Consider the following 72,089-nt stretch of genomic DNA (forward strand, 5'->3'; position numbering starts at 1 on the left):
CACCTCTTCCCCTCATTCTCTGCAGAGTAACTTCAGTTTCCAACACCAGCATTTGCCTGCAGCTCAGGGAACCTCCACAGACTTGGTCACCCCTTCTCCAGCTTGCACAGCTGATGTTCCTCCAAACTCAACTACATTCAGCAAAGCAGCCAAGACTTGCTGTCAGTGTGTGAAATGAACCCTAAAAGACAATAAACCCCAAAGTTATTCAGCTGCCCATATTGTTTCCTTGGCAGTAGCACCAAGGTGACAAGGAGGTTGCTCTCCTAGTCACACCTAAAAGAGATAAATTGATGGATAATGCAGGGTGGGTAAGATCCACTTCCCAGAGATGTCTTCAGTACATTTTTGCAGATTTTTTTTTTTTTTTTTTTTTTTTGCTTTTGCTTTTGTTGTCTTTTAGACTGGTGCAGTGGCACATTGCATTAGTACAAACTGGTGCTGATGCTCAAAGGCTGTGCCCACTCTGTCAGGATTCAAAATATTACCACAATCTGCAAGTAAGCAATAAGATATGACAAGGAGTGTGATACTGTAACATAACAATGTACCTCGAGGGACACCTGTGAGGGAGGAGGTGAAACTGAGTGTATTCAACTGCCCAAGGTGTGATTTTTATCTCAAACTATAATGTAATAAGATGTGATAATAAAAAGGCACAAGACTGAAACAAACCATGTCTTTTTTAGAATGTCAACCTGTTTATGTGGCATACTGTAAAAAGAATGTTGTGCAGTTTCCTGCCTTCTAAACAGACTACTTATAAAATTACCTGATATAATTTACATCAACAAGTTTCTTTAAAAATAAAATAAAGCCATTAGCCCTGGTAGCCCTAGATTATAATTTCCTCATGTGGGTTCTTCAAAAACCCCTTATGCACTCAAAACTGTTTTGCAATTATCAAAGACACGCTAGAACTGGGCTCAGTCATTTGTCTCACTTTATATATCAGGGATATAGCAGCACCATAAAAGATATATAATATACAATCAGTTCTCCCTTTTCCTAATAAGCCCTCTCCTCAATATTCCACAAGTGTGTTCCCAACACAGATACTACATAAGCTTCAAACCCTCTCACAGCATTAAAAAAAAATAAATAAATAAACTCACTTAAGCAAAACTAAAGCACAGTAACTTACAAACTCTTTGGGTATAATTTCAAGGGAAAGCATGCTCCATAATTTTAAGTTTTTATGCATCTACAACACAAACAATATGTACAAAATATTTTTACAATATGGCACACCCAAAAGATGCTCTCAAAAGACTTAAAAGGTAGAATACTCATTCTGACCTGCTACCAAGCAACCTCAGCTCTCAGTGATTCCAGTCTCAGAAGAGGTGTCATGTTATTACGTGATCAGGTCACTGAAGATCAGAATACCTTGGACAACAGATGGTCACTCCTGCTATCAGAGGTCTCCTAACAAATCTCAGGGTTCTGTTCATGTTCAAATATTAATTCAAGATTTCTCAGTGTAATCAAATTGTATCTTAGAAAATATGCTCAAATCAAATAAATAAACGTCATACTGACAATGTTAGAAATATCTGTACAGAACAAGCTTCATTTATGGACATTTTGTGTAGGCTGTATATAAATAAACCCTTGATTTCTGTTTTACCAATATGACAAGCCTTGGTATTTGTTTTCTCCAAAAGATGTCATTGACTGTGTTTCATGAAAAGAGGAAGAGTCTCAATGATTTGGACAAATAAATTCCAGTTACCACCAAATGGAAAAAAATACAATAAAATATACAATAAAATAAAGTAAAATAAAAAAGATAAAATAATAAAATTAAAAAAATAATAATAAAATAAATATAAAATACACCCACAACTAACCAAACAAAAAGCATAGAGATCAAACTGAAGTATAGTAAATAACTACTGTAGGCCTTGCTATGATTATATGCAGTACTTATTTAAGCATTGAGATCCCATTGAATTGAAAATCTTAGCTCCACAAATATCTGTTCCTGTTATTAGCCATCCCTCAAGCCATTTTTTAAGCATGCGCATAGATGTAACCCCATGAACAGTTAAGACCCATTTATCTCAGTCAGAGCACTCACAGCCATAAAGTTCGCAATGGTGTCTTGCATTGGGGCTGTAGTTAATTCATCTTGCTAGTATTTAATGATTCTGGCCTATGTAGTTTAATTTGTGACTGACTCTTCAGCTCAGCAGGAGAGAATCTACTGTTCTTATTTGCGCTCTTCACAAACTTCAACATGAAATACTCCCCTTGCTCTCTAGCTCAAGTAAATCTTGGTGTACCTGCACCAAGTAAAACTTTATTTCTCCATTTTTCTTTCACTTGCAGGGAGGGAGCCTGTTTTCATGACTCACAAGTTCAGCAAAGCAGGATTATATCAGTCCTTAGATGGGAGACCTACCTGGGGAAAAGCAGGCAGAAAGTGTGTCTTGGTGAAAGGTACCATTACTTCAAGACAATACTAAAGTTGTGTTTCCACCTGGCACCACTTCCGTCAGTTGATTGTGGTATAGGACATGTCAAAAGGAGAAATGAAACTGAGGTTTCGGCTATTTTCCACCATTAAAAACCTCATAGAAATTTTCACAATAACATCTCCAGCGTTATGTCTGGTTTCAAATTGGGATAATTGCATTCTGCCTACCTCAATTTCTTTTCTGGGGTACATTTGGATAAACTAACACTTTTTTGCTGCCAGAATTCAAATGCTGTTTAGGGGTGCAATCCACTTTTAAATAATTATAGTTCTCCTCTCCAGAGCGAGGTTCGTGTCAATTCAGATACTGCAAAGGTAAATATTAGAACAGTACATATAAATAAATAAAGGAATTTCAGGAGTGGTTGAAGTTAATCCTATACACACGCTCCCACACAAGCACATGACCCTTCAAAATGAGAGGCAGTATATGAGACACTATGTTGTAAGACATTGCAATGTTATTATGCTTTGTATGAAGGATGCTATATAAAATATTAATGCATTTCATTAAAATGACTCTTAATGTCAATATGTAGTGTGACTGCACCATGATTTCTTACGTTAGTAGGTGCTTTACTAGAAGTTATAACTTTACATTATTCAACCACAATAGTCTCTGTAGTAAATGTATTGCCTCTGTTATCAACTTACTTATGCCCCATGAAAACCATTGCTATGGTGATGAGTATTTTATGCTACAGTATTCACCTAATTATAAAACTGTTTTCTAGCAGAGGCACTAACGTTATTTTCAACAGCAAAATCCATTTTCAAAATTAAAATATATGCAAATAATTGAGCCATAACCTTCAGCAAACATTATTTTTGATTGATAATTATTTCTGCGTATTAAAAACATTGAGGTAAATGTAAAAGTTATTGCAATGGGTGTTTATGAGGGCTTATTTTTGTAACACTATGGCAAAGTGTACCATTGTTATTTGCTGATGGACTACATGTTGTTAAAGTGGAAAAGTTACAATAGAAATAAAATTATCCTATTTCTATGTGAAGCATAAGATCGTGCAAAAGAAAATTGCAAGGTCTAGGTTTATTAAGCATTTATTTGTAAATAGAATCATCCCTTGAAAAATGACATATTTAGTTCTCTGATTTTATTGCCACTTCCATGGAGCTCAGTGTTTTTCTTCAAATCATTATGATTATTATACTCGGTCTGAGAATTTGATAGCTACTGTTTCAAAACTTGATCACAAATGTTTCAGGATATATATCAGATTGTACAGAAGAGATGAATAAGATTCAGACTACAATAATGTAGGAAGATTTAAAAAAAAAAGAAAAAAAAAGTGAAAAAGTGAAGAAAAATGTTCTTGCCAGTAAGTAAAATCAGTCAAAACAGAATCGAGAATCTGGAGTTAAATTAGTGTTATGAAATTTTTAATGGAATGCTAAAACACACACACACGCACACAAAACCACCACCAACAAAAAAGCAACCCTACTAGGAGAGGAAGCAATATTGGTTGAATCCTATATAAAAAACTGTCAGTAGGAAAGCAACAAGACTAACAGTAATACAACTGATAGTGAGATGGCTAAACACATAATACCAGAAATGCCTGAATGAAAAAGAATGGAACATCATTAGATAAGAAAGGGTAAGAACAATGTGTGTAATGTTGTGCTTTATTTTTATTTATTAAGTGGGAAAAAGACAGAGCATCTGATATAATTTAATATCTACTGTTATAATGAATGTGATAGTGATATTTAAAGTTATCTGAAAGTCTCTTTTATTTCGCTACTTCTTAGTTTGTTTTTCTTTTCCTCTCATTTATAAGTGCGTTTTAATATTGCACCATTCATTTTGTACAGTATTTTTGAGATGCATGTTTATAAGAAAAGCTGCAACATATCAATCAAGTAATAGAGAGTATTGTACTGACGATTATTCAAATAGCATCATCTGTTATTAGCCTGTGCTTCCTGTAGGTTAAGCAGGGTTTCAGTTTAATAAATCATTTAGACATAATCTTAACTTTAAGCATGTGCTGAAGTCTGTCTGCAGTCATCCAAATATTTAGGCATATGCTTTAATTGGAATGAAGTGTGCATGGAGGTTTAAGCAGATGCTTTGCTGAACTGAGTCACAGATCCTAAAACTGTGAGCCTGATCCTTGGTCTATTGAAGGCTTTCAACTCTGCTGGATGTTAGTTCTTTTATTATGTGCAAAGCTGTCCAGGAAGGATGAGATACTGACCCCAAAATGAATAACAGTACATTCAGCCAATGTTTTTGCTCATGCCTGCTTTGAATAGAAATAGGATAAAATTAATGTATAAAATCTGCCATATTTTGGGAAAAAGTAAAAAAGGTCAAAACTAGGAGGACCTGCATTTGGACATTGTACCGGTTTCTGTCTTTTGTTTGAACATTACTGGTGTCAGTTTATGATAGGTAAGGACTAATTCCAGACTGCTTTGTTTTCTATTTACTTAGGATTTTTATCCAATGCGTTGTATTTCTGAAGCACAAATACTGGCATTTGCATCATTTCTTTAGGAAATAGAGGTAGGAAGGAACTCATGTAATGATGTCCAGTCCACTGTGAATGGAAACAGCCAGGTCACATAAGTCTGTTAATAAATTTATCAAACTGTTGGTTTAAACATGGTTGTTTTTTTTTGTTGTTGTTTTTGGTTTTTTGTTTTGTTTTGTTTTGTTTGTTTGTTTGTTTTTTTCCTTCATTGCCCCTACTGCTCCAGAACTTCAGTCTTCTGCTAGTTATAAATCTTCTCATTTCTGTCCTAGATGTGTTTACAACCAGTTTTTACCCACTTGATCTTATGCCAACACTGTCTTGGATTTTAACCCCTCTCTAGTTGAAGAAACAAAGTAAGAATTTTTAAAGGAGACAAAGGGATCGAAAATGTAAAAATATGTTATATTGAAAATATGTTATATTGACACTTGTAAGAATTTAGAAAACAGAATAATCCTGCATCCTGACTTTTGGGAACACTGTGCAATTTTTGCTAGGACCCATTGAAATATAAAGCAAATATGGTTTTACCATTGTCTTGAAAAATATATTGAGAAGTCTTGAGCACACTGGCAAGAACAAGAAAACAACCGAGAATTTACCCAAAGAATTAATTGCACTTAAACCAAGAGGCAACTTTGACACCTTTCTGGTCTGCTTAACAGTTATTTTGAAAAGCCACTGGTCAGAACACCCTCTCTGGTGGTACATTTTGGTTCTGAAAGTCAGAAAACTAAGGAAATCATCCTCCAAAATCTTCAAGGTTTCTGGATTGCACCACTTTAAGCCTATATATACAAAAGAGTTCTGTGAGGACAAACTCTATCTTGCTCCTATCACTGAACTGGTCACTTAACGGGGATTCTCAACTACACCATCCATTGGTCTTATCCCAAGCCTGTAGCTCTCCTGCCTTATAGTGTCAGCAAGAATTCAAAGAAAAAAAAGAAAAAAAGTACAGAAGTTCAGTTCAGTTCCTGGTAGAAAAGGAAATATTTTCCAAAAGAGAAGGGTGAACACATTACCTTCATCTGATCATCTCTCTTTTGGTCACAGAAACATACAAACATACATGCATTCCTACATATATGGATAATTTTCAATACACTACATATGCAGTAATAGCAGATTTTTGTTTAAGACAATGAAAATGTATAATGAATTTTCAAGATATGTAAAGGAATACAGTATTGTAAATGTTTCCTTAAATTGTAACTCAGATTTATAGGTTTTGATTTAAAAAATATAAATCTTGTAGAAAGATTAAGACCTTTGAAAAATAAAGTAAAAGAAAGCCTCAGAAAGCTTGAACACTGGTGGTAGAGAGTAGCATAAAAACTGGAATATTTGCATTTCACTGGTCCTGTACCAAAACAAATAGGGTCATGAAGAAAGACAATACAACATGGCAGCTTGAGACACTCGCTAAGAACTTTGCCTTTTTGGACTACCAATCCTATTGCTTCCTGTAAGTGAAGATTTAATGTTGGAAATACATCCAATTTTGTTGGAGTAAGGATCATAGGACACAACTGTTCCAAATGTTTAAAGCCTCTGATAGGACATTACAAATCTCTAACGATATCTTCCAGATAAATAAGCTTGTCACATTGAACTCTTATCCTCCTTTTCAGGCTGACAATGAATCATGTAAAGTTAGTTCTACTTTCAAAGCATAGGGAATAAACTAAAAATATCCCATAAATATTAAGAATTAAAAATGCTAGTGCCCAATCCTATTGATTTCACTTAGAGTTGAGGGCACTCAGCACCTTGCAGGAGGCTCTTGCAGCATCAGACGATCAGGTCCTTATGCAAAAGGAAATCTTTCATTGATTGCTCTTAACTATAAGCAGTGTCATTTCAGAGGAAATAGCACAGAATGTCAAATACATTACACTTTAGGCCCACTCTTGCAAACATTTATGCACAGGGGAGCATTTACACAGGTGAGCCGATTTGGTGCAGTCTTCCAGGCACTGGGAGCTCCTCTCACCTAACTGCCCATGGAGAACTGGGCTGCCAATAGACAGATTTTCTCCACTTCCTCATTTTTCATTCCAAGGCACTTTGAAGCACATGAACCGGATGCACAGTTACTCCCTTACAAGCAATCTCATAAATGATTCCTCTCCCTCACTTTCTAAGTCATTTTATGCACTTACTTTCCCTTTATTAGCATGAACTTTCCAGTGCACCCAGCACCTGTCCCTTTAATATAGCACACAGGGTTCTTTCCCTCCATACTGTACGTTATTCTCATTAACACATATCAGTCAAAAGCACTGTTAATTAAACTGGCAAGATGATTACACACGCCTCCATGTGCCCCCTCAGAGCATCTGCTTGCCAAGACTTTTTCCTCCCTCATCTGAAGTGGGTGGAGAAGGCCTTGAGTAAACCAGAAACTAATTCTTAAAAAAAAAAAAAATCCCAGTGCATTGTTCTTTTTGAGCAAAATGGCTTACACATCATCACCACTGTCCCAAATAAATACATGCAACACTGACACCAGTCTGTAAAACTAACACATGCATATCTGACCCATACAATGCATACAATGACATTTCCTTTCAAAGCTCCTTTCCAAATAGAAGACTTAATGCATTGACCTTGAAATCTGGATTAATGGGGACATCATAAATAATTGATTAAAGCAGGGCAAAACCCAACAGGTTAGGTGGGGCTGGGGTGTTTATTTTTCCTTTTATTTTTATTTTTAAATCTGCATGACTTCCCAGATTTTCTATTCACTTCCACTTGTTTGTGACATTCCTGATAGGAAATTCATTGGCTTCCAGCAAACATTTCCACAGCATTTCAAAAGTTATAACCATTTTTGCCACATTGCCACAGAACTCTTAAGAGAGTTTGCAATTCTGTAATGTGCTTTGGATCAAGCTCTCTTCAAGAATACTATTGGAATGACAGGGCTGGAGGGTACAGCAGTGTAGTATAAATAAAGGGAGGCAGTGGTGATCCCTGAAGCAAAGATAATGTACTTTTCTAGTACACAGACAGGCCTGATAGCTGCAACATAAACCATCCAACCATCTTGCTAGCAGAATACAATTCTAAGAAGCTGTAAGAAAAACTGTCTTGCAAGGAAGGAGGTGAATTTACAGAAACCCATCACTGAGGTTAAAAATAGTTACTCCATAATAGAATATGAATACTCAAGCTCCTGGCAAATAGGACTGGAACTCAGCTGACCACTAATAACTTATTCTCCAACACAAGAGATGTCCTTGAATGCTAAAGAAACAAATTAGATGTAGATCAGGATAGTAAAGTTATGCCTTGAGAATTTTTCACCTGAATTTTATCTTCCCATCCTGAATTAGAACAAATCAAAGTTTTGAAAATGTTTTTGAGCTGATGCAAAATTAAGGAAAAGGGAAGAACAAAAGAGAAGTTTTAGCTGAAATGATTTTGCAGTGTTTAGTTCCAAATTGTCCCTTGGAAGCCAAAAAGTGATTTACCATAAGTTGAATATATGCTTCCAGCTTAATATATATAGATACATATACATACACACACACATACATATATTTGATTTCATTTCTTTTTCTGTTAAGAAATTGTCAAAAAATACCATCTTCAAAAAATATTTCTTAGTTTCAGTAGTCTGTATTTTCCATTAGAAATGGTCTTTTTTTCTTTTTTTTTTTCAAGCAGACCATACATAGGTCAGTAAATGTTCGTTTCTTCTCTTTGAACTTCAGACTTCAGGCTGAAGAGAACAAGACTCTTTATATGACATAAACCAGTATTCTCATCCAAAATGCCAACATACACAGTCCAGAAGCATCCTGCGTGCTGGTACAGATGCTAATAGCAGTGCTTTTGAATCTGAGGTTGTACTGTGACAGACTTTCAGCAACTGTAAATAACTGATTATCAATTTTAAATGGAAAATATTCATTAAAATATTTTCTACTTTAAAGCATTATTAAAATTAAATAGTTTATTTATTATCTAAAACATTGCATTCTGATAACTTAATTTCAAATTTGGTTGCTAGCACTACTTGGTAGCTATGTTCCAAGCTCTGAAATGAAGCCACCTTTGAGTAATCCAGTTTCAGTAGGAGAGAAGAGAAACACTGTGTGCCCATAGAGACATACACACACACACTCACACACTCATAGTATAGGGCTTCATCATATGCAAAGAAGGTAAAGGAAAACTTCCCACAAGATAGATTAGAGCTTTGCATCAGTGCATAATTTACAGCTTGAATTTTTTTGGTACTTTAAACCTAGATGCCTGATTCAAAGGCTTAGTTACTGAGGACACTTTCTCAAAGTGACCTTGGGTTATTTTTGGAGTACAGGCAGAGTTTGCTAACCATTGCTTCCAGTACTGTCCTTGAAGTTCCAGTCTTGATATTTTCAGCCTATTTGCAAGCAGTAAGCGTACTCTGAAACCACTGCTGGACCTGATTCCATCCACTTTGAAGTCAATAGCAATTTTTACACTGAGTTTCAATAGACACCTATGATGGAATGGGGGCTGATGTTGCAGTTTAGTTAGCACTGCCACTTGTTGCAGTATCTGAGTTAAAATTCAACAACTGAACTCTATTCTTCTATATGATCCCCTCACATCTTGTCTGAAAAATTGAATGTTACATATATTATTCTATGGACCGCTGAAGATCCACACAATTGGCAGAAAAGCATATAGATGTCGCTAGTATCATTTTTTAATGCATTTTAAGAACTTGGAATGAAAGGAGTGAGAAACAAAGAATACATTGTGGTTCTTTATGTTATCAAAAATTAAATTTGTTCTCTAATTGTGTTTTTGCAGAAGTCAAAATTAGGCATTAGACATTATTTAGAAAAGAATATTAATCCAAATCTGTCATTCTTTCTTTTTTCCTGCCACCACAAATGTTCACATTTTTACATGTTTTTTCTCTAGTTAAGCAAACACAATACTTGTCCACACAGCAGAATTTTTTAGTCGTTGGGATTTTTTTTATAGTTACCATTTAAGAAAGTGAGTCAGTTTCAAGAGTATCTAAAAATATCTATATTTGTTCCTGTACTTATTAGCCTCAATAATACGCATGTAAATATTAACTGGTTCTATAAATGGACAAATAATATATTCCCCAATTATCCCCAATATGAGTACAAAGTACAGGTAAATTTATTCAGATGTGTCTATGTACCTAAAAAAGCCTATGATATTGATTAGCTATTACTTGATCATAGACTGAGGCTGCTGCTCTTTGGAGGAATAAAGCATAGAGGAATAAAATAATCCATATGCCAGGGAAGTTTTCAAAAATATCTTCAGTACAGTTTTGTGTTTGCATGTTGCAAGGACAAAAAAATATGTCCTTCAGGAAGATATTTATGATTTTGGTTATCAGGAGCAAGAAAAAGCAGACTCCAAAGTTGAATAGCTCTTGCTTCCTCAACAGTTAATTCTAGAATTAACTAGAATTTTGCTACAAGCAATCTTCATAGTGACTTCCCTAATGTTTAAGCATGCCTGGGCTTTATTGTACTTTGGTATTGTTTAATACATAAGAGTTTCTACTTATGATGTTGTAAGAAATACTCTGCTGTGTCCAGACAAAGCATACTTTCACAGGATACCAACAAAACCATTTAGAAACTCTTGGCATTTAAAGTTTGGATGGAAACACAGATCTGAACTGCCCAACTGTTTATACAATCATCAGTACTCACTAGTAATCAAAATACTTTCTCTGGCTGAAGGTATCCTCCTTCAAATGGACTTCACTGTGACACATCAGTATACAGCACTCATACAACAGTATTGTAATTTTTACTCATATGGAGTGACCCATTGTATCTCTGCATTTATATTGCAGCCTGTATATATGCAACCTGCTGGTCATGAGGAAGATAATTAAAGAAAGTGATGCCCTAAAAAATTAAATGCCTATGTTGATGAAATATCTTTGTGCCTAGTACAAAAAGGACCAATTCTGGTCATGTACAATGAGTAGAAAAATCAGCTTGCTGAGGACAACTTAAGGCTTGGGTGAACACTCCTAGAAGTGATCCAGCGAGTAATGAATATATCAGAATTAGAGAGTAACTGACCTCTGCTTTATAAATCTTCCTTTATAAATCCTTTATAAATCTCTAAGTTTAATGTCCATGTCACACAACAACTCAGGAGTATAGGAGAGGTGATAGAGTGCTCACACCATTGGGATAAAATCACAGAAGAGTTTTAGGTTAGAAGGAACTTTAAATCATCTAGTTATAACACCCCTGACATGTGGAACACCTTCCACTACACCAGGTTGAGGAACACCACTTGTTACTGATCTCCGCCTGGACATTGAGCCATTGACAACTCTTTGAATGTGACCATCCACCCAATGAGTGGTCCATCCAAAAAATCCATTTCTCTCCAATTTAGAGACAGGAATGTAATGGCGGACAGTGTCAAATGCTTTATACAGGTCCAGGTAGATGATGTCAGTTGCTCTTCCACTATCCACCAATGCTGTAACCCCATTGTAGGCCACCAGATTTGTCAGGCATGATCTACCCTTAGTGAAGCCATGCTGACTGTTACTAATCACCTCCTTATTTTCTATGTGCCTTAGAAAAGTTTCCAGAAGGATCTTCTCCATGATCATGCCAGACACAGAGGTGAGACTGACTGGTCTGTAGTTCCCTGGGTCTTTCTTTTTTCCCTTTTTAAATACGGCAGCTATGTTTCCCCTCTTCCAGTCAGTAGGAAGATGGCAGTCACCAGACTGCCATGACTTCTCAAATATGATGGAGAATGGCTTATCAACTACATCTGTCAATTCCCTCAGTACCTGTGGATATATCTCATCAGGTCCCATGGACTTGTGCACCCTCAGGTTCCTTCAATGGTTTCAGATCTGATCTCCTACAGTTGGCAGTTCATTGTTCTCTCAGTCCCTTCCTTTGGCTTCTGAGGTCCAGGCTATGTGAGTCCCAAGCTGATGCAAACAGATGTATCTCCCTTCTATGGGTATTTTAAACAAGTTTTTAAACTGTTTTTTATTTCATTTTATTTTTCTGACCCAAGCGTGCAGAAGAAACCCTTCTGATTATCACCAGTAGGTGATGGTTGTGTTTGTAATGACTACATTTTACTATATTTGATTGTTGGTAATACACCACAGGTTCAAAACACATAACAAGAACAGGAAAAACAAGCTAAACTATGTAGTGGTAGCCTGTGGGAAGCAATAGAAGCAGCAGGTTTGGTATAAACCCAGATCCAACTGAAAGTGATTTATAGTTCCCTGAAGTATACAGCAGGAGGTGTAAGTCAGCCTGACCAATTAGTCTTCCCTCAAAATCTACCATAAATGTGTTTACATGATGGCAAAAGCCTCTAATTTTTTCTGAATTACAGTTGGGAAAAAACAAAGGGGGAAGGAGAGGAAGGAAGGAGAAGAGGGGGAAGAAGATAGAAAAGGAAATGTAATAATCCCACCCAACAGGAACATTCCAATGACTTCCATGGGAAAGCACACTGGAAAGTAGTTTTGGAAACATGACAGAGGGATATGAAGGGACTTCAGGCATATAGGCCATATCTACCATCTGCTAGATTTTCCGTTTTTACAGGGCTTGAAAAAGGCACTCGCCCACTTGCAGTAATGAGTGAGAAAGTCTCTGAAGAGTGCAGGAAGCAGCAGAGTGAACTTTACAAGACTGTGTCTATTTCCTTGAAATGTTCAGAGGCTACTCTGAAGACAGCTCAAGTCTAGGTTGGTAGAAGAGACTTCCCACCACTCTAAGTATGAATTTCATGTTACTAGTAGAAAAGTGACTGTGCAAATAAGCCAACAGATGGAGTTTAAGTAAGAGTACTTTTCATTCTTTTTTCTGGAGCGTCTGGTCCTAAGTGATTTAATGACAGGACACTAGAATTACTGGGTCACTGCTCTGATTTATTTCAGCAGTCACATTAATCCAAGCAGTTTGAAGACTTATTAATACGACAGTCGCTGTGATAGCAACTGTGTTCAGGTTCTGAGTGAGCCAGCAGCAAACTAAATGTTTCTAGAGACACAGGTTAAGTTGAATCCCATCAGTGTAAAAAGGTAATAGGATAAAAGCACTTTTCTCTTGCTTTTGATAAATCTCAAAAACTCCTGCAATATTGGTCACGCACCCTAAGCCAGAATTTAGTGAGAAAATTGTACCATTTGAAGAGAGAAAAAGATATACACCATTTTCTTCCCCAACTAATTTTTATTCGGGCACTGAGTAAACAGTGCCAAACAAGAACTGTGTGATACCTTCCCTATAATAATAGTACAGAGGGGGAGGGAAAGTAGAGGGGCCAAAAGAGGTTTCTCATAGAACTGGTAATCTGTAATGCAGATTACCAGTTAAGAATACTAATTTTCTTTGATCTTTCCATTAAGGATCAGTTGACAGTCAGTTGGCTGACTATATTTAAACTATACAGACTGTGCTCTCCAAGTATGTATGATCTTTTCAGCCACAGTCAGGCACATGGTTTGAACAGTGAATTAACCATTGGAAAATGGGAGATGGAGCTGATTTTCCATCACATGAAATTCTTCCATTATTGTAGACAGTATTTCCCCTGCCTTCTCCTCTGTTAAAAAAAAAATATAAAATAAAATAAAATAAAATAAAATAAAATAAAATAAAATAAAATAAAATAAAATAAAATAAAATAAATAAAAAAAATAAAAAAGATGCAGGTTTTGATGCAGAATAATCCTTTGGTGAAATATTCTGTCTTTTGTAAGATCTTCATGGTTCTTCTGGTCTTGCAGCCCAAGCCCTGTCTTGCACACTGAATTACTTACTAAAAGGTATGTTGAGGTCTACCAGGCTGTATAAGAAGTGCCTCTCATACTCTTGTGTCCCATTTTATGGACAATTATTTGGTACATGTATTAAAACTGAAAAGGACAGGTGCATAGTCAGTCCAAAAGGAATACATCAAAATAGAATGGTTGGAAATTCACCAAAATTTTATGAAACACACACAGCTTTCATAAATATTCAGAAAAGCATGAGTTTTGACCCCTACAAGACTTGAACTCATCAGCGTTGTTGATTCTTCCTATGTACTTCATCCATATTGAAGAGAAATGGGAAATTATGCAATCCCACCATGTTGTTCAATAAGTAGAAATATTGTCATTCTCTACCAGTCTTCAAGTAAAGTTTCTTATTCTATGTTCTCCTGACTCTAAGAATGGTTCTTACAATTCTTAAAAACAAAAGTAATGCAATGTCATCACGCTGAATTAATTTCTATGTCCTCTGCAATTTAAATGGCTGAACCACATCCAGTACACTGGCTAGGAAAATTCACTCCTTAGCGAACCTGCCAAGTCTCAATCCTATGCATTTATCTGTTATGAAGACAGAGGCATCTATAGACACTGATTTTTTTTTTCCAGTGTATGCACACAGACAATTTTACTCTAGAGTGACTAATATCTCTGGATCATTAAAATATTTTTCAGTCAGTATATTTATAACTATAACTAAATTTGTGCATTAAATTATATTGAGTTGCTCCAGAAAGCAGCCTAGCAGTTTCATGACAGACAGAAATAAAAGGCAATGAAATTATGCTGATTTTTAAACATAATTTTCCAGTAGTTTAAGAAGAATAAGTTTTTCATTTAAAAAAGCCAGCAGGATCAGCAGGCAACTAAGTTCTGTTTTAGTTGAAAATCAGTGGGAGGGAATATAAAGCCTTTTTTTTTTTTTTTTTTTTTTTTTTTTGTAAACGGAACTGGAGCAGCAGCAAAGCTAACAAGTTGTAATCAGCCAAGATTTTTTTAACATATCGCAAAAGAGGTACTTTTTAAAAATCCATAGCGCCCTAGTGCAACACTACATAGCACATTTGCTTCAAGTAGTTATTCTTGCAGTAGAAAGTATAAAAAAATAAATATCTCAGTGAAGATAGAAAATAGGATTGTTATAGCCATATGCAAGTATAATTTAGGTTGTTAGCTTATATTTGTAAAACCTTTAATAACCAACTACCTTATGGCGTACTCCTTCCAAAATTTAAAATAAAATAAAATAAAATAAAATATATCCTTCTGATGATATGTAAATACTCACCAGCCTAATGTCAGGAAAACAACCAAAAATCCTTCCAGCTCTCAGCTCAGCATTTCTCAGTAGAGTGGAAGTAGTGAAATGGACTTTTCAGCTTACTACAAAGGTTAAAAAAACAGATCAATGGTAAACCAACTGTAAGAGAGAGCTCTGGAGAAATCATTACTAAAGATTGTCCTCCTAACCTCCCTTCCACAAATGCCTCCACTGACTTTACTGGGCTTTGGATCACACCCAGAGTGATTTGTTTCCCATTGCTCTGTTAGCTGAAGAGACAAAATCTCTCAAACAGGCAAATCCTTGGTCACTAGGACTCTGAGGACTAATGCCAGTAGAGTAAACTATCCAGAAATTTGCTGTCTGCCAGGACACATCCAATGAATAGCTACGTTCAAGCAGATAGCAAAATTTTGTGCTGAACATTTGGTTCAATTTCCAAATGGCTTCAAGGGCCTACAGAACTTTATATTTTAAAGGAATTAGAAGCTATACTAACAAGCTGAAAGGGTGGTTGTCATAGAGTAAGGCTTCAGGCTTTGCTGTTTGCTGGACTGTACAATCTTTGTAAAGATTTGGATTTTTATATGCTGTTTAAAAGGTTAACAAATCTGCTATGCCATAAATGAACACCTCTCCTGAAAAGACTTTGTCCCTTTCTATCACAACAATTTTAAAGTAATACATATATATGTATAAAACATCAATATAAGGGGAAAGTTACATATATGGTCACAAAACAAATGGCTAGATATTTCTATGTGTATTTAAAATATATATTGGATGAAAACAAATTGTAGGATGAAACCTTTTCCTAACAGAGGAAGGTAAGAACCAGGAAAAATGAAAAGCATTCATTGATATTTTATCAGTAAAATTAAAGGGCTAAAAAAACACAAATAGGACATTAAGTTACAAGATAATGAACAATTGTTTCAGCCTCTTTTATAAATCCCTTGGAAAACCTATTTATAAGCTTTAACTTTGGGTTATATTACATACTACTTACAGCAGTATCCATGCTACAAAAGGTGGGAGGTTCCTGAAAGATGCCCGATTTGCATACAGCAGCATGATACGAACACACTAAATGGTTGTCACATTCTGCTTCATTCCATTATTGGCAGTACTATGATAACACTGGTCAGATTCTGATCAAGACCAGAGTTTTAGCATCTCTGTCTCCTTCTGGAAAAACTGACCCATCTTCTTGCACAACCTTCACATATCCAAAACTATTTGATCTAGATTATGCATTTCTGTTCAGGTCCTTCTGACCACGCTTTTTGCTCTGTTCCCAAATTTGTCTGTGCTGAAATATGACCTGGCTTTTTGGGGCATCACCTGTACAGTTTAGAACACAATTTCTTTCATAGGAAAAGCAAGATTATCAAAGATATCTATTGTTAAGTTTCAGTCACAGAGAGGTCAAGAAGCAGACAGATGACCTCCAGATTTTGATGTTTGATTGACTGCAGCTGTTCTATAGTCTGGAGAATAATTGGCATGTAAAAGAGCATTAAACTATGGGTACTCTGACTCCCTCACCCTGACAATAGCATTTCACATCATTAAGGTGGAAGAATGACCTGCATGGCTGACCAAACCAAACCTCAGGTCACTTTAATAATTAAAAAGACAGGTAAGATCAATAACAGCAAACTGTAGCACTTCATAACACAATAGCTGGTAACATGTAGCATAAGTGGCAGTAATAACCTCATATTTATTAAGGGTTGGTGAGATTAGGAAGAACAAGAAAAAGCAGAGTGAAGTGCAATTGCACACATTTGTTTTCCAGTCATCAATATTTAGCTTGTTATGGAATTTCAGTGACTCATTGATTGAATGTGTAGATGTGTAATCAGCACACAGATTTTATTTAAACATTGATCTTTCAGTCAAAAGCCCCATAGCCCATCTCCTTGAGAATTTCTGGCTTGTAAAGGCAAGGCAAGAAGTGCCATAACTACCGATAGACTGTGCTCTTTTCTATTCTGCTCACAGGTAATGATGACTCCACAGACATTGAGACTTCTTGCCAAGCAATGTATTGCCAGGATATCCAAAAGCAAAATGGGAATCTAGTACTCAAGTAGCAATAGTAGGTATGCCTCTACTTCTGAAAAAAAAAAAAAAAAAACGGAAAATAAAACATAACAAAAAAAAAAAAAAAACGGTTCAAAACACAAAACCTTTTTCAGATTATTAACTACTGTAACTACTGGACCTTTATTAGCTGTGAACCGCTTTTCTACTTCAAGTGTCATGCAGTCACCTGATCATAGACACAGTGATGTGTTCATAAAAAACTTACCAAAAATCAACTGGTCTTCCTTGATAATGCAAAAAATGCAGTCATCCTAATAGAATGGAAGGCATCTCTTATGACATAATTGGGTTTAAAAACAAATCCAAATTTAAAATCTCTTAAGGAAGTTTTTTTTTAATTTTAAATCGAAATAACTTATAAGTAATAAAAATGACGATACTGAAAATGTTTAGAAGATATTAAAAGAATATCTTCTTTTAAAATGTATTATAAATATCTTCTTCTAAAAAATAAAAGATATTAAAAGAGCAAACACAAATTTTACATTCCTGACATTTGGCTCTTCAATGTATACATCCACTGGTTATGCATATCATTTCATCCACAACATTTGGCATAGATTCCACTACTGTGGTTATTCTGATTTAAACCATCTTCTCTCCTGTGCTTGTAGAAGGTAAGTCAGAATTGCGCTCAGCAATGCCAAGAAAGTAGAGTCACTAGGAGAGCCAGGAACCTGCTTGTTTTCGGCAAAGAATTCCACCTGTTACCCTGATCTTATATTCTGTGTTTAGCCTGCTGGAGTTGTCATGACAATAACCTCTTGCCATCAATTTAACCTTGGTTTTAAGTTGCTTGTTGTTGAGCAAAAAAAAAATAAAATCATTGTAGGCCTGTAAATGATACCCCTCAAACTTTAGCCTTTGTTGGCTGACAGACCTCTTGAAACACAGAACACAGCAAAACTGCATCAAGATTAGAGAGCCGAAGTGGTGATAACTTTCAGCCTTATTATCTTAATAAACTTTCTGTACTTGATTAGGCTGGATAAAGAAGATATAGATCAGTCATGATAGCTGGAAAACTATAGATAAGCTGGTCATCCTTTCAAGATAAAAATGCCCATCTGTTCTAAGATTGTAATCAAGAACCCTGTGCTGATATTTAGTCTATTCTTACATGGCCTCTAGCTAATTAAATACTAAGATGAAATCCACTGTTAATGCTTTTTCTTTTCATTTAACTCACTTTATTGTATCTCGTCCCTGCCCTGAAAATATCACAGCATACTAAAAACCTTATGGAAGGTTATAAAAGCCACTTACACCTCATCGTCTCATACAGTGGAAGGGCTAAGGCATAGCAAGGTTTATAACTCACTGTTCTTCAGTGAGAACAAGAAATATGTCTGTACTGCAAATCCAAATTCAGGGGAATTCATACTTCAGAGGGTTGTATCTAACGTACAAAATTTTATCTTTTTTATTTTTTTTCCAGTACTGCTCTTAATATTCCCACTGTGGATTCTTTTCTGTTTTACTTTGTAGGGCTTTGTTTTAGAAATATAGGGGTTGGAGGTTTTGTTTGTTTATTTGCAAAGTTGTAAAAGACAGATTAGCATTACATTACTCATGCAGGAGTGCGAATGAATAAGAGTTAGGACTGAAAAGGACTAGGTGTGGAGGTGATTCTCTGCCAACCTTCTCTACATTGCACAGATACATTTGAACGGATTATGGAAAAGGACCATAATCCAACCTTTCCTAACTAAGGTTGCTGGTAGTACAGTATTGCTGACCCTCAGTTCTTCTGTCACAGGGTTACTTCTGAATACAGCTGGATATATAATTATTTCCCTGTTATTCTCTTAGAATACAAATTATATAAATTTTATAATTGATTATCTAAAGTGACTTCTAAACTTGAAGCACACAAAGCTGTTTATAGTCTACATACCTGTGGTGGTTTTATTCATCTGGGCAGCAGAGCTCCACAACTGCTCTCTCACTCCCCCTCCTCAAAGGGAAAGAGGGAGAAAATACAATAAATAGGGCTCAAGAGCTGAGATAAGGACAGGGAGATCACTCAACAACAACCATCCAGGTCAAAACAGACTCAGCATTGGGAGATTAATGTCATTTATTGTCTATTAATAACAAGCAAAAACTGTGAGAAACTAAAAGCAAACTAAAAACACCTCCTCCCCCCCCCCCCCCATCCATCCTCTTCCACCTCCTCCCCCGAGCAGTGCTGGAGATCAGAAAATGGGGGCTGCGGTTATTCCCTAATGCTTCATCTCCGCTGCTCCTTCAGGGTCACTCTTAGCCACTGTTCCATGTGGGGTCCCTCCCATGGAATGCCGTCCTTCCCAAACTGATCCTGCAGGGGCTACCCACAGGCAGCAGCTCCTCAAGAACTGCTCCCACATGGCTCCATACCATGGGGTCCATCCCCCAGGAGCAAACTGCTCCAGCACAGGTTCCACACAGGCAGCAGCTCCCCCCAGACCCCCTGCTCCTGCGTGGGCTCCTCTCCACGGGCTGCAGCTCCGGCCTAGGGCCTGCTCCTGTGGGGGCTCTCCATGGGCCGCAGCCTCCTCCAGGCCACATCCACCTGCTCCACCAGGGGCTCCTCCATGGGCTGCAGCGTGGAGATCTGCTCCGTGTGGGATGCATGGGCTGCAGGGGAACAGCCTGCTCCATCAAGGGCCTTTCTTTGAGTCGCAGAGGAACTTGTGCTGCATGACTACAGCACCTCCTGCCCTCCTTTTGCACTGACCTTGGGGTCTGCGAGGCTGGTTCTCACTCTTCTCTCTCCCAACTGCTGTTGTGCAGAAGTTTTTGTTTTGTTTTGTTTTTTTCCCCTTTCTTAAATCTTCTCTCAGAGGTGCCAACAACACCACTTACTGACTTGGCTCCAGCTAGTGGCCGGTTCCTTTGGAGCCAGCTGAAACTAGCTCTTATCTAACACGGGGCAGCTTCTGGATTCTTCTCACAGAGGTCACCCCTGTGGCCCCCTACTACTAAAACCTTGCCACATAAATTCAATACAGTACCTCTATTTGATCAGTTGGTATCTATGTTGTGTGTTGAACTCAGAAATATTATGAGGTATATATTTATTATATAAAATATTATGAATTTTTCTCTTCACAGTCTATATTCATGCAAGAGCTCGGTGTTACCTGTTTAACCATCTATTAATAGATCACTTCAGGCCCACATTTTTACCCTTAAAATATTTGGTCGACACGTCAGTTCCATGTTCCAATAAAGAGATTAAAACCTCATTTTTTTCTGTAAGAGAAAAGTGAATTTGAAACATGTATTCTATATCACTTACATTGTTTACTTGTGTCGTGACTACTACCTCTGCCGCTAGTACAAATTCCACTTCATTGTATGCTACCATCTATTTCTGGATTACCCTCTGATTTTGCTGTCTGATGGTTTTGTCAAGGCTACCCTGAGTGATCAAGCACCTCTGATCTTGTACATGTAATGTTCTGGCTCTTCTAGTTTCTCTGTTGCAAACATAATGTTTATTAATTCCTCTCCTCAAAATTACACTAAGACCTTAAGCATTTGCTCCACAAGGTTTGTTTCAACCACTAATGTCATCATGAACAAATTTTATATCCATTTTATCACCCCCACATTACAGTTGTTTATCAGGTCATACTTTCAAACAGCTGTCTCTACCATGTATTCCAACTTAACTTCTAGCTGTGCTTAACTACACGATTTCTCTCTCTCTCTCTCAGTTCCTGTGGCCTTTCTTTATCTTAGCCCCTGCTATGCCAGGTGTTCTCCCCACATTAGTTCCAGACCTTCTAGGCATACATGTTTCTGTGTCCCCATCATCCTTTCAGGAGGAGAAATAAAAAGGAAAAAAAAAAAAAAAAAAAAAAAAAAAAGCAATTTGCATGCAAGTCTTTGTACCCTATTTTATCTTAGCCCTACAGGCAAGCAGACTTCTAACATAGCTTTAGGAGCTTCTTGCATGCACCTTCTCTCAAGAACTTCTCCTGCTCCCTCAGCAGTGAACCCAAGCCCAAGATAAGCCTGCCTGCTTTGTTCACTCCTGATTTCCCCCACTGTGTATTTTCTTTCATGCTTCTTTTCTTCTTGTACCAATTTTACTTCTAATTTTAATCCACTGTCTCAAACCCACCAACAAATTTCACACACTTCAGATTAATTCATTAGTATCTGTGCAAGCATACTAACATAAATTTATCTTAAAACATCAGAACTGTCTACATAATAGAAACCTTAGTCATTTATGAGTTCTAATACAGCATTTATTATCACATCATTCATGAGGTTTATCTTGACAGAAAAAAAGAATGAAGTAATGACCATACATCATTGTAAATTGCTGTGGTTTGGTAGAGCTAGATTTTATAAGTATCAAGAAGTACACATAGAAACAGAAGATTCTGGCAGAATGTGGCAATATTTCAAGTGCATAAAAGATGATTAGCAAATTGCACTGCCAGTTGTGTTCAGTTGCCACTGAGCAACTTAGTTTATTTCAGGCAGTGGGTTTTAGGTCAGATATCAGAGCACAGAAGACAATGGGACCAGCTATTTCTATTTCTATCACTCTCATTGTTGTTCTGGGATCAGTATAGAAATATTCCTCCATGGACTTTTCTTCTGCAGAGATCAAAGTCCATCCCTTCTTTCCTAAACATGCTCACAGACAGCTCTTTTCCATTGCCTGACAAAAGCCATCACTGGCACCAGTGCCAAGCATTTGTGAGTAATCCTGTCTGCAGATACCCAATGTACAAATTCTTACTCCTGCTTTTTATAAACACTGCTTCAGCTACACCATATGAGCACAAGAAATTAGTTTCAGTATAAGAGTGGGGGTTGCTCAGTTGGACATACATTCACCAAATTTTTTGAAGATTAGATTTAACTTCATCTTTACTTTTCTAACATTTTTCTTGAGGAGCGTGGTGGACAGAGGGAAGACAGAGTGGGGACAAATTGTTCTCAACCTACAATTAGGACCCACAGGAAAAAAATAGGCTGTCCTATGTAACTTAATATTTGCTTCCCACAAATAAATTCAAATGCACTGGAAAGATGCAGATGACATGCCACTTTCATTCATCTTAAGGTGTCAAGTCAGACAACTCCATGCCTGCTGATGAAACTTTTATCTCACAAACAGCCTCTCTATTATTTCTTGAATGTCTTAGTCTGATTTATTTTTTTAATGCAGATTCTTCTTGGGTGTCTTTTGTTCATTTGTGGGCTTTTTTGTCACAGCCTACCCTTAGTGTGAATAGTTTCTACAGAAACTGTAGTTTCTACAGAATGCCTTCTTCTTGCAATCTTTATACGTACGCTTTCTTTGCAAAGGTCTAAAGCAATTCTGGGTGCTTTAGTAAAAGTAGCAAGCAAGACTCCAATCTCAAAAAGCTTTCAGCTTCATAGGACAGATGATAAAATGAAAAATTGTACTGGCAATAAGACCGAACTGACTAGGGAAAGACCACAGCAAAAGCATTGCCATTTCAGTAAAGTACCTAGTTACATACTTATCTGTGAGCATAAGCTCCAGTGTTTTGACACACATGTTTTTCAGCTATTCAGTTCAGACATGCAACTTTTAGACACTAGCATGGATCTTTTACTAAGCAGTCACAGAAATTTTAAAGGCTTTTGGAGAATTCTCTTCACCAAGAGAACTGGTGATAGAAATTGAGTGTAAACACTGATCCCTTGATTTCTCTCATCTAATTTCAATTTTGCAATGCTAGAATTTAATAATATGTCTGTCTAGGCTTCTCTGTAACAGGTCAGAGAGAGGGACAGTTCAGAGGGAAATTCATCATATTGTAAGGCCGCATGTGCAGAGATTGTTTAAATGATTCACCTTTTAGAGCTTATAGGCTCTCCGCTGATTATAAAAAAAAAAAAAAAAGCTCAGAAGATATCTAACTTGTCACTGCTAAAGTAATCCTTTATGTATGACTCATATGATACATGCATATCTTCTAGAACCTAAGGAAAGTATACTGACGCCTGTCCTGAAACTTCATTCTGTCTATCCCCACACAATTCACTAGAAGTTTTTCTGCTAATAGCCTCAACTCTAGTTAGAAATAACAGGAAAAGAACAAACATTCTCAAAAGCTATTTGCATATACAAATTAACGGTACAAATTTTTCTTTCAAGACTTGCACACAAAGAAGAACATTATTATTATTCTTATTGAATGATGGTGCTGTGGGTTAATATTTGCTATAACTATATGTGTTAGTTTTCATTCACGTGGTGTCAAATTATTACTCCTTGTAATGCTCTAAGTGATGGGCACTATGAAAGTGTGCTGCTCCTTGAATGAGTGCACAAGGCACACGAAGGGCACATCACCTGAATGATCTGATGATATGAAGGTCCACCTCCTACCTGGGTCCCATGGGCTCTGGGAGAGCTTCTGAGGATATTCCCATCAACTGTAAACAGAACAAGGTCATTTACAGGGTATGCAAAGCAGAGGAATCCTCGCACAAAGAATACAGTCCCTCTTTAGGTTTTAGAAAAACAGATTACTTTTAAATGATGAAAGAGCAAAATCTTGGCTAATGAAAGAAATATAGAGTAATGTAGGAATATGAGATACAAGGCACAGAGACACTTGCAAAGAATGAGGTATCAGACCTGGTATTACAAGGACAATACAGAGGGCAGGTAGAAAGACATGACAATTGACAAGTGTAAGCCATAAGGGTGTTTTTAGATACCAGAATGTAGAAGCTAATCAAAGGTTTTTTCTTACCAGAGCAGACTTCAGCCCTGCCTAGTCTATTGTGCTACAGCTGTCAGTGCCCAGCTGTAAGATGATTAAGTCCTTTTTAAATATAATTTTAGTCACTGTGCACTTTTTTTTTTTTTTTTTTTTTTTTTTGGACAGAAGGTAAAATTTCTTCCTGACCATTGCTGGTACTATAATCAGTTTATGTCCTCAAACTTATGATTTGATTATACTTATTATCTTGGCTTTCGTAGCTATAAAAATGTTATTAGTGATCATAAAAGTATCTGCCCCTTTTTACTCAAGTCAAATTATTTTACTTGGCTACCTCCTGTGGCAATGTAGTAAGCAGGTCAAATATATAGTGCATATCCAAGCTTGTGCAAAACTTTATGGTCCACAAATGAGGCTTAAAATTTTACAAATCTCATCAGAGCAAGGCTTCCAGTGATTTGATAAGCAGTTCCTGCTCATTTGAGGATTATTAAGGTAGTGCAAGAATGTTTCATGATGCTGTAGTTATTTCACTGTCAGGTTTAGGTGAAACCTTGAGATACTGAGGTAGGTCATGTGTTTGTTTAAACTGCTGGAGGGTAAATCCCCCCACCCCCCAAAAAAAAAAATCAAACTATCCACAAGCAACTTTGATAACACTCTTCATTTTACAAGCCTGCAGATATAAAGGCATGTTGTAGTTGTGGGCAAATGCTGCTCCTGACAATGCATGGGGTGAACTCACTGACTTGGGCCACTGTGGGTGTCAGACTAGGCACCCCAAACCTGAACTTCACTGGTACTTGCAGCCCTCCTGGCTATAGAAATTTCTGCAGAGCTACAGGAAGTGCCTCCCATTTGGACTGAGAAAAAAATAAAACCTGACAGAGGAACTGAAATATCAAAACAAGACTTCTATGGGGCGACTGAGAAGGTATCCTCCTGGCATGCCCAAGCCCCAGCTGAGGCTGCACAGGGGCTGGCAGGGAAGGGTTAAACACAGCGACAGAGGAGAATTAATGGTCAGTGTCAGAAGCATCCAAGAGGCCAACACCCCGCTGGGCATAAACTTGACCTTGCACCAACCCCGGCTGCTGTTGAGCCCTGGGAGTCATGGCCAGGTCCGAGGCGAAGTAAGGCGAACCGGGGGCGCCGAGCTGCTGTGGCAGTGACCTCCGGCTATGATGGATCGACCGGCATCTCTGCACGCTCCACTAGGGCTGTGGTCGCCGGTAAAAGATGTATTGATTACACATTAGTCTGTGAGGACAGGCTGGCATCGCTGGCTCCGGAGCAGCACAGACCTACTCTCACATGTTATTAGGTTTGGCATAACTTTAAGAGGACACAAAAGATGGTTTTATTTTACCTGGCAGCCATGACATTCACTGATATAAAGGATATAATCACAGAAACTGAGTAAGATATTAATGTGGAATTTTGTACAATAACTCTGGGAGCTCCAGGCTGGAAATATATATGCTGCTTTCTAACATGTCACCATTTAATTTAGCATCTGAAACACTCTATCCATGCATATTTTCTCAATTTCTGTCAGCTGAAACTCTGAAATAAGGGAATTAAAAAATTCTGAGTACAGTGACCAAAAATACCAGAAAGAAACAAGATTTTTAACTGCTTTGTTAACTTTGCCTTATGTTTATGCAAAACAAGAGGGTTTTTTGAATTAAAAAAAAAAAAAACAAAAAAAAAAAACAAATGCATGGACAAAAGGAGCTTAATTATCCCTTTTCTGTAATGTTTATTGTGACTCTGCTTTATTTACATATTTCCTTTCAATTATGAAGCCATTAGTTAAGAAAAACTTGTTAAGCATCTACAGAATTGAATGTGGGTGAATGTTAACAATGACAGTCTTCTGCATACTTGCTGAGTTCCAGAAAAAAAAATGTGGGTTTGGAAATAAAATATATGATCTCTGTTCCAAATCATAACTCCCTTGGCATCAATTTAGGTCTTAATATCAGCCTGAACTCCTACATGATTTTAGAGAAACACCATTTAGGTGAAAAAATCATTTAAGAAATTGCCATCATTATTTCAGAATAGCAACAAACATCATTCATGCTGTTTACTTTATCACTCAGTTCTCTGTGCGGCTTGTCAGTGCTGGCCAAGGCAAGGAAAACATTTAGTTAAAGAAAAGTCAATTTTTGAAACTTTGTAAAGGCACGCAAACAGCACAGATGCCTGTAGAGCTTCTGATCGGGGCTGGTCAAACTGTGGCTCTTGGGCTGCACCCACCTGTGAGAGGTTGGAGTGCATGTCCTGTGCCTCCATAGCACCACACTCAACAGCCCACTGCTCCAGCCAGGGCAGTGTGCCCCGCCTTGTCTCACCTTAAAAACACCTTCCCACAGCTAGAAGCTGGTTCCTGAGCTTCCTGTGCTGGGAGACACAGATCTGACTCCCAGCCATATGGGAAGATTGAACTGCAGCCACCAGGGGATAAGGCACCCCAAATAAAGATCCTTACAGGGCACAGAATGAGCAGGGGTATCTTTTCTGCAGCTGATTTTTGTTCTATTTCTCATGTGATATGATATGCAGGAACCATTTAGAGGAGGCCAAAATAATGCAAGTTAGATAAAAATATTCTGATCAGATTCTGTTCTACCTTACAGTCACTCACAGTGATTTAGTGAAAACAGCAAATAAAGAACCAGATTTGCAGAAAGTTTGAATTATAGCTAATTGTGTTAAGTTAATTTTGGTCTTATTGAGCCTGTAGCACATTTTATTGATTGTAAACAGAGTAAATTTAAAAGCTAAACCATAAAAGCCTCAAGTCTACAGAAAGAAACATGATATGTATGCTTACTAGCAGCATATCACTCATTCTAATTAAAACAAAAATACTGTGCTAATGACACAGGGGCCTGAGATGGTATTGTTCAGAGATGGTGAGATGTTTGCTTTTGGCTGAATAACACATCTGAACTACATCATCAGCAAATGCTAAGAGAAATCTGGATTTGCTGGAAGGAGCATCCAGTTGTGTCTCATAAGGATCTAAGCCACGATAGCATTAGCATGAAGGAAAGGCTCCCCACACTCTGATCCTTCTCAGTGTGGGAGATAATAACTGTAGCCTGCTCTTGAATAAGAAATCTCATGATTGACTCCAAGTTTCCTACATGTTTCAAAGCAACAATTCACTTAAAGGCTATTATTTATTCAAAACCCATTTTTGTTTTGTGCTTATGACATAACTGTAACACTACAAGGAGGAAGCTCATTTTCATCCTAATGATAACTTTTGCAGAGACTAAACTTGTGGGAACCCATCAATTTCAATAGGTAACCCAATCGGCACTGAATCTGATCATATGGAGTACACAGAGATGACAATTATATGACTGAGAATGAGCTAATCACATTCAGACTGCAACAGATAAACTGGCCTAATGGATCACAGGCTGATTTGAGAGCTATTGATAACATTGAGCATGCTACACTATGCAAAATAAAAGGAAAGTAGGAATCACTTCTCCCAGTACATATAATAACTTTAATCCTTGTAAAACAGACACATGAAAGTGTTATCAACCACTTCTATTTAGGGCATTATATACCACATAAGTGGAATATGTGCCAAAATTTCAAAAATAATAATAATGTCTGGTGACACTAATTTTTAATTTAAAAAATAATAATCGCAATGGCTCACAACAACAAAAAAAGGGGACTTATGCAAACATGGAAACTGACAATGTGTTTTGTATAATATCTGGTTATGCACTAAACTTTTGTTTCATTCCTGTGTTGTGATCTACCACCTTGTTTCAGACAAATGGCACAAAAAATCTCATCTACTGGTGGAAATGTTATTTTTCTGAGACAAAGAAAAAGTTCCTCTTCTGAGGTCCAAGATTGTTGTACCACACACACAGCAACAATCTACCTAGGTCATTTCTCTTGTTGGTGGGAGAATGGAACATATTTGTGAATGCTTGCACTGAAGCAAAACAAATTGAAATGATACTGCAGCGATCAAGCTAACAGCACCACAAAACTCAGATTTCAATGGAAGTTTCCCCTTGTAAAAATGGGAAACACATATGAAAGGCATAATATAAATAAGAACCTCCCCCAGCCTCCAAAAAGTAAATATACTACAGCAAGCAATAACAAACCAAGACGATGTCTATCACTCAATTCTACTGGAGCTCCAAAACAGGAAAAATAATTCTATGTAAATTTCTCTGTGTGAATGATAAACCATGCTAAAAATTGCCAATGTATAGAAATCAGCAAGCAGGCACTGACTTCAGTGTTCACACTGAGCCATGCTGAGAAGCACACAGTCTAACCCTGCACAACAGAGAAATTTCCCAGGTAGCATTTCCTGTTGTCCCACACATGTGACACGTGCAGGGTACCCATCTGAACATAAAATAGAAAATAAAATAAAACAAAATAAAACAAAATAAAACAAAACAAAACAAAACAAAATAAAATAAAATATGATCAATCCTAGCAAGCCAGTCTGAGCTCAAGAAAAATGAGGAAAAGATGCCTAGGGAAATTTGCATGTCCAACTACCAGATGCACTGAGCTGAAAATAAAATTCCCAGTGGAATTCTGCAAAGGCAAGCAAAGTGTGACCCATCTGCCCCTAGTTTGCAAGCATGACTTTGACCTGAATCAGAGCTGGTTAGATCTTTCTGCTGTCTATATTTTTATAATATTTTAAAGAAAACTCCTCAAAGCCTTAGATGTCAACAAACAGTCCAGATATTTAACAGGTTCTTCCACAATGTCTGTCATGCTAGATTGCAACATATGACAGTTAGCCACAAATGGCCGTAATTAATATATATATATATATATATATAAGCACGCATTATAATATATATTTATATATAACCCAAGAACGAAATGCCCAAATGCCCAGTCTCCCACACCTTGTATCCACATCGTTACATTATCAAGTGATTTTGGGAATACATCGGAAGTACAGACTAATTAGGAATGAATACTTTTTTATTATGCTTTATTTATAAATTTGTTTATAATAATGTAGAAGTTTTAAACAAGTTCCTAGTCATAGGTGAAAAAGAAGCTCTGAGAGATGGAGGGGTTTTGGAGAGTGAACAAGTGAATTATGTCCATAGAGGACAGAGGCATACTGCCTTTAGTAATGCTGAGGGAACAGCAGTCAGAAATATTTTCAAACAAGACCATGCTCTCCATGGTACCAGGATGCTGAGACTGAGTCGAAATCAAGGCTAAAAATAAATAAAATAAAATAAAAATACAACACAACTTTTTATTTTATTTTTTTTTCTTGACAAATAACTATGCAGTGTGAGGAAACTTCTATTTGCAGGTTACAAACATAAAAGTTTCTGTTAGAGTACAACCGAGAGCTCCGTATTTAACTCCTTCAGATGTTAAGTGTTGTTCTCATCCTTTAAAATATAAATGTCAGTAGCTAACCTGAAGGCTATCTATAAATCAAACCTGCACTGTATAAAAACTGTTACTAGTGTCCTAATGGGTCAACCAGAAGAGATGCCCTCTCTAAAAGAGCTGGATACCAGATTCCCCTTTCATTGATCGAGGTTTCAACTCTGGGTGCTTGAGTTTATGACAAAAGAGTTCACAACACTGCTGGCAGGAAGTCGATAGTTTGATAGATACCCTTTGCAGTTGGTCCTGTCTCTAGCACTTTAACCATGCTTTCACTCTGACAGTTATTACTGCTGCAATAAATTCTTCAGTAAAACAAATAGGCTCTCTGAAAATGTATTAGCCCAGGCACACTATTTTACTTAATATAACTACAAGTCTTAAACAGGTAACTGCCACAGTAAATAGGCCAATATATTTAGAAAGAACTGTGTGTGTGTACTTACAGTAAGTTACCTAAAGTTCTCTTCAGATCAGGTTGCACGGTATTTATTACACCTTCAGGTTATACTTTTAAAATTCACAAAGTAACTGACAGTAGCAAACACTTTAAAAATATATTTTATATAATGCTGTAAGAATTCTCCCACAGCTTTCAAAATTGCATGGGTGAATTCGAAGCCTACAGTGTCCCCTAGACCCTTCTGTGCTGTTGAAATATAGTCTGCATTTTACTCTTGTTTGACCTTAATTTCTGCTTATCTCACAAGAAATCTCAATGCTATTACCATTTTCGTACAGAATGTTTAATAGTGAATAGCATCAGGTTCTGTCTGAATTGGGTGGTGAAACAGATAGGGTCAGGAAGGCCTCACTGGGGTCCATCAGAAGCAGAAATTCACTGGCATACTCTCTCTGTTTAGTAATGTTACACCATCTCGTTTAGCAATGTTAGTCCCAAAGAAAATTTCTGTACAGTTTGGAATCCAGTTCTCATCAGGTCATTGCATAGGTTCATCCAAATTGTTTTGTGCATTTCCATTAATAACAATGAGCAAAATGAGAGAGTTTTCTTTACTGTATTTTTGGTTTTCTTCTATGTTGTCAGGTTTCATGTTTTTCTGTGTGCATTAATTAGGCATTTTCACTAGACATAAGGACAAGATTAATATCAAAGGTAAATTATCAACTTCTATCCATATTCACTTCACTTACCCCACTTTCACAGAGAAACTGTCTACATACAGAACCCTTCAGCACTCCTTTCTACATCCAGAGACTTTGTGTCACTTAGGCAAGATGTCTTGAGACATCTATCCTTCAAGATTAAATGCATCCCTTCTGAGTGGCAGTTGCCACAATTGAAGTAAGCATTTACTGCTAGTGCTCAGCCATGCAGCTAACTGCTCTGTAGCTGGCTGTGGCCTCTTGAGGTGTAGGACATTCATGGGGGAACACTGGTAATTTTGTTTTACCCTGCAGGCATGCAGTTTCTGGCTACATTGCGAGGAAATATCGTTGAGTCCATGCTGAGATTGCTGTGCCTGCTGCTCAGAGCTCTCATGAAATGAACTGAAAGGATAAGAGCTCTCTTGACCTTTAAAGTCTACTTGTTTGAGGTGATAGATCTCCCAGACATTTGCAAAATAATAATAATAATAATTAAAAAATAAATAAATAAAATCTAAAGACCATTAAACAACAAAAAAAGATAGGGTGAAAAAAAAAAAAAAAAAAAAGTGATCAAAATTCCAGCTATTAAGACAAAGAGAAAATCTGTGTTTTAGCAAAAGCATAAGTGAGTTGGGAAATAAACTTCATTTCCAGTATTTTATCAATAAAAGCTCTTAAGGATCTCCTTCTCATTCTATACCTTTCCCATCAAAAAGTTACATTCTTTTTATTTTTTTAATCCCCATTCTGTTTTTTCAGACCTGCCCCCTCTTCTTAACAGGGATCAAATCAGCCAAAACATTGACTTGGTAGCATAAGCAAGTGAAATGATGCAGAAAAACACAGATCCAGTCAAGATCAGGTATAATCCCTAGGACAATATGACCAGAAATAAAGACAAAATATTATAAATTATTATAAACAAAAATATATATATTTAAAAATCTCTCAGTGTCCAGGGTTCAATCAGTTAATCAGATGCAGGCTGGCTAAATGGTTTCCTAAGAACAATCTTAATTTCGCAAACACTGCTTCCCCTCTGTATCACCAACACTTTGTCATTCCCCCACACCCCATATCTCTGCAAAGATAGGCATGATCCACCTCCCATGCGGTTAAATCCTTATATACCAAAGCAGAAGAATGTTTAGCCAGTTTAAACGCTTCTGCATCTGTGCAGTGACTCAAACCCTGAAATTATTTAGTTATTTATTTGTGAACTTTTTGAAAGAGATGTGCATGTAAGAAGTTCTTTGAGAATGTAATGCACAGGTCCAGCTGGTTGAACATCTTGTTGCTCTTGAGAGAGATGCACAGTGAGGAACAAAAGGATATGGCCCTGGAGGGAGAGGAAACAGTGTGTGCTTTTTTGTTTGTTTTCCTTGTTTGTTTGTTTTTGTTTTTAATATATCAAACAATAAAATCTGCAACAGTGACATGGAAAGGTCTACAACACTAATATATTTCTTTTTTTTTCTAACAGCAGCATTTACAGTTACTGTATTTCACAAGTGGTAATCCATTTGGATTCAGCAAGGTAGGATTTGTCTTTTTCAATCTTGGCATAGGACAGTACAGACCTGAACAGAACTACAAATATTTTGCCCCCTTTTATGTTTACATAAATAATGCTATTGTTTCTCACAGTCTGTAACATGCACACTGCCATGACAGAGTACATCAAACAGAAAGAGTGGAAAGCACAATGGAAATCCATTTTATAATAATAAACTGGTTGAGTCAGGGATAATCACGCTTTGGTCCTTTGGTAGGACCAAAGACCTATCAGATAATGCTGCCTTTTTATCATTCCAGTGGGCGCAAGTCTTCTTGAAATCATTAGGTTCCCCCTTCCTCGTTCTCAGCTCTGAATTATTCCAAAAGGAGGAAGAATGACACATAACAGAACCTGGTTAAGAAATCACACAGAGAATAGAAATTATAGACTCCACCAGGGGAGAAGAAAATAAAAATGCCTGATAGCACTGAACTAAGAAAACAGATTTTCTCTAGTCAAGCTCAAGGTCAAGACCCATAGTAAAGGTTGGTCCCACTCTAGAACTGGTGATTCTTAAACCTGTGAACCTGTAGCAGAATTAGAGGAAGACTGGAACAATCTCCACTGCCCCCAAAACAGCATTTTTGAAGAATAAGCTCCTGTGCAGCCTATGATGCTGTCTTCTGGTGTTTAAAAAAAAAAAAAAAAAAAAAAAAAAAAAAGGGGGGGGGGGATAACCTAGAATAGTCCTAGAATAGTGCCAAAAACATTTGCTTCATAGCAAGGGAAGGAATGTGACTGTACAAAGAGGAAAGGGTATCTGAATCACCCCATGATTTCAACTTGGGAAAAAAAAAAAATAAAAAAAAAAAATCTAGCCATTACCAGATGGCTAAGGAAGACAAACAGCAGGGCAAACAAACTTACATGATAGTTCCAGCTAATACTTTCCCAGACACCAACTGTTGTCAACATGGGGACTTTCAGAGCTGGATGTGGTTTCTACATATTTAGCAATCTTCAAAGGATGTCTCTTCCATAAACTTGTCCAGTCTCTCTTGAACCCGTCTCTATTTTTGCTATTTAGGAAAAGAAACGAAGAACAAAGGACAACTGTTCGTATGCCTAAGACTGGGACAAAGGCAACCTGGGTTTGACTTTGCATACTTCCTCCAGTTTACCTGTAGTTTTGATGTGGAGATCCAAATTCACCTCACTGAAATCAGGACAACAGTAACCCTATAATCCCTTCATAACATACTAGTGAGAGAAATCTATTGTCAAAAGTGGTTTGGACCTTGAAGATGACTACAGGCCATAAACCGCCATATAACCTTCAGAAGAACTCCTAGAAGTTCTCTCCCATCTCTTTACACATAGACTACCCATCAGACAGGCATCTATAAAAGACCAATACATTACTCTCATTTCAACTGCATGCTGAAATCACTGTGCCAGCAAGCTATGATTAAAGGGATTCAGACAAATTGACTGGGGAAGCAGAAAACCTCAGAAGAACTCCAGTTAAAGGCAAAAGGGGAACTTCCCAGTGCAGGTGAACAGTAATGACACCTACTCCAAGGCTGAGGACAGACCACATTATGGTAGCTCCAGACACATCTCAGCCCCTCACTAGAGCACCGATACACTGGTTCACACTTTTGTCTCCAGAGAAGAGGGTACTTTCACAGTACCTACTACCACACACAACAGCGTGGGCAACAGGAATTTGAACTGAACGGATGCAGTAAGGAGAGAGTGTGCTTTGCTTATCCATCACTAAAAATGGAAGAGTAAGTCTTCAGTAATGCTGCCATTATTTTTCTTGTCTTCTTATACAAGAGGTGTATAATCCACCAAGATTTAGACATGGCTCTAGTTTTGCATGTTGATATTAAGTTCCTTGGAAGTGTGTACTGTGTGTATGAGAAAGCATGAGTAGTCTTACATTTCCGTCTAATACCATGCAAGATCTGCACCTTAGAGTGTGAGGCCTTTTGGACCAATTCTATAATTTGTTTTTCCATATTCATTTTGCTTGAAACAATGGATTCCTAATGTTTATCACAATTGCTACAATATATCAAAAGAATGATACTGCATCCAAAAGACTTTTAGCTGCAAAGTAATGGCACTGGAAATTCAATCATATCGCATGAATGGTTATATTCTTCACAAAATGGTCATGGTTTCCTTAACTAGTCCCCCCCCCCCCAAAACAAACAAACAAACAAACAAATAAACAAAAACATTTCATAACACAGAGCAATACTTGGTTATTCTTTTCATAATAACCCTTCTTTGCTTAGAACTTAAACTTGAAGCTGTTCCTGATGGATTCAATCTTAAGGGCTTGATATATAGGTTTAGTATTTTACTTATTCAGCTCTGTTTATTCATACATGCAGAGCCAAGTTGGAAGAAGACAAGAGGACAACTACTGAACTGATTTTCCTGTCACTACTTCCTCTTGTTCTTGTCTGCATCTTGTCCTTCTTGCAGAAGGCCCATACTCCCCTCCATGCACTTGCCCAGGCTTGCTAGAAGGAAACAAGCTTTGCTGTTCACATCAAACATCAGCCTATTGATTTTTCTTCTATTTCTACAAAGATTTCTATATTCACAGCACTTAGCTGAAGAAAACCGGACCTTGGCTCTTTCCCTAGCCACACTGGACACATATTTGCTGACATGTCTTTTCAATTAGACTACCCAGAGCTGCACAGAAACAGGAAACCACTCTCAACCTCAAACCAATCCAGACACCGGAAACCAGGGATAGACAGAAGCAAGCTGCAGCTTCATTAACAACAGTCAGAGCAGAAAAAAGCAGTACTTGCAGGACAACCGACCGTCTGTTGATATATGCTGTACTGAAAGGCATAAACCCATCATTTATCCTTCTCACTTTGCTGTCTTAAGATTTGTTTCAACACACACAGGTAGCATTAGCCAACTGTGAGCTAAGACTATGTCTTTACTGAAGTCACATGCAGTGAAAAGTTTACTGCAATGAAGGGATGTGCAAACCCCTTCAGATTCTCCTAGCCGTGTAGCCAGGACGTTAGGGAACTCTGTGTGGAAAAAAGATATCCTGACACCAAGGAATATACAGCTGTGGCTGGGCAGCTGTAAAATAAACTAGAATGTCTCATACCTAAGTTCACATAAAAGTAGCAGAGAACACATTACATTGTCTTCTGGTATGTAAGTATATGCTGTGAGATGAACAGAAATATTTGGGGAAAAATCTTTAATGGGTTCTTCAATCCAGAAACTGAAGTTGGCGTTATAACACTTCAAGATACTTCCTTTTTAAATAATGTTCACTTGCAAGCTAACAAACCACCTTATTAAAAAAAAAAAAAAAAAAAAAAAAAGTCAAAATCACTACACTGCTCTTTGCTGAAACAATATTTTTAGAGGAAAAAATTATTTATATATGTAAAAATAAAATAAAAATATAAAATAAAATAAAATAATTAGTGTTCCTGGTGGACTGTAGATCTGGCAAGATGACTATGTTGAAGTCTAAAAACAACAGATGTCAGTGATGATACCACAAAGTAACAGAGCATGAGAAACAAGTTTCTAAAGAAAAGCAAAATCTACATAATGGGAATAATATCATCAGTAACAACATCCTTACAGTTGACATTCTTCACACCCACTGCAAAAGAGCGTCATTTATCAAGATATCAGGAGTGTCACAGCACAGCTAGCCCCTGTCTTTGGCTCTGGGATCTGGATGTCTGATCCCTGATTGCCTTTCCAGTTATGCTGCTCTGCAAGATAAAAATCAACTATTCTCTTACTGACAAACATCCAGTCAAGCAATCAAATATTTTTCTACTTGTAAAGCAATGAATGCTATCCTTTGCTTGCTGATAGGTGCTCTTTTGTAAAGTAATACAAACCTGGTACTGAAAGCAGAGAAGGTTGAAAGAATATCCTTTTCTTCAATGTCAGCCATCAATTCCGTGACACACCCTATACAAGACACTGAAAATAGCACACGTATCTCCCAGAAGTCTCCACCATTCTGCGATAAGAATTTCTCTGTCATCAGCAGCTATAGGGAGTTTTAGCTGTTCCGCAGGACCTGGATCTAGGCCCAATTTCATCATTTGGATCAAGATCTCACAGGTATTAGAGATTAGAGACCATTCATAAGGACCACATTTTTTCTGAGATACGTAGTCAGACTGGCATCTAGTGGGATTTTGAAATGTGCCCAGGAGCCTAACAATTTCTGACACCCCCCCCTTCATTGTTGATCGACAGTTTTTGGTGGCTAAAAACTTCCAGGCAAGCACGTGGTTTTGATTTGTAGTCAATCTTCTGCTAGCAGAGCAATTCTAAACTAAAGATTCAGTTCTTGTTTCTCCCTTGACTTATTTTTTTATTTGGAAAAAAAAAAAAAAAAAAAAAAAAAAAAGGCTGTTTTGCACTTGGACAGAGCTAGGAGTGGCAGCTGAATGTGGTAAACAGGAGACAAATGCATCAACTAGCAGGGTGGGTTTTTTATAGAAACTTCAAGTATCACTTGCAAGAAGATTTGGCACAACATGTTTTTATACAAGTACCACGTGTTGGACAGTTTGGTGCAAATATGTTCTCAGCAGACACACAGAGTGACACTAAAATGCTTTACCTCTCATTTCATTAGGAAAGTAGCCCTCTAGATAACATAATAGCACTGATGTTGTTGATTATCCGACACCAGAATTTTAATTTCCATAAAGACTTTTATTGAGATGACCTGTGTCAAAGAATGACATTAAATCCTATTGGTTATCACTGGTTCAGTGAAGAGACTTAGCCTGCAGGTGTGTCAATTTTGTTGAGTTTAAGTAAAAACGTTGAGTATTTTGATGACGGTTCATCTACAGAAGCAAATCAAATAGGAAAGAGGGAACATGTTCGTAACTAGAAGCACGTTTAGATCAGAACATAGATGTTAGGCACATATACAGATAGCATCAATTTTCACATTACATATTTCTTCTAAGTCCTTTATTCAATTAAACATCTTTCAATTGCCAAGAGACAATTCATAGGATGCTTATGTTGAGAAATAAATGCAGTAAAATAGTTTTATTTTCATTTTATATTTATTCATAACACTTTAAGTTGCTTTTGATTAGAAAAAAAGTTCATTCAATGTTTTTTTTTTTTTAAAAAAAAAGTACCAGTTTGTGTTTGCATCTCTTGACGTGGGATGTTATATTAAATTATTCATTTTTACAGAATTGAAATTAATTATTGTGTATGAAATCCCAAACACATATGGTCACAGTGTTGGTTAGATCTGCCTCCTGCTATGCTTTAGAGATTCAAATTTGGAGGTAGCATGTTATTTTCCATGCCAAGACCACCTATGGTTTTCAAGATATAAGTATCTGAAAATTAGCATTTTCACACTGAGCACTTGTTCCAGCTTCAGTATACATTGATGACTACCATCTTGTAACTACATGTACTAGAAAGGATGTTAGCAATCTATAAATGTAATTTAAGTTCTGAAATTCACTGACTGACTGCATTTTCTACATCTACCTTTAGTACTATGTAACATCAATCTCTTCTTTTGAAATCCTTCAGAATGTCTCTTGACTGATAGCAGTGATTGGCATTAATTAATTTCAAGGGTCAGTTGTGAATGATTGGTTTGTCATGGTCAAGGACTGAATTATATACGATCAGGAGAGCGTGCTGAAATGGTCAGTCATTCAGTGAAAATCAAAGAACATAAGTTCAGATGGAAAAAAATTCATGACTCTGTTTATGAATGCAGCCAAGCTACTTTACATCTGAAATTAAGGGGTTTTGAAAAAATTATATTTCTTTCTGCAAATATCAGGGAAAGACCTACTCAGAAGATTCAGAAAAACTATTATTTATTATCTCTCTATATATAGGAAAATCAGATTGATTTATGTTACTATATAACTTTTTATTTCTTAACTCTTCATTAATACATCTGTAAAATATTCTATCAAAATTTAGGAAAGGAGAGAGATTCCAGTCTAACAGCAAAAGATAACGATCACTGCTTTTTACTTTTATTTTTTTCTTTTTTTCTTTTTAATGCTTGCTTATGTTGATTCAACTTTGCATTCTGTTTTGTTTCTCCTGCAGTGTGTAACTAAAATGGAAGTGAAAAGCAAATAATAGAGTCAGGGGAACAATACCTTCTTCCAAGAAAGGAAGAATCGCCCATGATTTTTGGTTAACTTACATACTGATAAAGATCAAGATTGAAAGCATTCTAAACAAACACATCAATGAATGTTCATTGCTTGAAGCTTTTGTAATAGTATAGTAAATATCTAATCTCCTACGTCAGCACCTAAGGAACATATGGAGTAGCCATATTGGGGAATATCATTGTAGAGAAGTATTTAGAAACCTGCTAGATATTGATAGCAAAAATGGTAACCCAGTTTACTCACCCTAACATCTGAATTGGTGGTGGTGCAAGCTAGCAAGTATTCAGTAAAAACATAAATATATATATTTTTAAATATAGTTATGGAATTTTCTTATTTCATGAACCTCTTGAGTTTTCCAGGCATAGAAAGATATAACAATATTTATCAATCTGTATAAGCACTCAGTTCATTACCAGAGAATATCATTTAGTGCAATATTAAATTTTTAATATATAGCTATCATACATGGACCAAGCATCAGACCAAAAATCAAACTGGGTAAATTAATTCTCTACAACTCTTTTGTATTCAAATTAGAATATATTTCTAAGAAAACTAAAGCCATGACAGTACAGAAAGTCTTGATATTCCAGTCATCTGGAATAGTACATTATTTGTTCTTGTTGTATCCTAAACATGAAAGATGGCAGATAGAAAATAGGATTAAAATTTATTTTATAAGATGAAACTAAACCTTTGGCAGACAATAACGGACTGATGGGCTAGAATAGACTTTGGTCTAGACATCTTGGCTAAATATTTCAGGGCTTCTCAGGGCAGTAGCTCATTAGACAGGAAATATTTATTTTAGTGACTTGAGATTTAACTGTAAACTAAGGTGTAACTATACCTGTTATTTCCAACCAATCCACTGGAAACATAGAAAGCAGGCAGAGATGAAAAGATGGAGTGCAGCTGTGCAGAAGGAACATACAAACCATAGTTATGGACAGTCCCATTAAGTACACTCCCAGAGCTAACTGTGCAAATTAACACAGTCTACATCTCTATGGGTTCATCAGCAGGACTGTAAAAGCAGGACTAGTTGATGAAAGAGTAATCATTTTCATCAAATGTAATAGTCTGTCATACATGAGCATACTAGCTTGTGAAATACAGAAGGGAAGAAAAGAAAGAAAATCCATCATGAGTGTTCTGCTCAGAAAAAAAAAAAAAAAAAAAAAAAAAAAAAAAAAAAAGAAAAAAGGCTATTTTGCATCTGGTACATATCATCTAATCACTCAGGCAGATAGATCCACAGTACCAGCCAAGCATCACTGGCAGTAGGCATCACTACTTTTTGGCATTGTGCTGTGACTTTATGAACTCCATTAAAGTACGTCCCAGGATCCAGGGCTCGCCTCTGCCACTGCAGCTGCAGGAAACGTATTATGGTGGCAGCAAGGACTGGAAGACCAGGAACTATGGAACATGACTGTGTAGAGCATGCACATCAGAAAGCAGCACCAGTTCTGCTTCCTGTCAGCAACACAGTTACCTTACCAGGTTACTTTGCACTTGTACCATTACCAAAAACACCACAGAGAAACAAGTATTAAAGATAAAGTTGCTTGGCTCCGGTATTATTTTTTTTATTATTATTATTAATTTTTTTTTTAATCAAGGGCAGCTATTGGGCTAGCTATTGGGCAGCTATTGGGCAGCTATTTAGCTATTTGTAAGAGCTTTTTCAGGATCATGAAAGATGTGACTATGGATCTACTGAGGTAAAGTGATTTTTCACAGTCCATTATTAATACTGAACTCATCACTACTGGCTGCCCTGATATTATTCAAATTATTATGATATCAGTGCTTTCTTTTCAGATGTAGATGAAAAATTCAAGAGGATTCCAATTTACAAATCTCACTAATCTCTATTTAAATGGGCTTTGTTTGTTTAATAGCAATTCTAGCCTTCATTGTTTCTGAGAAAACTCTGAAGATAAGGTCTAAGTGCAGTCTAAGTCTAAAATCAAGTCTAAAACCAATCTAAAACAAAGGATCTTGTTGACTATAAGACAGTCTTATAAATTTGGAACTTTGGGGCATAGTAATGCCACCACTAACTTATCACAGAGATTAGAGTAGTCCAGTGAAGTGCAAAATTTCTCAATGCATCTCTCTCAGGAAGCCACAAGAATGGGGCCTCTGACAGTGAGTGGCACATCAGTTTTCTCAGGAATGCCATGGTACACATATCTAGCATTGTTTGTAAATAAATAAATAAACATTATAAGTATGCTGAATGCCAGCTCTTCCCATCTGCTCTTCAAATCTAACAAGATCCAATTTCTTAAAGTTGTCGAGGCAAAAGTGGACCTTTTGTATTTGTAAACTAAAAGGTAAATTAATGGATTTCATTTTATTAAATTGTAATTTTAAATTAGGTCTTTTTTGTACATTATTATTAATGCAATAGCACCTAAAGTCCTAGCCATGCTAGGTTCTTAAACAGGCTAGGTTCTGTACTAATATAATACTTCCAATCTGTGTATGGAAACCATGCCATCAGTAATCCCACACATGCAGAATATTCAAAAAATTCTGTTAAAGACTTAAAGGTGAACAGTAATGCTAGCAAATACTAAATGAAGAGAATTGGTAATATTGATTGCAAATCATCTTGGCCATCAGTGATAAGCCAAGTAAAGAAAAAATAAAATAAGCAGCGCTTTGTCCATAATAAAGAACTTGCTTTCAAAAAATGTTTGGATATCATCCACTGCTATGACATCACATTAGACAATTTTACTCTTTATAGCTCTTAAATATGATCTAACAACTAAAACTGACAGTAAAGTTACTGCAGAATGATCTGGTATCCTTTAAAATGTACAGGAATGCTTCCACTGCCTTTAACGGAGGCCTTAAAGCAAGGAAGATTTGATCAAAACACAGGAAAGTTAAAAGTTAGGCTTGCTAAACAGTTAAAGGTAGATACTAAGGCTTATGAGAAACCCTGGTGATGGACATATTAAAAATACCTCAAATGGAGATACATAAATAGGCTGTAGATGAGTAACAAGGTCACGTGGCATCAGTCCTCAGGTGATGCTATTAGGAGACAGCTGGTGCCTGGAAGCATGTACTAGATCATATGTTTTTAGTTGTGGGTTTTTTTCTTTTTGTTTGTTTGTTGCTTTGTTTTGTCTTTCAGGAAATTTGGTATATTTCCAAACATTGGTGGAAAGCAGAAACAGAGAGAGTAGGCCAACTATCCACACTTCTTGTCTGACCCCTTAATATTAGGATTAACTACGATTACCAATTAGGATTAATTATGCTTACCAATATGATTACAATTATTATTATTAATTTGGTATGTGTACATGGACATAAGTTTACCAAGGAGAGTACACTTTCTGCTACAGTAGATATATCCCTGATCTTTTTTCCTTTCCTCAAGAGAAGATAACCCAGCTTCAGAGACTTACGATACTAGAGAAGCAGTTTAATAAAACAGCAAGCTCTACAGGAAGAATGATCAGACATTAGGTAGTGATCAAACTAATGATCACACAATGCAGGTAAGTGCAGAACTATCAGTACACAGCTGATGCAAGTGTTGCAAAGAGTCTAGCCATCACTCTATACATTTGGGGGAAGAAAAAAAGAAAAAAAAAAAAAAGAAAAAATAATATAGATGGTGCAGACCAGTGCTACCATATCAGCAAACTTAGGGGGGTGATAGCCTGTGTTGAAAAGTAAAATAACCTACAATTTGCTCTGTTAGTACTTTGTCAGCCAAATAGAGAGCAGAGTGTGCAGACAGTTTCTAATTCCAATACCAGCAGGTTATGGCTAGCAATCAGTCAGGAAAAGACCAGGGTTGAGTCTACCTTCCTTTACCCGGGTTACTACAGTTCCAGGACAGGGAATATGAACTTGTATTAGAAATGATTTTATTGGAACTTTTTTCCTTCTGTATTTTTATAGTGATTGTGCTGCCTTGAATAAAATAGTCTGTTTATTAATATGCTCACTAAAAGGAAGATTTCTCCTAACATACAACGTACAGTCATTGGGCCCTTAGTATATTTTCTATGATTTTTATATTATTACTACCTTCAATGTACTGTGCATTATAAGTTTGGGTTTGCTTGCTTTTAAATCATGACCAACTGACTTTCATTTTCTGATGAGAAGAGCTTTAAAAGAAGAGGAGGAAAATTGTCTTAAAACCTTCAGTGGCCAAACTAGACTATAAACTTAAAATGAAAGAAATCTCTTGCAACTCTTAAAGGCATCCATATTTTCTCCACATTCAAGAAAAGATGCAAACTATTTCTGTGGACACCGACAGCATATCCTAACAGATAACAACAATAACCAAACTGCCTGAGTGCATATGCTGCCAATAGGACCCAGGTTTATTACCATCTATGAGTACTACCGCTGGGATTCAGCACAATCATTTGGATGTTAAACTTCACTAGATTTGCTTGTTGAAAACTGGTACTCACAATAGAATCATAGAATAGTTTGGGTTGGAAAGAACCTAAGGTCATCATTAGGTCATCTAATTCTAAACCTGCTGCCATGGGCAGAGACACCTCCCACCAGACCAGGTTGCTCAAAGCCCCGTCCTGCTTGGCCTTAAATACTTCCAGGGCATCCACAGTTTCTCTGGGCAACTTATTCCAATGCCTCACCACCCTCACAGTAAAAAATTTCTTTCTAATATCTAGTCTAAACCTACCATTTTTGTTGGTTGGTGTTTGTTTTGTTTAAAGCCATTATTCCTTATCCTATCACTCCACTCCCTAACAAAGAGTCCCTCCCCAGCTCTTCTGTAGCCCCTGTTAGGTACTGAAAGGCCACTATAAGGTTTCACCGGAGCCTTCTCTTCTCCATAAACCCCAACTCCCTCAGCCTGTCTTCATAAGACAGATGCTGCAGCCCTTTGATCATCCTTGTGGCACTTGTCTGGGCTCATTTTAATATGCCCATGTCCTTCTTGCACTGGGGGCCCATACCTGAATGCAGTACTCTAGGTGGGGTCTCACAAGAGCAAGCAGAGGGGTAGACAATCACCTCCTTCACCCTGCTGGCCATGCTGCATTTGATGCAGTGAAGAATATGGATGGCTTTCTGGGCTGCAAGCACACATTGCTGGCTCATGTCGAGCTTCTCATCAACCAACACCCCGAGGTGGTCCTTCTCCTCAAGGCTGTTTTTAATCCATTCTCCCCAAAGCCTGTATTTGTGCTTGGGATTGCCCTGGCCCAGATGCATGGCCTTGCATTTGGCCTTGTTGAATCTCATGAGGTTTGCACAGGCCAACCTCTCAGTCCCGTTCATGTCCCTCTGGATGACATCCCTTCCCTCCAGTGTGTCAGAAAAAAATAAGTAAAAGCTCTGACTGGTGAACTATGAATGTATTATAGTTCTAGTTATGTTGGTTCCCTGCCATCTAAAAAATACCATTATTTTAAAGTTCTATAAGAAGGTAGAAAAAAAAATGGAGAAACAATGCAAGAGATTAATGGATCATTTTAAGCATTTAATAAGAATGAGGGTACATTTTGGATACAGGTCATAAAACTGGCTCAAGACTGACAACAATGTGTAATGACTGTGCAAAGGAATCCCCATTATCAACCTAATAGGCAGGAAAAGATAGATTAGGATGGCACAGTGTTCACATGTGGCCTCTTGGGGATCGTTTCTTAAATGAATTCTTAACATGCAATGCTGTAAAAAGATGATTTGTTGAGACTCGAGGACAATTTCTTTCCCAGATATTTCAATGGTTTTAGCATAGCTGATGACATTTTCTCCTTAGGTTGTGTATCAGAAAAAAACACTAGGAATATATTAAACGGTACAAGAGCGTAGTTTAACAAATTGAGCATTCTACGCTGTATTCATCAAACTTCATATACTGCAGGGCAAAAATATATATTGCATTAAAGCTTTGAGAATCACAAAGAGAAATGTTGAGAAGAGAAATGTTGAGAAAGAGAAACTGTTGTTCCCTATTGGATCCATTGGACCTACAAGAATCAGAATCATAAAATTTGGCTGTGAACTCATGACTGGAACCAGTCTCCTTAAATCCCAATGGCAGCCATTAATCATGTGAAAATCCATAGTGCATTTTGTCCATATTAAAATATGGGGGCTTTACATGGAGAACCAATGACAGACACTGAAGACATTATATTAAATTACAGATTTGGACAAGTTATCCTAGTATTGAAAAAAAAAAAATCCTTCTATCCATATCTGCCAAAAGAGTAACAAAAAGACAGCATACCATATCTAACTTAATGAGGGCTTTTCACTGAAGGAAAAAGATAGCAGGTTCTAAGCCACCTCTCCTTATGCAGGAATGTATAGCAGAACATAAAGTTGTTAATCCCTGTCATGGTATGGGAAACAATGGACAAAAAAAAAAAAATCTTCTGTATTAATTCCTCTATGAAAAGGTCAATAATTACCTGTCCCACCAATGGCACAGAGAATTAAAATATTTAGAAGAAACCAGTCTTATGTAACCACACATTTATCCTCTTCATAATGACTGTCTACTGAGTTTCTTTGCCTTCATCACCCAGTGACTTTGAGCCTTCAGTGATGAATTTCTACCTAGTCTGACATACTTGTAACAACCTAGTTCAAGATAGGAGTCTAAATGTTAATTCAGTTTCATAAGTGTTTTTGAAAATCAGCACCTGATTAGATACTAGTTCTCCATAGAGAGAATTCCTCACGTAGCTTTGCACCAGATATTGTTGTCCCCTGGTCAACTAACAGGTCAAAAAAAAAAAGATCAGTAGGAAGCCAAAGTGACAGGAATCTTATGAGAGGGAGCTAAAGATACTGCTGCAAAAGGTGTTATAAGAGGCACAAAGAATTTTGCAGTGGGTAAATTAGGCAGCACTTTGACATACTACATACATCTGTAAGGAACCAGGCTCCATTAAGTATGCTGCTAGCAGAACTTTTATTTTTCTTGTTCAATAGAAGGAGCAGCCTTTTATGTACACAAGTAAGGATGTGAAGAGACCTCCAAAACATTTTTTCTTCAGTATGACAGCAAACTGTTATACTTGTAACTTAGCTGAACTGGGATGCATTATACAGGGGATCAGAATTTGGTGTTGTATATATGATGCTCTGAGTCAAAGTCAGCTAATGTCAATGGGGCCCCATCTGCTGCCTTCAGCAGACTTTGAATCAGGCTTGTTGCATACTGATAAAGGTAAAGCAGAAGGGGGCCTTGAATTCTCATTCTGATTTATGCTGAGTAATTGAATACAAATATAAAGACAATATAAATAACTTCAGAAAGGTCACTTGGCTAGTGAGGCTAGGAAATAAATTTAGAAGCCTTAGGTACATGCCTAGACTATCAGAGAAAATACTTCATCTGAACATATAATTATTTTTTTTTTTTTCTTTTTGTTGGTTGGTTGGTTTTGTTTTGTTTTTCTTTCCTAGAATACTAAGCATCATTCAGAATAGGGTTTTTCTTTGTTTTATTATTTCATTTTTCCTCCCATTCTTAATGTAGTAAATCAATAGGGCTTTTCAGCTCTTTTCTTAAAGCCCAATCCTACTATTGATCTCAACTCAAAGATCCCATTTTACTTCAGTAAGTCTCAAATACATATGGACAGCCAGACTTAGCCTTAATAAGTTTCTGTATCAGCATCATACATGATATATGCAAGTTTATGTACAGATCTGAGAATAGCGCAGCAGCACAACTGCTAGATACACCAAATACAAGAGTGCTGCTTATCATTGTGACCCACTAAATGTTCTTTGACAGTAACATATGAACCAGTCTGCTAGGTAGTCTAAGGAATAGGGTGCTTAAGTGTGGATATCATTTCCAGAGTGAAGAGAGAGTTAAACATGTGTGTTTTCTTTGTCATTGACTTAGATGTTTGTCTTCTGAGAGTCATGAGGTTTTCTCCAATCTGGACAGTTCATCCATTTTGGTCCTGTATATGCTTGAAGATGATCTATTGCCCCATTCTCAAACCCAAATCCTACATATGTAGAAATCTACTTTGTACTTCCTGACCTGAGATAAAGAAAGTTTTGAGGTAAACCATTCTCAGGCTCCTGAATGGTTTAAGCAATCTGCAGGTTGTATCAAAAGAAACTGATGTGTCCTCCCCTCCCTCCAGATATCCTGAGATGGTAAAATAGTAATAAAGCTTTCAAATACCATTTTAAAGTTGTGTTTGCCTTTTAGTCTCTAAGCTTCTTGAATGCACAGGGGTTATAACTAAACCTAGCCATAACTTAGGAAAGGGAGAATCTGACCAGAAAAATACGAAATTTGGGATTGTTGAATATTCATGTAGCCTGAAGATGAAGTTTATAATCTGTCAGGAGAGCTGGCAAGACAGGCAAGTCTACTTGCACCAAGGCCATCACATCAGCTGTAGAAGCATCAGATCTATCCTACAGAACTTGTAAAAAAGGAGTAGTGCCAGAAGCACAATAACAACAGAGTCCTAAGGCTAACTTACCCTGCTGAAAAGGATGCACTGGGACTCCAGGGCAACTAGTCTACATATAGATTGGGTTATTTATATTGATTAAATACCCACTTTACAATGGAGAAGCTGTAGTAAAAAAAATTCATGAATGAAAGCTATACAGGAAGGCAGTAGTGATCTTGGACCAGGCCAAAGCAAATTTTCCAGTTTCTATTCCAGTGTTCTAACTACTAGACAGTCACTCACCTATTCAGGTTTATATAGTATTCTGTGCTGCTTACAGCAATGAAATCCAAGCATGTATTACTAGCAGAACTACAGCTTAATGATCCTACCCTTAATAGGGAAATGTTTGAAATGCAAGTCCCCAGTCTTGGTCACAAATTTAATGTTAACCATATGACAGTCCTGTCTAGGAAATGGCACTTTCAAGATTAAAGCTAAGAATGTTTGTTTACAAGATTTACTTATGACTTTGCAACCAATACAGATCACCTACAAAGTCCAAGAGCCAATTTAGACCATCATTCTTTCTATCCCACCTGCAGAGAACTTGTTCTTACATGTCAAAATGCACAATGCACATCTAAATGGTCCCTGATTGAAATAATGTATGAAATTATTAATAAAAGATTTTTGTGCAGACAGTGCACACTCTTAGAAGGAACACAGCATTTTATTATCCCACCAAATTCATTTTACCTCACACTATGTTCCTGGACACTTAGCAATTGGCCAGGACAGAATCTGAAAGTCTTCTGAGGAAGGAATCTGCTGCTTGGGTCTGGCGTTGTTCACAGTGCACTGTAGAAAGGAGAGTTGCTTTGCTTGACTGCACTTCTTGTGCCATGCACAGAAAAGTTACAGCACATCCAAGATCACTGGGGAAGGACAAGTGAAGCAACCATGGGAATCTAGTGACTTATTTGCCCTGCCCCTTAAGGTATAAACTGTTTGGTTAAAGGAAAAGGTGAAATTTTCTAAGAGCTGCAAAGGACTGGGAAACTGCCTGGGGGCAAATGAAAGCAGTAGGAAGAGAAGAGATGGTGTTTGGGGCTGGACAGGAAATAGAAAGAATCCATGATACTTAGTCAGGAGCCAAACAGTCTTTGGCAGAAAAGTGTTTTATTTCTACTGTATGTTCTGTAATTAAAATGGATCAGGAAAACAGAAATAACTACTGTTATTTCTGAAATACTAATACTACTTCAGTTCACCTAACTCATTCTCATTTGTGGCACAGCAAAGAAGGCAAGGGTGATGTTATAGACTCAATTTATATGAATGCATCTCATTTTAATTGTCTATAACGGATGTAAAAAGAACAGCATGCAAACTGGGATAAAAGTCACTACCACATTACATTCTGTTGTTCTGTTTCACCTTATCTACTTACAAATCCAAATAACCCAACTATCCAAGTCTTTTTAAACCATTGTATTTCACCAGTGTGTAAAGGAATGGGGATAGAAACCTATGCAGACTCCTCAGGGAATAAAGCTCATTCTGTTTCTGCTAATTAAAGTATCATTTTCAATGTAAGTGATTATTTATATTACAGCACTTCACAAATGCAAACATATTTACCTCCTTAACAGCTCAGTGACATAGGCAGTGTTCAGTCAAGTTCAGCATTACCCTCAGTACTTATATGGAGGGTGAACTTGATCACTTCCCTCCACCTTATATGTGGTAAAACTAAAGAAAAAACAAGTGACTGCACTGGAAGGAAAGCTGCAATAAAACAGAAGCAAGTAGTTTTTCCCTTTATCCTCCCCTCCTCTTTACAATGAGCTGCTTTTCTCTCATTCCTGCTTTGTTAGAGCAATATTAAAGGTTTAATACCATAACCCTGGCTCACCCAAGAAGTGCTTCTGCAAGCAGAAGCATCCCATGAGTTATGTGAAATTAGTGAGTGCTGCTATATGATGGGACTTTTAAAAAAAGGGCCCCAGGTGGAAGTTGCTCCAGTGCAACTGGTGGAAATCCTTTATGCCATTTTCCATGTTATCGAAAACCATCTGTGAAATTAAGATTTGGAACCCACAACACTAGTTGGTATTAGAAGCTCCCCACAATACTTCAGGCTCCATCTTGTACTCTGCTCTCATGTATTCTGCTCACCTTGTGTTCAGCTCTGGTGAGGCCACACCTTGAGTACTGTGTTCAGCTTTGGACCCCTCAGCACAAGAAGGGCATTGAGGCCCTGGAACATGTACAGAGAGGGGCTACAAAGGTGGCAAAGGACCTGGAACAAGTCCTATGAGGAGCAGCTAAGGGAACTGGGGTTGTTTATTCTGCAGAAGAGGCTCGGGGAGACCTTATTGCTCTCTACAGCTACATGAAAGGAAGCGGTGAGGAGTTGGGGGTCAGCCTCTTTTCACAGGTAACTAGTGATAGGACTAGAGGGAATGTCCTGAAGTTGTGCCAGGGGAGGCTCAGGTTAGAAATTAGGAGACATTTCTTCTCAGAAATAGTCAGGCATTGGAACAGGTTACCCAGGGAGGCGGTGGAGTCACCGTCTCTGGGGTGTTTAAAGAAAAGTTGGATGTGGTGCTTAGGGACATGGTTTAGTTAGTGGGTGATATTGGTGGTAGGGTGATGGTTGGATCAGATGATCTTGGAGGTCTGTTCTAATCCTAATGATTCTATGATCTATGATAGTGCACTGATTCTTACCTATAATGGCACACTCACTGCTTGCTATAACATGCATCCAAAATCATTTGCTCTGTTCTTTGGGATTCCATCCTCTCATATGGTTGGGCCAGTACACTATGAACTCTTCAATGCATATATTTAAGTAAAATATCCTGTTTCTGTAAATGAAGAATACTTGTTTTCTCCCTCATAGATGTGCAGGCATGCCTCACTAACAATTACTGAGGGTCATGGGCAAACAATTTCTACACCTACTGTACATAGTAATTGTCATGAGAAATTATCTTCACAGCCTTCTAAGCTTCCCATTTGCAAACAATGAACTGCCTGATAATTCTATAGTTTACAATTCATACACATTAGCCTGGCGTATACACAGCAGAACTTTCCAATAGAAGTCAGCATTGATCATCAAAAGTTTATTCCATACTTCATAGCTGGGAATAAAATGCTTGGCATATTTTTATGAACAAAATAGTCATTTTCAGTGCTTCTGGCTGTATATTATTCCTGACTAAATGGACATGCTGCAAACCTCCTACATTCTAGCATATGGCTTTCTTACATGCTTCAGAAAGAGAAATTAAACACTCATTAATAGTCTCTATAGTGCTAAATCAAGAAGAGATTTGGGAGTATTATATCTCATAATATGGTTGCTTCAAGAGACGCCTCTTTAAAAAAAAAAAAAAATATTTTTACATTCAGAAGTATTTTCTTCCCATTTCTTTTAATCCTTTAATATGGCAGATGTGCACTTGATCATGCTGTTTCCCACACAGCAAAGCATGTTTGTCTACTGCTAAATGCTAATGCATTTCATGTACACAATACCTGTCCTGCCAAGTTGTCTTTTTCCACGCATGCTGTAAGAACATTTTAAATACAATATTTTTTCATTAAAAACACTTTCAAATGTGTATGCTAACAAAAAAAAAAAAAAAAAAAAAAACTTCTGCTTTGGACTAAACTTGATTTTAAATAACAAGCAGCACTATTTAACTTACTTCCCTCCCCTGGCACATGTGCACACACACACAGCAACATAGTTCCTTTTCCTCTGAGAATCCCATGTCCCCAGTAGCCTTTTAATGCTTAAGGCTAAAATGCTAAAATACTGAAAACAGGTGTACCTTGACCCTCTGAAGATCTGATAGGATCTGACTGGATCAAAGGCCAAGGTCACTTGAGTCATGAGATTGGCTGAGTGATATTATTTTTGTCATGGTTCCAAACTGTTGAGAGGTAGGACTCCAGTTCTGGCACATGAGAATCAAATGATATGATAGTCTAGTTATTAAATATGACAGATAGAAAAAGCTGTATGTTGCACAGCTACTCTGTGATTAGTACCCTATATTTTACAATGTCACTGTTCTGAATGCTGTAATGCTTCCAAGACTTTTTCAAGAACTAAGGCTTTTGAATTTAAAAACAAACAGTAAAAGAAGATACAGATGAAATCTGTTAAGAGCTCTGTAAAATTTCACAGCTTATTTTCCCAAATGGCATTCTAGTTCAGAAATTCAACTGTAAAACTAGTTCTCTACTACCAGTTTTTCCTTAGGACCACCTTTGCAAACTGATAGATGAATAAACTGCTGTGAAGCATCAGAGGAAAGCAAACAAGAAAAGTCACCTGTCACCTCATTTTCATTTTATGCTTGCATGTAAATGCAGCGTTTTAAATCCAGCTCTATTCCCTTACAGGAAACCTATCCTGAGAATTAGGGAGGAACACCACCTATAAAAATAGCCATCTCACCCAAGTATTTCAAGCACCAACCTTTTAATATAATCAAATGTAGAGTAGCTGAATATTTAGCATAGCATATCATAACTTAAACGGTTTATCAGTTCACACATCTGTAAACTGGATATGCCCTTCTCTCCCTGATGCTTTGCAAATGCTTTTTTAAAATGCTTTGAGATCCACTGATGAAAGACATTCTAGTAGCATGCTGTATCACCTACATGGGCATCTTCAGCGCCTACTTGCATTTTGAATACAGTTTCTTTAGGAGGCCTGAAACCCTAATTAAATCAAAAGATTTCTTGTGGGCTGAGGGATTGTACAGTATTAGATAAATTAGCAACAAATCCATCAAGTAGTCTGGGGGGGGGGGGGGGGGGGGAAGGTGGGTTTGGAAATAAAATGCAATCAGGTAATCTTACAATCAACAGATAAAAGCTAAATAGAAACATATTACATAGCCTGTAACTATAAAATAGGTTAACATTGCATTATTTTCAAGACATAACTGCTGCATACAGTCAAAATGAAGAACCCTGAGAAGTGCAGTGAAAATGGTAGAGGAACAGAGAACTTGCATTTAAAACTTAGAATTTTCTATTGTTTCTTCTTAGAGAAAGAATGATTGCTTGTTACAGGTAATAAAAATGATCACATTAAGACATGTCTGCACAGGCAACTCTAGGTACCATGCTCAAGACCGGAGCTGGGAGGAATGACTGTTTCTGTTTTGAGTAGAAGTGGGCCCCCTGGTCTCTAAGAATGTGTGCATGATGTATAATAGATACCTGTCTGATATAATTAATTATATTTTTCCTAAATTTAACATTGCCTGAAGGGTAAAATCATTTTGCTTGGTGAAATCCCTCATGCCACACAAAGTCTGTGCAAAAGCCAGATTTAATTGCTGTGATAAAACCACAAGAAAGACCAGGTTTGCATTAAATCTATAACCACATCTAGTGAAGAATAGCTTTAATCACCTTTGAAATGGTGACCACAAAATAATTAAAGGGAAAGTGTTCTCATTAGTAATTATCCCAGAATATCAAATCTCAGTTTATCATAAGTCCAATTTAAAATGGCTTGGCATGGTTTTAATTTTTTCTTCTACTTCTGAGGTTATGAATCTCCTAGAATTACTTCCATGAGGGTGGGAATAAAATTAAGTTTGCCCCGTGCCATTTCATAATCCACTGTCGTGCTCTACTTCCTTTGCCAGTGCTGGTCAGAGTGAAGATATCAGGTAACAACAGTGACTTCTCATTGGCACCTTTGCCATGTGCACATTCAAGACAAACTGAAAAATGAAATTTCATTGTTCTTACTGAAGACACTAATGCTGGTGTTGCTCTGCGATATTACCTTCTTGCTCCTATCACTAGCTGTTTCCTGTTGAAGGAGTTTCTGTGGATGTGGTGGCAAGTATTTTTGTCTTGCAGATATGCTTCCAATGCAAAAGGTAAAGAGTCTAAACTGAATCTAAGCAGTAACTTCCTTTAATTTGTGTGTAAATCAGCTCTGCAACAGTTTTTGGTTTTGTTTGTTTTTTCAAACAGCATGCAGGACCACCCCTATTCTGCAGAATCAAAGCACACTACTGATTCTAGGCTTTGACGAGTCACCTGTGTTATGAACTGGCCCTGATCAAATACCAGGGCAGAGAGCAAATCCTCCTGCTGCTCACATTGTTTCCTCTGACTGACCTGTTTAACAAACCTAATACATACCACATTTTATTAGGCTCAGCATTTGCCTGCTTGTAAAGAAAATGAATTTGGAATACTATTCGAGACCCTCAGATAGACATAGCAGCACAACGTGGCATGTGTAGTAGCATAAGTTTGACTCTTTTACAGGAAATATTTCCCTGTTTCCTTTTGCTCCTCCTTTCCTCTTTACACACCTAAGCAATTTCGCCAGGAGGGGATATTCTGGTCTGGTCTGAACTGCTGCCTATGAAATTTCAGACAGCTTGATTTTTGGCTTGGCAAAGTTTGGTGGGGGTTGCTTTCAATATTAGACTTGTAATGAAAGGCTTATTGTAACCTTATCTATGTTATGTGGAAGAGATCAGCATCATTCAATCATAGAAAAAAGGCAGAAGGCTTCTTTCTTTAAATGTAATTTAGTTTTCCTTTCCCCCAAGTCTCATTGTGGGTTCACTGAGCTATGCTCCCCTTCAGGCAGAAATGGAAACCAGAGGAGTTGCATTCTTTCAGTCCTATTCTGACAGCGAGTGTGGCTGCATCAAGCTTAGCAACTAAAGCCATGCCCATTACTCTATAGTGCAGCTGTGCAGAACTTGGCTTTTTTGGATCAGTGTTTTTATAGAAACTTTCCTGAAAATTTCACTAGGTTTGTTGCTGCTGAATTGCACTTTGAGACCAAAAAAATGCACAAAAATAAAAATGCCAAAAAACTCAGTGAAAAGACTTGCATTTCATCTGGTTTTGTGTTGAAATTGCATGATGTGTTGAAGTTTCATCATACTATGAAGTTTGCATGATATAGAGGAATAAAAATTATTTGAACCTGGCCCAGGTTTGCACTGAAACATTCATGAACCATAGCAAAACTTTCAAGTGATGTAAAGTGAGATTTGAGTTTGTAATGAAACCAGGCCATTTTACATGGATTCAGGTTTCATAATGCAGGTCTCTTACAGCTGTACTCTCAAAGGAACATATTCCTATCTCAAGATGGGATTTACATACTGTATGTAACTCCCCACATATCCCAGCAAGATTATTACTTTCTTATATAGCTGTAAATCCTAGAGCTTTATGTTATGTCAAGGGAACGGATAATCAGCTCACGAAGGGCCAAATCCTACCCCCTGAACAGGCACATCAGGGCCCAAGAGGTAAAAGAAACTCTGTTCTTTGAGGAGGTAGATTAGCAAGGTACACCCTCCACTGCAGCACAGAAGACACTCAGCTCATACCAGACAAAATGCAGTCAGCCCCTACATACAGAGCATCACATCACTTGGTGCCCACACCAAACAGGTCAGGCATGTCAAATGGTCTCTGACACAAATTATTCTTTTTCCTAGACACAGTTCCCTTACCTAAAATTCAGAGGATACTGTCCAGCTAACATGGGTAATGTTAAATTATGATGAGGCTAAACAGAAAGCATCTGGTTCTCAGCTCCACTTCTATTCCATAGCATTAAGTGGGAGGGAAAAAAATCAAAACAGAATAAAAGCTATAGGCCTGCACCCTATCTGATATTATTGAGACCAGAACAGGGCTTTTTTTCTTTCAGAAATTGAATACTCTTTACTACCACTTTCCTAACATCATCAAATAGCCTCATGAAGAACCCAAGCCTCTGCATCCCTCATTGTCTACCTAATTAATTCCCCTAATTTGGGATCCCTCCTGTCCTGGCCACACACAGATACTCTGAAGTAACAGTATCTATTGACACACCAACAAAAAGAGGTAAGACTGAATCTCAACATATTGAACATCATCACTCTGAGAAGAAAGTCAGTCAGGAAGGATGCCCCATTTCAAAGGCCACAAACAAGAAATTTCCCTCCTCATCAGCAGCCCTCATGTAAAAATGGCTTGTTTCTACCCAACTTAAGTAGTACTCACATCAGGAAAGCACCAGAGAGCAGGACTTTGATCAGACCTGATCTCAAATACTAGACTCAGCTTCCTTCCTATCTCATCCTCCTTGCCAAACCAGAGCCCTCCCAACACACCCCTTTTATGCTGTGCATGGAGGGGTGTGTATAGGAAGCAATTAACTCCCCACAGCTGGCCTTATTTCTACAGGATGGAAAGACAACTGTGGTCCCTTTTCTAGCCAGCTTAAGGATTAACCCCTTCTTCCCTACCTGTGTCTTAAGAGGATGTACGCACCCTTGCACAGCTTTGAATTTATTTCATAGCTGACTTTCATCAGCAGTCCCGCATCTGAATGACAATGGGCTATCCAGCTTTAAACAAAACACAATATCAAAAATAGATTAAAAACTGAGTTCTGTATTTACACTCAGTATCATAGACCTGGTCCAAACAAATATAATCATGTCCAGTAGAGATTATCCAAAAGCATGGGGAGGGAAGTCAGAACCATACAGAAAAATCTCCTTTCATTCATGCAAGTGATTAATACATAATTGAATGCTAATATTATAAATAATGATACATGGCACTTATATAGCACCTGCCATCTGAGGATCTCAGCACTTTGCAAAAAGCTACAAAATCTCACACATGCTAACAACATGGCTTATGATCTTTTCAGGCTAACCTTTCAAAACTTTACATGCCATATGAGCGTGTTAAAACCAGGAAATGAATATGCCTGTGACTTCACAGAATTAGACATGCTTTTAGTTCAAAATCTGGTGCAAATATGTGCCCACGCTACGTGAAGCTGGCCCCAGAGCAACTACAGTTAGGATATTATTGGAGTGAGGTATATATGTGTGTGTGTGTGTGTGCATGCTTGTGTGTGAGAGAGCATGTGTGCATACAAATTTAATTATTATCTGAATTTTCATTCACTTAGGGTGTGTCTTGGTTCAAGGAAAGAGAGAGAACTTGTAATAAAAATTTAAAAAAATAAAATTAAAAAAAAAGGCCAGATTTGACAGAAAAGTCATTAATTTACCCTTGATGAAGTCTCTACCACAGGTGCTTACATAAAGCCCAGCCAGATGTAAAATCTAGATCAGAAGTTAAATTTCCTCCTGCAGGTATGCTGGCAAATTCACTCACTGCAAAGAGCCCCACACATGTACACCTGATTGGTGACCGTGAGGAGTGGTGGGTGAATGATGAAGGTACATAAAATAAAGGCTAACAGACTCAACCCATGTGCTTGGCAGATACATAAAAGTGTGTGGATTGTCATTATGTTCTAGATTTGGAGAATGCAACAGCAGTTCCTTTCCAGAGGCATCGAATATTAAATGGGTCAGACCTGGTCCCCAGCTTCTCTATGAACTTGAATGGGAATGGTAGCGGCTTGTGGACATGGCACCAAGTTAAGAACCTGGGAGGCTGGGACTTATCTGTTGTATGGCCATTGATCCAGTCTGTCACCTCAGTTAAATAATTTAACTCTATAATTCTGCTTTTTTTCCATTTCAGGATAAATTCTCTCTAGTTTTTAAAATCGTGTAGGATTTTTTAAGGCATTGTTTAGTTCCATTAGTTTCTAACTCTCTGTGAGATTTTCTGTGTCTGTGTGATACAGGGAGACCCAACTACGTGAGCACAATGGCTCTGCATGAATCTCTTAATTGTTCTTGGCATAACCAGTATTATTGATTGGGTATCATCCTGGATGAGGCCTCAAAAACCTATTGTAATTTTAATATGCCTTAATATCAATATTATGAAGTACTACTGAGCACGGTAACTCATTAACTGAAACTTTTTTTTTTTCAGATCTATGTATCTCAAGAAAAAATTCTTTTAAGGATAAGAGAGGACAATTTTTCTCTCCTTCTTTCTCTCCTTTCTTTCCTTCCCTCTTTCCTTCTGAGAACTGTATTTCCCCATCTTTCTTCTTGAGACATTCAGTCCTCTCCACACTAAGAACTTAAGTGAGGAATCTGTCTAAAGCACCTATTCCTCGAAGCCAGCCTACCCAATCAGGAACCAGAACTAAAACCATGTGAAACAGGTGAACAGTCATGCACAAGGAATGACTTAAAGCAAATAGTCATAGTGTTCAAATTACAGATAATTCATAGGGTACAGTTTATTGACAAAAATAACTCAGCAGACAATTACAAATAATGAACAAATTTGGGGAAATCACAATCAGCTTGTATGCATTACATTTACAGAAGAGCTGAATCTGCTGGATGAGTTATTTGTTATGAAGAGTTCAACCAGCACCACTGTTTACTTCATAGAGTAACTAAATCCAAAGAGCACACAGTGGAAACCACTGCAGAATGGAAGTATTTACATATTATCTATGCTTGAAGTGTGCAATGGAAGTTGGAGAGAATACACAGCTCAAAAGGCATGCTAATCATCCTGGAAATCATGATGTAAAATTAGCATGCAATCAGTATAAAATGGCAAGCAAATAAATGCAGACACGTGACAAACTGGGACAGAAAAGTCCAGATCGGTATCGAACTTTCCCACTGATTACATTTATTTCACAGATCAGGGAATGAAATGAGGTTGTTACTGTTATTGCAGGGCATAGACCAGAATTTCAAACTCATTTGACTTACATGCACAGAAAAGCTTCCTAATTTCCACCCTGTAGATATGGACTGATATTTGCAGGTTTGTACTAGAATTTAATGGATTATGAGGTGTTTGGAGTTTGTTATGCAAAAATCTGTGAACTGTCTTCTTGAAATTTTGTAAATTAGCAAAACTGGAATATAATTGAATTTCACAGCAATTCTGTTATAGTTTTGGTTCTTCCAGAAGACAAGGCAAGAAACTGAGAATGACGCACATATACTGGAAGGAACAAAGGCTCAGTGCCCTGCTCTGGGCTAATCTCTTCTGGCTGCATTTTGGGATCTTTCTTTGAAGGCATTTGTATTGACTTATCTCAGCTATGGGATTTTTTTGTAAAAGTACACCTTTAATATTAGAGCATTCAATTCTGACCTATCTTAGGCCAAATTTTAGAGCAGGGAATATTTATTAACTTCATGATTCTAAACACGTTTACAATGTTCAACGGCTTTAAATAAGGAATTTGTCATGAATGATATCTTCTCTCAATTTCACAGTCCCTATTATGGACTCTGTTTATAAACCTTTGTGGAAAAATATTGTTAAGGCAATATTCAAGAAGGGAGCTTAAAATGATCATATGTTATTCTGGTAAAGTTAATAAATTTTCTTGTTCTCTGTTCTCTCCCCTCTTTCCTCCCCTTGTTTTGAGTCAGACCAGCCCCTCCCCCCCCCAAAAAAAAAAAAAAAAAAAAGTTTAGGAGGCAGTTTGGGATCAATCCCTTTTTAATAGGGTTGTTCTTATCATACCAGAACGTTAATATATTTTTGTTGTTTTCTTTATTTGAATGTTGGCCGTCATTTCAGACTGCATGCTCTGCTGCACAAAACATGAATTCAGCCTGTAAGTTGCAGAAGTGTACCAGATTTGATCTTGACCAAAAATCAAGTTTCCTCATCTTTCTATACCCTGAGCACTTCTAATATTCCCTGCTATGCCATATGGCACTGGAATTTGCCTCAGTGGGAGTTTGGGCAGTAGAAAAATCCTGGGTGAGGCTACATGAAGCTACAAACACCATTTGAAAACTAAAGTTGTCTCGCCACTCTGACCAGAAAGTCTCCACAAACCACTAATAAATGTACTCCAGACCACAGTCGGGGAAAGGCTGAGATAGACAAATCATTTAATAACCAGAACATGCTCTTCATTCACAGTGCTTTCTTTAAAGGGGAATGAAAAAGGGGCACAGTGTCTGACAAAGTATTTCCTTTAGGCAATACAATACTTACTTTTAATTTATAATCCAGTTTACTTGGCAAAAATGACTTTTCCTTCTCATCTCACTGCTATGTACTTTGCTGGGAGCCAGCTGGTCACCACTTTCTGCCCTAGAGGTAGCTGCTTTTCGCTGGTGCTTTATATTGTTGTGAAGTGCTTAGGGATTTACAAGATGGAAGACACTATAAATGTGAGAAATTGTGGAGCTCGTTAAAGTTATTACGAAACTTCCACTTTGTATTAGTCAGATCTTTTCACAGCCACTTTACCACTGAAGTCATCAAAATGTCATCCGTCCTTTCTACTAGAAGAGGGCTCACCAGATTCATTTAAATGGCATTAGCCATCCCCAAATCTCGTACAATTTGTATGACTGAGAACTGTTCCCAATTAATCCTTAGTTTTGTAAAAATAAAATGGGTTTACACTCTGCAAACTTCAAACTATGTGGAGTTTGAACTCTTCCTTAACTTTGGTTAGGCAGACAAATGCAAGTGTCCCATCTGAAAAAAAAAAAAAAAAAAAATAGTTGTTAGACAAACACAAATCTTAATTATATCTACTTGTATACCAAAACTCTACTTGTAGTAAGAGTAGTTCTTGCATGTGGCAAATCATGAATGGAGAAGAGATCTCATTTACAGCTTAGGACATCATAGACACAAACAAGCATGCATGTACACAAATACACAAATCTTCATCAATTTAGGTTAGTCCAAATGGTCCTGCAAGGAAACAAAGAAGTAACTAATTCATTGTGTGAGCAGCCTGGTTGTTAGCAGCTTTACAGAGAGAGACTGCAGCTTAACTAAAACATTGTTGAAGTGGAAAAAAAAACAAAACACACACACACACACAAAAAAAAAAAACAATTATGGCATTCAATTATTCTATTAAGTGAAATTAACTATTCTTGTTCTTTGAAAAGAACAAGATAAAGCACAGGATCCAAATAATGTCAGCAGCAATGAATTCTGAAGAAAAGCTGTCTAGACTTCTATTTTCGTTTTCAAATTTGAGCGGTTGGGTTTTGTGTGCTTGTATGTTTGCTCCTTTGAATTCTCAGGGTGGTCATGTTAATATGTTTGCCCCGGCAGGTAAAGTGAAGTCTGGATCAAGGTGTGGCATTCTCGCTTTGATGTCGGCTGTCATGCTCGACTGCCTCTGGATCTCTTTGGCTGCCATCAAGTCTGTTGTCGTGGGAGACCAGGTAAACCAGGGCTGTTCTGCTGTTTGGCACAATTCAAAGGAGTTAGTTCAGATCTGCTGTGAGGTATTGTGGTCCTTACCAGCTAAATATGCAAGGACAACATAACTTGTAACAAACCTTTAACTAAGAAGGCATTGATTCTCACTGGATGTTTAGCGGAGGCCGTAGTTTGTTAGTGCCATACGAATTATAGAGGAGTTTGTTTTGGTCTTGTGAAGGGTAGCCATACAATGGAAAGGAAATAGTGGAACAAGATAAATAGTGAGTTGGCATGTAGACAGTTAGAGAACAATTCACAAAAACCTTATAGAAGAAAGGTGGTGTGTAGAGGTAAAATGAGGCATTCTTCAAGTGGGATTTGCTGGACAAGGAAAGAGTACACTTAAATAGCAGTATTTTCCCAACTTTTCAATTTGTACAAACACTACTAACTACTATAATCTGTCTGCAAAGCACGATGAAAAACAGAATGAGCAATTTAAAAGGAAGAATCCAATGCTAGATTTTCCTTCATCACACAGAGGTCTGTTTCAAAGGGAAGCTCAGTATGTACAGTCTATTATTTATTAGTATGACTAATTCGAGGAACTCCCATGGTTCACATGAGGAAGTTCTTCCCTGCTTATCTCAACATTCTGTAGTATAAAGCCTTTCATGCATGTTGTCCTCAAATGTCAGAAATGTTTTCATTTGAAAAAGAGGGTAGAAAAAAAGTGGACTGATCCCAGAAGCTGAATCATCACACTCTATTTCTAAGATGATGCTATGATGTAAGCTGTAACAGCTCATGGCAGTGCTGAAAACTGGAGATTTTAAATATTAAATATTTTAATAGAAATGTAAAAGCTTTTGTTTAGAAAAGACTCTAACTCTATCTGCTGATCTTATTTTCTAATATTCACCCAGGCTGGTAAATGGTCTCAAATTCATAGAAGGCTTAGAGTAACAACTGAATGAACATGGGACCTCTGAATTTGGTCTATTTGATATTGAACAAAGAGTATGAAGATAGAAAAACAGCCATTAGCTTCAAGCTTTTCTGAAACTGAATACCAGAACAATGCTCATGCATTTCTTCTAGTCTTTTAAAGTTACCACACTGAGACAAAGATACAGCTAGGGTCAAAAACATCCTGTCAAGGCCACCTTAAACTGAAGTGAGCACATTAATACAATGTCAATAACTTCTGAGGATTTGTGGAGAAGTATGAGCAGACACATACAATCTGAACAAGCTGAACTATTGGAAGTCATCTTGCTGCATGGCTTTTTTGACAGCATAATGAACAATGCCACTGTCATCACAATAAACCCTACAATTTGAAAACAAGACTGAAAACACTGCAAACATCAGTGAATTTGTGAATAACTTCCAAGGCTAAACAAGATAAACTAAGGAAAACTAAGTCTACTGCCTGGCCTTAAAGTCCTCCACATGGAAGCTCCCACAATTCCTTGTCATCTCACACCCCTTCCTGTAGCACCTATGTTTTCTCCTTCTCCTACTCTGTGGCCCATACAGACTGGAATGCCATTTACTCATTTTATGTTTACTCATTTACAATCACAAGAGAGATTTAATCAATTTTTCAAGAAACTACGAAGGTATTGGGGGGAGGGGGGCCAGCAGGTTCATCAGGAATAGCCTTAGACACACTGTTCAAAAGAACATTAATGTGTAGACAAATATTAAGATGTAGACAATCAATTTCTAACATTATGGAGAGAGAATAAGACAGACCATAGACTTAGGAATTGCTTGGCCAGCAGCAGAGGCTTCTAGAAAATGATCCCAAGCTTCAGCATAAGATGAGAAAACATTACAAACATTACAGAACACCACAAATCACTGTATCACCAGTTTAGTCATTTGTTATTTGATGTATATTTGGACTAGAGTGCCAGGACCTCTTAGGTCAGTTTCAGCCACAAGATCTGTGGAGTTATTTCTGTGCCCAGCTCAGTTCTGGAAGTCCATAAGTAATCTTTTTTTTTTTTTTTTTTTTTTTTTTTTCCCTTGTGGACTGTAAGTGTTCATTATTTTATCAATGTTAACAATGGAGTATATGAGTAAAATTTCCAGAGGCATCTAAGTCACTTAAGGACAATAAATCCCATTGGCTTTGGATTCTAAGTCAATTAGATGCATTTGAAAATTTTACCTTTTATCTGCATGCTTCATTAGTCAGATTTATTAACCAATCATTTAGGAAAGAAGAGGCCAGACCAAAAAGATCCCCAAAGTGTAAAATTTACAACACTGCTATCTATCCTCACCAATTGCCCAAGTTTAATTCTCTGATTTAATTCATTAATTAAAGAATATGCTAATTGACTGAAAAATTCAGGCAGAGTTTTCTCTCTGAGTTCTCCCCTGTTGAGAAAAATGGATCCAAGGTCCTAGCAAAATATACATATCAAGCATAATACCACTGAAATTCTTTTCAGTTCTATGCTCCTGTTAGCATAGAAGGACTTTTCCCTGTTTTTCACCAAAATTTTTCACCAAAAATTTTCACCAAAATTTTCCTAAGAAATGGGATTTTCTTAGCTTGTACTTCTCATCAGTGCTCTGGCACATTCCATTCCATTGTCAGCAATTTCATCCCAAATACTTCACCTTCAGTTATTCTCCACTCTTTTAGTGCCCCTCATTTTGCTTCATCTCTAGTCCTACCTCAGATAATTCCCCTCTGTTTTTACCAAGATGGAGCCAAATGGACAAAAAGCCTAAAGGACTTAGAAAAGCATCTCTGCAGAGCAGAATGTTTGTGTTTCACTGTAATTTCTTTTTTCCTTACTGCTGACATCTCTGCAGGTAGCTTTTTTGCCTCTGGGCAATAGGGTCATTGGTTCATACTACAGCAAAGGGGGAAGGCTGCAGAACTTCCTTTCCTCTTGGCCCAACACGGCATGTGTTCTATGCCCTGTATTTCTCCACTGTTCCCATCTGCTACATAAACATTTAATAGCCCACAACTGTGTTGAAAAGCTGATAAATTCTGACACATTGGCCCATTTTCTCACTTAAGCCTACAGTATGAAATAGTATATGGCCTTCTCAGTGGGAGAATATATTCAGGTCCCATCCCTGTTTTTTCAATGCTTTTCAGTATAAACTCTCAGATTCAGAGCTGAATACCATACAGCAACTGTTGACCTCACACTCAAGATAAAAAAGAAATCAAAACCCCTAAACAGTGCTGGGATTATTGGTCTGTGAATATTTCTGTCTATTTACAGTAGATCAGAATTAGTAAGAGAGATAGAATGGAGGTTTTATATCATCAATTTAACATTAATTACCTAAATCTCTTTGAGGATATGTAACAAAAAGCCCCCAACATTTGTGTCACAAAGATTATTACAACATATTGCCAAGTCATAGCCTTGCTGCTCTGGTAGATAGAATTCAAATTCAAATCCAGGCTAAAGATGCTACAGCTGTCACCCTTGCCCAGCAAAGCCCTCTTAGGTTCAAAAGTTAGCCATCCTCCTGCCTGCCTACACCAAATCAGTCCTGATCCCTGGAGATTACTAATCCTGATTTCTCTGCACATAGTTGACAGGAAGAATAAAGCTATTGTGTCTTCCTAATAATTCAGGTTAATCACATATTTATAAAAGAAAATTAGGAAAAAGTGATTAACTCCTTACAGTTCAACTATTGATATTATAGAGTTAAAAATAAAGAGGCAGCTGGAATAGTTTAAAATGTGTTTAAATTTTAACACTGTGTTATAAAATAATAAATGTTTAAATAACTACATTTTGGATTAGCCTAGTTGCCCAATATTGTACCACAGTCACCAGGGAAACATCAGATGATGTTGACAGAGGCTTTCATTTTGGGCACACTCATTCGACCTAATAGTGCAGATATAACTCATGGCAGGTCCAGTTCAGAGGTCCACTCTTTAAAGGAAAAGGTTTCAGTAACCGTTTGAAATAAAAAATCCATGTATAGTATGGCTGGAATCCCTGCATGTTAGTAATGATTTCCATCCTTATTTTTGTATGTATTATAGAGCTACAAATCCCAGAATGATTCTGGATCCAGTGCGCTAGATCTGGATCCAACACACAGCAAAGAAATAGCTACTACTCATGAGTGTTTGCAATCACTAGCAGTTTGGTATTCAAAGACTTAAAAGTAGACTTAAAAAATGACAAACCAGAAAAGCCTCCAGAAAGCACCATGCAGTCAGCCATCCCATCACACCATAGGTTTAGGCAGAAGCTGTTCCTCTATCCCTGTATTCATGGTATTTCCCTCATCTCCCTCAGAAGTGTTCACTCACTCCTGACTTTCTCAAGTTCCCTTTCGAGGAGAGGCTGAGCAGTGCTTCGTGCCATCAGTATGTAACAAAGTCACTGGCACACAGCACCTTTCAAGCAAAAAAAACTATATCAGCAATTGGGCCCCATGGCACATAAGGTCCTCTAGGAACAGAGCAGGAAATGGTATATTTAAAGAGAGAAATATTCTGGAAGAAAATGAATTACTGAATCCACCCTCATATTGTCCTGTCCCCAACAGCAAGCAATTTAAAACAGTGTCTTCTCTGCAGTAGCACCTTTAAAAATAAAGTGATATGCATATTTTTGTTGTTGAAAATCTTTACTTTTATCAGGCACCAGACACCATGAATATTGTCAAAAACTAGTAACTTTTGGATTCTGCTCCATATACTGACAATCTGTTCAGGCATCCAGGAAAGGAATGGTGAAAACTTTACTAATGTTTTGAATATTAACCTTTAAGCTCAGTAAAAAAATAAAATGAAAGTACAATATTTCTATGGAGATCCAGCTATATTTCAAGCACTTCCTTCCCTTTGACCAAATTCCATATTTACTTCATCTTCCAAACTGTTATTTAGGAGGGAGTAAAAGCAAGAAAGAAAGACAGCCAAACAGGCTAAACAGGCCAAACAGTGGGATATCAAAAATCATGGTCTCCTTAGCTGAGGCTGAGCACACAAGCAGCCTGTTACCAAGTGTAGCATGTATATGACAAAGGAACTGCATGTTCAAATCCTTGCTCTCCTTGACTTTGCTTTTCATGATCAACATTTAATAAATCTCCATACAAAATGATTCAGAGCTTGGACCATAATGTTCCACATACAACAAATTTTTCAAAACTTCTCCATCTCATAATGGATGAGCAAAATGTGTTAATACCTTAAAATATACTGAAAATTTCTGTTTTCCAGACAACCTCATTTCAGAATAAGATCTGCAATACTCAATTTCATGTTTTCAATTTATCATTGGCCAGTATTTTCTTATGAGGAGAACAGGAGATTTTAAGAGGTTATAGCTGAATTAGGATATAATTTATCTAGTAAAAACAGTGTATTTCTAATGATTGTTTAAACCATAGTGAAAAGAAACAGGTACAGCTCTAATGCATTTTAGCCAGCTGAAGTAAATCTCATTTGTTTATCCTAACCAGTTAAGGGGTTAAAAATGGTTCAGCACTATATTTACCTCTTATTCTGACACTGTATGAAGAATTGATTGTTTCTTTCATTTTGCCTTTTTCAGTCATCCTGGAAGACTGTGAATTCATTTGTGAATGTTTTTCTCCTAGTCCTCTCTCTTCTTTTATATGATTCATTCTGAATGCTCGTTACCCACCCATTGAGTTGTTTGATTGTGGACATTCCCACATTCCCAAAGAAAATAAAAGAGATTCCAATATAAAATGGTAAAATCAGAAGTTTAAAATGACCTTTTGGTTTCAATGAGCAGGAGAAGAAAGTGAGTGGAGAGGAAAAAAAGCTCATGTTTACAAACATTTATCTTCAATTATTAACTATTTATGGAGAGAAATAGACACAGATACATGATTGGCAAATTGACTTATGTTTAAATAATGTGTCTAAAGTTTGACTGAGCACAGAAGTTCATCTTTAAATAAACAAATGGTACCATAATGTTATAGTCATTAAATATAAACAAGCAGCGGTTGTGGTACCCGCCTGCCACACTAAAGTTGCACAGAAGCATCTGAGTTTCCTTGTCTTTCAGTAAACTGTGAAGAGGTTTCTATCAGGGAAAGCCACTGAAATGCAATGTGCTTACAGTTTTCCTCTCATTGCATCTCTTCACTCAATAGCCAAGCCTGCTGCTGAACTGTGGTTGCTGGGAATAGAAATAGAGAAGCGTTTCCTAATGTTGCCAGCACAAATAGGTAACTTGAGCTCTCCCTCCAAATACTTCAGCTTTTCTGTTTTCATTGTAGAATCATGTTTAACATGTCTTGGATACAATACCCCATTTGAGGTGCAGGAGACAGAGACAGAAACAGGCAGATAACCAGGGAGTTTTGTTTGGCTGATTTGCTGGGTCTATATCTGTTGCTGAGCCCATTATCACTGTGTGAACTTCCAGCCACTGTCCATCTGTCTGGTCTCCATCTCTCACAGTAGCTCAGCTGCACTGCCAAGCTTCTCATCCCTGTTTTGCTGCAATAGGGGCTAACAGTTTCTCATCCTCACAACAGCATTTTCTATTTCTTGTTTTTGTTTCTTTTGTTTTGTTCTTTGTGTGTTTTTTTGGGGGGAGGAAGTGTTTTTGTGAAGTCAGAATATTATGATGGTGCATCCAAATCTGAAGAGGTGAAAGGGAGTTGGTAACTGCAATGAGAAAAATACTCTAGAAAAAGAACTTATTTTTTTCTGTCACTAAAATGCTGTTAGGGAAAGCTGTATACATTCTCCATAGGATATGTTACTTGCACACTTGGAAATGTAAGACTCAGGAAAGAAGTCATTGCTCCTCTTCTTCACATCTCCTTTCCCCCTACCTGTGCATCTCCTAAATCTTACTCCGGTGGCAAATATCTTTAGCCTTTCTGAAGGGCACAGCTGTAGCTGCTTGCAGTGAGAGGGACTGCTTGGTGGTCACTGTAATACAAGGAGCACTCAGTAGAGTAGGACTGTGAGCCCAGACTCAGTATTTAAATCAGATATAAAGCAGATTCCAGAGTCAAAGCCTCCTTCTTGCCAGCCACTCTGAAAAGTAGGTTTGTGTTCTCAATAGGGTGGAGCTCTCCATCCATGGTTTTAAATTGTATATGCACCAGAGAAGCAGTTTGTTTCTTGCCTCCCCCTTTTCGACTCATGAAATGCATGTTTACCACTTCATGAAAATCATGTTAAGCAGTACATTTGGAAAAAAAAAATAATAAGAATCTGTCAGTGGTGATTGAAACAAAAAGACATTCTCCACTGGGGCAAGCAAAGTACCTCAGGTAAGTAGCCTCTGCCCATCCGTCCATGACTGGATGCATCCAAGCTGTCCATTTCACAGCATGCAACAGGTCACACCAATCATTCCTCTACACTTTGTGAAATTATCTCTGCAAATATGAAATGAGAGTGAAATGCTACCAACTCATTACCTACCGGCTTGTGTCCACGTCAATCCATTGCTTTGTTCTGGGCAATGGTAAATGATTTGGAAAGAGGCAAATCCATAAGGAATTAGATCTTAGGCATTTTAAAAACTTATCAGACCACATTACAAACAATGGTGTGTGCTATGGAAAGCATTTTTAGCTTGGGGAATGCAGATGAGAAAACATAGGGATCGAGCAATTAAAAGCCTTGATTCCCCCCTCCCACCTCCAGCATATGGCAGAAAATTGGACCAGAATCAAGCGATGTCTCTCTGCAGTGGAGTCTGACTTCTGACCTCTAAGACAATGGAGTCACAAGCTATCCTGAGACTTGATTGAGAAGCCACTTCAACATTTCCATAAGTCATTCTGCCATTGCAGATCTGTCACAATTTTGTCATAAAGTTTGCAGAATTCTGTTGACATTGTGTCATCTCAGTAAATGCAAAGGGGAAAAAAATGAGTCGGGGCAGGTGCAAGCACAGATTTCAAGTCTAATGCGTGGGCTGCTGCATGTCTTCTGACATAATCTAGGCTCTCATACTTGATGTTTTTCTGGAGCTGTGGTGAACTCTTCCATCCTTTAAAGCGATCAACCTCATTTGACTAATTTGAGAAAAAAAAAAGAGAAAAAAAAAAAAAGAAAAACACTTCACTTTCCTTCTCAGAGCATCCTTGGCCAAGTTGGATCTTTAAAAAAAGTAACTTAACGATTTGGGGCCTGATTGTCATTTATATGAAGGTCACTTCACACTGATCTGGCTGTGTAAACGGGCCATAAGTTATTTCTACACCCACTTGAAAGACCTCTTACGCTTGCCAGAATGATGTAAAATGGCCTCAATGTAAGTGAGAATTCAGGCTCATATTTTTAAAGCACTATCCCTTTAGGGAGATGTGTCAGTCAAGCACATTATATTCCACTAATTATCTTAATGGAAGCCTACGGTTTGCAGAAGGCAAACAAAATGGCCACTAACAGCACTACAAAAAAAAACACTCAGGACATGCAAGTCTCACAGCAGAAGGTCCCAGAGCCTCCAGTGTACCTAAATAATTTCCTAGCTTTAACATCTGACCAGTTCTGTTGTCTATTCAAGTGATTAAGCTCATTGAGAATTTGAGGCCTTTTAACATGAAAAGGTGCAATGCACCAAGATGTAGGAGATCTGTTAGTATGAAGCATGGTCAGATATTCCCATTGCTTCAGCCTTACTTATTATTTTTCTCATGTGCTCAGTTCAGCTGTAATGGGAAGATATTTGTGCAACCAACCCTGCTTGCATATGAGTTTCAAATTAACATGGGGAGCCTACACCTGAGAGGGTGTTCATGATCTTCTGAATGCTTGCATGTTGGTGCTGTGTGACTGAATTTGCACACACAACTTATCAATTATGGTAGTAGCCTATGATTGCTTAATACAAACCAGTCTGAAATGGGCTAATGAATAGGCAAAAAAGAAGAAAAAGTTTTGGAGGCTCTGGAACCGGTGAGATTTCACATCAGTATCACCAAATTTAATATTGATTATTATGATTATTTATATTTATTTTATCCCTCAGTCATCCACCTGGTAGTATATGAAGAGATTTTTTAATATTCTTTGTAAAAGTTGCATATGTGGCCTGGATTCTTTGTATGGGAAACAGGATAAGGCAACATAGGAGGGTGCTACAAGGGGCAAGAAATTAGAAGATAGTTTGTTTAAGTAGAGTTTTTTGGCTTTATTACATTTAATTTCACTCTAACCCCCTCTAAAAAAGAGTGTGAAGAGGTTAGAAACATAGAGCTTAAACTGATAGAACGAATTATGTGAAACATGATTTGAGCCCAGTCCAGACTTCAGCTTTGTGGACCCTGGGAGAGCTAACACATTCAGATCCCCAGGCAGATGCCTCCCAAATCTCCATCACTAATCCCCAAGAAGCCTTCTGTTATTCTCTCATCTCCATCAGGCTGAGGCAAACCTTCTCACCTCTGTGTAGCTCCCAAAGCAGGCAAAACCAAATTGTCTAACTTTTGGATAGAAATGGCAAAAACAAAATCTTTACTAACTAGTTTTAATCAGTGTCTACTAATTTCAAGTGTACATCATTTCAATGATATGATATTTAATAAAAATATTCCATTTTACACCACTATACTATGACTTTTAAAACTAAATGTTTCTATAAAAAGATACAGCCCAAAAGCTAATTTTTCCTCCCTTACATGCATCTCAACCATTATGCATTTGACCTTTATTCCCCTCATTCTTAATTTAAGATCTCTTATTTATCTCCCTAACCAGTGGGCTTGTATAAATCAGATTTCATTCCCTTCAAAGTAATTATCAACCAGGGAGTTGTTAATTTCATTTTGGATCTATTTATGTGCAAAACATGAAAAACAAAAGGCCCACGTTACCGCACCTCCAAACTGTGAGCGTTAATATTTTGGAATATATACATATATATCCTTTAAGATAAGATGGGGAGCTGCCTGATAACTGACAATTTTCAAGTGACGGCTTTTCATCCTGTGACTCTTGAGACTTTATATGCCCATGAGATGAACAGGGCTAGCACGAGGCTTCTGGGCAAACCAAGCCCTGGCAGCCCCAGGGCTTCAGGTGACTCTAGGAACTTTCCCAGCCCTGCTTGCCAGTGCAGAAGTGGATCACGTCAGTTTCAACATGTAATCAACATCCAGCATCTCCCATCAACCCTGCTCTCAGCCATGTGGTCCTTACCTTAAGTTTCTCAGCCCAGAGGTATGGCTTGTCAAATGCAGGTAACAGGGTTGGGAAGTTGAAGGAACTGTCTTCATCCTACCAGAGAACCATCCTTCATCAGATCTTCTTTGCAGGGATGTGGATTGCCTTGTCCAGACATAACAAGCATGAAGGTCCATAAGCCAAAGAATTTCTTCCTAACATCTAATCCAAACAACAGTAGGAAGACAGGAACTATCATGAATAACATGATGACAGCACACACTGAGCATCCGACATCATCAGAAAGACATATTCTTCCAATTCTTTTGTGCACTGAAAGTCTAAAACCAATTACAATGCCGAAAGGTTGCTTTTAGATTTGAACAGGAACAAATGTTGGAGTGAAGTTCTCTGCCTACATTTATGAGGACAAAAGTTGTATTTCTGCTCTGGGATAATAGCTGGGTTTTCAGTTCAAAGGCCTGAGGTGGGTATGTAGGAATTTCACTAACCCCAGAAAAATGTAACTAAGTAACAGGTTATCTTTTTTCCCCTTTTTATTGAAAGTCTACAGTTACAGCAGGAACAGACTTTTACCCATCAGTGAGTTTCCCAAGCTGAAGTTGTTTTATTTAGACATCATTCAGTCACCCTCCTGCCAAAGTCATACTCTTGTGTCAAGAATATGAGAGTTTTGACTGAGAAAAGGATCTAAGTTAAAAACATCAAGTAAGGCAAGTACTTGAACAGCAGTATGTTTTGTTAACAAACACATTGAATGTTTAAATGGCTGGCATATACACACTGAAGTTCTACCTTCTATTTCCCAGCTCCTGGAAGATGGACTGGTACCTCGATTAGTTCTCCTCTTTGATATCCCCCTGACATTTTCTGGAATGCTCAAGAAATTCCATGTCTAAATGACAAGTGAAGGAAAAGAATTCAAGAGCTAATCAGGAAGAAAGCATGATACCAATAATACAAGAACTGAAGGCAGCTGACCAGTGTCTGGGCAGAATGCCTGGAAGAAGTGTAATGGATAGGTCTGGTACTACTCAGCAACACAGATTTCATTGGTCTCATGTGCCATTAGGCACTGCACAATCAAGTTTCTGTCATGTCTGGAAAGGGCACAGCAGGCTTCTGTTCTTCTGACCTCTGTTTTGTTTTCCTTTCCACAGACACAAATGAAGAAGGGAACAGAAAATATCAATGCAGGGAATGCCTGTTGTTTATGAAGCAAAGTCAGCACAGCTCGGAATTATGAGAAAAACTGAAGAAAGCAAGATGGAGTGGAACACTTATAGCTCATGTTTCAGGATAACACCAATGTCACTCTTTCCTCCTCGTCCCAAGCAGCACCACAAAAGTGACTCCAGCTGGCCCTGCTCAGAGACAGAACTTCTGGAAGCAGCAAACATCACTGGTCACTTTTTACATTTAAATATATTGGAACCAAAACAAGAGACTTTTTTTTAAATGTTGAAGTGGAAGTATGACATCACCTTCAGATTTCCCTTTTGTCTGAGAAGTCCCAAGAGCAAATCTTGGTCCTTTTCTTGGGATACAGAGGCAGATCCGCTCATCCAGCTTTTGTCCTAGTATCTAGGGTATACTTCAGAGGTATAACTGTCTCCTCATGCCTTCATTTCTGCAACTCTTTTTTTGGGACTCCAAATCAGCTTATTCCAAGGAAATGGAGGTCTGATTCTTCTGACAGTTTTTCTGTTTGGCTCAATCTACCCACTGCTGCTAGCCCTGTTATTATATCCAATGCTGTTACCCATCAACCATCCAAAATAACCACCCTCCCACAAACACACCATTCCAGATTCACTTATTGCCATGACTCAATCAGCTCCAGCTCCAAAAGTTGTTTTTGTCATGAGATTTATTGAATCAAATAAGTTACTCCACTCTTGCTAATATCTGTAACTTCACCTGTTATAGTTCAGAATAAGGGGGATCTGTCTCTCTGAACAAACAGAAACCTAGCACAGAAAGTCATATTCTAGAGCTCTGCTACTTATCGAGGAGCTAAGACCATCATATAGCTAGAAATCAGAGGCAGACAAAAAAAAAAAAAAAAAAAAAAAAAAAACAGAATGAAATAAAATTAGTGCTGACCATAGCAAATTCTGATGCCAAAAAAAAAGAATGAACAAGGCATACGCTCATCCTTTCCTAAGTATCTAGCATAACTACAGATAGGACAGGATCTAGCATAACTACAGATGGGATG

At 37.5% G+C, this 72,089-nt stretch overlaps 2 long non-coding RNA genes across 3 annotated transcripts; one reads left to right on the plus strand and one right to left on the minus strand.

Moving 5' to 3' along the window:
* Positions 1 to 4,003: 4,003 nt before the first annotated feature.
* Positions 4,004 to 32,006, plus strand: LOC311437126. Its single transcript, XR_014693311.1, has 3 exons — positions 4,004 to 4,107; positions 4,950 to 5,021; positions 31,953 to 32,006. It is a non-coding gene; the product is annotated as an uncharacterized lncRNA (long non-coding RNA).
* Positions 31,548 to 54,751, minus strand: LOC311437125. Of its 2 annotated transcripts, XR_014693310.1 has the most exons (4): positions 54,673 to 54,751; positions 33,149 to 33,227; positions 32,895 to 33,046; positions 32,254 to 32,378 (listed from the first exon to the last, which is right to left on the minus strand). It is a non-coding gene; the product is annotated as an uncharacterized lncRNA (long non-coding RNA). The 2 variants fall into 2 exon arrangements; XR_014693309.1 differs by lacking the exon at positions 33,149 to 33,227 and having other exon boundaries at positions 31,548 to 32,378.
* Positions 54,752 to 72,089: the final 17,338 nt, after the last annotated feature.

Source organism: Aythya ferina, assembly GCF_964211825.1.
Source record: "Aythya ferina genome assembly, chromosome: 5".
Classification (NCBI taxonomy): domain Eukaryota; kingdom Metazoa; phylum Chordata; class Aves; order Anseriformes; family Anatidae; genus Aythya; species Aythya ferina.